This window comes from Amblyomma maculatum, chromosome 6 (genome assembly GCF_055883805.1).
Source record: "Amblyomma maculatum isolate TAMU_Amacu chromosome 6, ASM5588380v1, whole genome shotgun sequence".
Lineage (NCBI taxonomy): Eukaryota > Metazoa > Arthropoda > Arachnida > Ixodida > Ixodidae > Amblyomma > Amblyomma maculatum.
The window spans coordinates 94,270,863-94,342,951 of NC_139349.1; the positions used below are offsets into that span (position 1 = coordinate 94,270,863).

General features: G+C 45.1%; 1 protein-coding gene across 1 annotated transcript; it reads left to right on the plus strand.

Moving 5' to 3' along the window:
• Nucleotides 1-4,069: 4,069 nt before the first annotated feature.
• Nucleotides 4,070-48,497, plus strand: LOC146186298 (uncharacterized). Its single transcript, XM_084605649.1, has 12 exons — nt 4,070-4,191; nt 14,715-14,776; nt 15,678-15,725; nt 21,858-21,905; nt 24,282-24,384; nt 30,557-30,666; nt 31,761-31,793; nt 37,794-37,829; nt 38,434-38,593; nt 39,174-39,212; nt 39,524-39,555; nt 48,300-48,497. Exons 1-12 carry the CDS (start codon nt 4,113-4,115, stop codon nt 48,351-48,353), a joined length of 804 nt encoding a protein of 267 aa, XP_084461775.1. The 5' UTR covers nt 4,070-4,112; the 3' UTR covers nt 48,354-48,497.
• The last annotated feature ends 23,592 nt before the right edge of the window (nt 48,498-72,089 follow it).

Here is a 72,089-nt window from a genome sequence, read left to right on the forward strand (position 1 = left end):
ACTGCGCTTTTCTCTTCCTGTGAACTAATTATTATTATTGTTAATTAAAACTGAAGATAATATTTAGCCAGTTAATTCGGCCGTTAACTAGACAATTCAGTGTCAACTTCGTAAAACGCGTCTTCCTCTATACTATACTACTACTACTAATGATAATAAAAATAATACTATTAATAATAATTAGCAGACAAATAATACTGTGTATTATTATTATTATTATTATTTAGTAGCAGTAGTAGTAGTAGTAGTAGTAGTAGTAGTAGTAGTAGTAGTAGTAGTAGTAGTAGTAGTAGTAGTAGTAGTAGTAGTAGTATTATAGGCTCTCTCAAGCTAGTGCCGCGTCCAACGTGACGCCCTTTGAAAAAGCATGCGCCGCTAATCGCTAGGCTGCTCGGCTCCTGGGGGCGGTAGATGCTAGTCGGAACAGCCCGTTTTCTTCGTCTCTTCTGTTGCTTTGTCTCTTGCGGAGCCACCGTACCGAGCAAACCCAAATACGCCCCCCGGCACGCAGGCCGGGGAGCGGGTCAGGAGGGCCCCGCAGACTGAGGTCAGGTGAGGTTACAAGCACTCTTCACGGCCTCAGCCGCCAGGTGCGTCGCGTGCCGCTGAACGGTGGGATCTCCGCTCCGCAGCCGAACCTCCCAGGCTTCTCTACTATCAATGTTAATGCCAGCGCCTGGGGAATCGGCGCATTGCCATACTATATGATCTAGCGTGCCCTTTTGTCCGCAATTTTTACATTTAGAATCTTCTTCCTCCCCGGTCTGTGTTAAGAAAACCCAGACAGGGCAGATGTAGTTATCGGCTTGTAATCGCCTCCAGATGCGTGCTTCATTGTTAGTGAGAGACCGATCTGGGGGAGGGTATACTTTTCGATCTAATTTGTAAGATTCTGTGATCTCTGTATGTGATAGGGCAATTTTTAATTCCCTTGCATTTGGGCTGTCCTACCGCTGCCCGGTGGTAGAGATCTCGGGCCAGCAGGTGCGCAGCTTCGTTGCCAGGGACAGACTCGTGTTCTGGTATCCATATCATGGATATGGTTCTAGTAATGGGATTTGTGAGAAGAATCTCTTTGGCCTCCTCTGAGATCCGTCCTTTTGCAAAATTCCAGACAGCCGTTTTGCTGTCGCTGATTATAGTTTTGGCCTGTGTACCAGTGCATGCGAGCGCTATTGCGACCTTTCAACTGTACTAATGTCACGGGTGCATGTTGAGGCCGCAATTTTAGGTGCACCTTCTCCATTTACTACTGCCGAGACAGCTGCTCCGTGTCGTCCGCATGATGCGTCTACATAAGCAACTTCATCGACTGCTTTGCGTTTCATTCTTTTAGCGATGGCTTTGGCTCTGTGTTCTCTGCGCTCTTTGTTGTAGTCTAGGTGCATGTTTCGAGGTAAGGGTGGTACCAGTGTGTGTTCCCTTATGTCGGGTAGGATAGATGTTTTCATCTGTGGGCCTCTGTCTGATTGGAGTCCGACCCAGTCTAGGATGGCTCTGCCTGTCTCCGTCTGACTTAGTCTTTCCAGTTGAGAGATTCTGACAGCCGAATTGCCTGGTGACGTCATGACCAGTCGTGACGGTACATCGCGCGCCTTTTGTCGAACACAACCAGCATTCCATTGAATGCATCTAAGTTCACCGGCGTTCTTTAATTAGTTTGCAGGAAAGGAAAGGTACAGATACCCAGGCGCCACTCGCGGAATCCTGCTGTCACCTCGCGGTAGACAAGGGGAATTATGATAAGCGTTTCACGATCCGGTGCGGGGCGCAGTTGGTTAAAGCGTTGGGCTGGGGATCCAAGGGATGGAGTTTCGATTCCCGGTGGAGGCAACATTTCTTTATTTTTAACTTCACGTCCGGTCATGGTCGATGACGTTACCAGGCCATGACGTCCCAATCTCGCAATATCCTGCGGGATCTGGGAAAGAAATGTGGTGGGGAAATTAAAAAGTTGTCTGTAATTGTACATACATGTCTTGTTCGAATTCTTTGCCTCAATCTATCGGAAAGCTCAAACAGCTAATGAGCTGCGCTCAAATATTGCATTAGGAAGTAACGTAATCGTCGGCAAAAAAACATGGCCAGCGGCAGCTACGTGATGCACGTACCCATTTTTGATGAGAGGGATCAAGCAGCGTTTTGTTTCTTAGCCTTGCAATGAAACGGTTTTGGAGCCCTTTGTCTTGATAAATTATATGAATTATAGACCTTTTCAACGTTCCAAATAAGGAGATATTAATGTAGCAGTTCCAGAGTGCTGTATTTGGATAAAGAAATGGTTTCGAAAGATAGCTGGTCTTCTAAACGCCTAAACTAGCATGATGGCGCAGTCTATTCCTCGCAGGCGCCTTCACCCACATCCTATTTTACTGGTCATGTCAAACCACATCTTAGAGATTTTTCATATGTCTATGAAAAATCCATCGGTGCGTTCTCTGCAGCTTGCTTGTATGGAGCGTCAGGCATTATATAAATGATGAAGCTAATTGAATAATATTGATTTAACACTGAAATTTGTAATTTGAATTTAATGTGAAAGTGAGCCGACTTTTTTATGCTTTAAAATTGAAAACTTGGTTTTAAAAGCAAACTTAAAAAAAAAAAAAAAAGGAATGTTTTTGCCAGTTTCTACAGCAGTCAAACGGCGGTCATGCATCTGGTGCCGCTGCGGGAACGGCGAAAATGTATTCTGCGCCATAAAATAAATGAAACGAAAATTATTTCATGCATTAATAACGAGTAACAGTTCGCATCACTGTTCAACGTAGGAAGGAAATACTGATCAATTTTAAGAAGTAAGCCTCAAAAAAAAAAAAAAAAAAGGTTATAAATTGGTGCTAAGGAAGGAAACGTGCTGTATCTCTCCCACTTCGCGGCCGCCACCTGGCCACGCCTTATGGGAAGAGAGGATGATAGATATGACTAAATAAAAGAGGTGCCATAATGCAGGCCTTCAGAATAATATCGATAAATTGGGGACATTTTGCGAGGTCAGAATTATTCGGCAGCCCTGTACCACGGCACCTTTTATCTTTTGCTTAAAGTATGCCTTGCCTGCTGGAAAAACTCACCGTGCAAGAGTTATGTGTGTATAATAACATGAATCGTTTGCTTCCTTAACTGAAACTGGTTTAGGAAACATGCATCTGCATAAATTCGTTAAAGCAAACAGAATATGAAAGTTCATGCGATAACTTCATATTACTGTGAGTTGGCCATCACGGCTGAGAACATGTTTTTCATTTCGCTCATGTACTGCGTGCCTTTTTAAGTGGGTCTTGGCGCAGTTTGCATAAATAATCTAAACAAAAACCCCTTTTCAGTAATATAATGTATTGAAAATTACCGTTTTCGTTACAGTACTTTGCGGTTGTTACTTGATTTTGCTAGCACACAATTTCTTGTGCTGAAAGGTGACTGGCTACTTCTATATATGAAATTCAAAAACGTATAACGGCCCGGCAAGGCACGCTTCTTACATATTTTGCCATGAAATATCACAAAAACGTCACTAGGCCTATAGAAGAGGAAAACAGAACACTGGCAAATTATAGCAGTACACAGGCAAATTCGCGCACTAAGCGAGCTCGAAATACTTCTGGCAATTAAAAATGCTTGCGGCTAGTTGTTGGTAGTACAAAATATTTGAATTTAGGGTTAATCATCGAATATTCCAGAACTATAGCATATCCACTCGACAAAACTTTAAGCAACATAATTTTTTTTTTTTGTGATGTGATGATAGAGTAGAGCTAGCTGTTCGCAGCGCTTTTTTTTTTTTTTTTCTTGTGAATACAGCAGGGTTTGACGGGTGGCTGCGCAATACATACCCAACCTCGTAACACATGACTGCTGGCAGCTGGCGACATTTGCCACGCATGCGGCGAATGCGGCTATTGAGCAAGCACTTGAGATATAGCTTACTGGCGGTGAAAGAGTGAAAAAAGAATGAAAAACTAACAAACCAAAAATAAATGTCTAATATCACGTTAAGCTTCCTGTTGGGCCTTTAAATAGGGCGCGCAAGATCTAGCTAGATCATATAGACTTTGTGAAAGGCTGTCAATCCATTTAGAAAGCACTCTCTGGCTAAGAAATACTGTAGAATCATGTTAGGATGGAATCTGGCAGCACTTCTTGGCCTTGCCATCTTTACGTCCTGGGCGCCGCTTATTCCGACGGATGCAGGTAAGAAGTCATTGTCAACGTCCTGCGACTGCGGACCGTTATTCGGAAACCCATCTATTAGAAAGAAGTGCACATTCTTTCAATTTCATATGCCTTGTTTGCTGCTTTCATACGCACAATTGATTGACAACTTGTCATTGAACTGTCTTAAATATGGCAAAAAGATACAACAACAATTGGTGCACTCAGAAAAGTATGTTATAAAAGTAACGAAGTATGTTATAACAACTGCGTGCCTAGCGACAGCATTGCTGTGCATCAAAGAACAATAAAGACTAAGCAATTGGGCGAATTTTTCGCTCTACGAATTTTGTACTGTAGCAGCTGAGAGTCTCAAGTGCATTTTCCTTTAACGAATGCGCAGGACACCTTCAACAATTGAGTGCCTTGCTGTCAATGCGGAAACGGAAAGGGGAGACAAAAATTTAAGCTCAAGCATTTTTAGTTGCCTTAGATGAATTTCTTTTGTAATCATTTTTAGATTTTCGCACAACTGAAGGAACAAAGACTGCAGTGAAAGTTTAGAAAAGGTTAACAGAAAACTGAAAATATTGAGGTCGAAGAAATTCCGTGGAATAAAACTTGTAAATTGTAGAGAACATGCTCAGCACAATACCTGCAAGGACAGTACTGCGTTGTGCCTGATTTTATGGCGCATATTCAACTGAAGCTATCTTGAGCCAAGAAATGAAAACTGCAGGAACACCATTTTTCTAAAGATATGCACCCCAGGAAAATATTTCTCAGAGCTTTGTATTATTTGTCTTTTTTGCTTCAAAGGCATTGGCACAGGCACATATCACTGGCTTGTTATACGAGATAGGACCCGATTTACCTTAAATGGTTATACCCATGCGCAACTGCTTCTACACAGTTCCAGATTATTGTGGTTGTTATTCCTACCTCAGAGAGCAGCGGTGATTAAGTTTGTTGTTGCTACTTGTAGCACATTTGTTGCTACTGTTGCGGTTGAATTTCTGATTTCAGTACAGCCCTCCCAATACAGACATTCTGAAAGCTTTTTTTATCCTCCTGAGCACTGGACTGCTTTCACTACTATTCACCAATGTAAAAGAGGCACACATACTATACGTCCGAAACTGAGTTTTGAAATCTGATATAAAGACGGAATAAAGCACATATATGGTACGTGAGACTCGTTCAAAGCTCATTTTGCATTGCTAAGTAACATCGATGACTGACATTACGATTTCCAAGTCCATAACCAGGAACGTTCATAGTGTTCTGTGATAAAATTCTTCCCCAAATTGAGGACCTCTTGAGAAGGCATGTAACTCTATAAACAAACGAAAAAATAGAGGAGGGGGGGGGGGGGGGGTCCATTTCTTCCCATTCAGGTATTAATGCTATTTGATTTTGAGATTTTAGTGTGGCATGTACTCTTCAGTGTGTAACCAAGTATATGGTGCTGCGGCTGGTAGCTCTATTACAAGAAATATTGAAAAGCGCACATTACACCAGCGCTGAAATAATGAAGTATTCACTGGCAAAAACACTTGCTAAGGAAGCTTGTTTTATGCATGCAGCCCTTATAGACCAACCGGAGGTCTTTTCGTTGAGCGCACCCATACGGTAGATGCCAGTTTTAGTTTGCTATTTGTAGGCGACAGTATTGTAGCCACATAATTTGAGTTCGAAGCATGTGTCGGACTTTAGTTTTTATTTTGAGTTGCAGTGCTTTGTTTGATATTGTGGACTCCAATGTCCCTGCCAGGCGCCTGAAATTCTACATTGTTTTAATTATGGGTCTGTGTATTCAGCGTGTACACAGACAATGCAACCACTGGGTTTAAAATATGGAATACAAAATGTTAGCGCGTGCGCACGAATGAATTTCATCGCCAATGAGAGCAGTATCAGTGTAGATGCCGAGAGTATCTGAGTCCACATCCTGAAGCTGCTGAATTGCAAAAACCTGTGGGGAGGGAAAAATTGTCGCGAGATATGAGTGATATATCGCCGAGAAGCGATCGGAGTATATCTTTCGCGAGCCGAGAAGGAATAAGCACGGGAGCACCGTCACATTACTGGAAATTTCAAGCTAGAAGGCGCCTGCCTTGTTGGTCATTTTACGAATAAATATGATGTTAAAACAGGCATCACAGATAGCGTGCCGCAGTGTTGGGCTAGCGCCAAAATGTGCCTTCTTCGTTTCTGTATCCCTCTGCGCTCTGAGCTTCTCACAATCTTAGAACCATTTGCGCCCTCCCGCGAACTGTAATGAAACCAATATGAGTCTTCACTGATTGATGCGCGGCTTACTAAGAAATATTTCGCTGCCTCGAAGGAGGCCGCAGACACGGGCATTCAACCATCTTCCACATGCATGCGCAGGTAAGGAATTATATTGAAATAATTTGTACACCATGCCCGGTGATAATATGGTGGGAACTGCTGCTCCTGCTACCCCAGATAGGACGATCATTTTTTAATTTACCAACCCTTCAGGAGAGAACTTGTATGCTACACAACCTCCTCAGCAGCTACACTAGGGAACAGGGCAACAAAGACTGGGGAACAGGGCGACAAAGACGGGACAAGAACGAGACAATAACTCTCTCGTCCTTTTCCTTATGCCGCCTTTGTTGCGCTGTTGCCCAGTATCAATGCATAACAACTCGCCCACATCTCAGCTTTACTCTTCAGTATCCACCATGCACTGAGCTCGTGCGTTTCTTCATAAATCAAGTCGTTCCCGCATGAAAAAAATCACTTCACCGGTCCTCGTTTTTTGCAAGACCAGCCTTGAACCGTCCCACGTGGTCTTTATCAACAAGGGTTATGCTGACTCGGCGTATACCCATATACTCTTGAGAAATAGCGACAGCCCGTACTGTCGCGGTAACGTGCTCGCAATGCGGTCTGCACTGCGGCGCCGACCTTACCATTTGACTCTGCCAGTGTACTGCATTTGAAACCGGGCGAATGGTGTCCAGCCGACAGATTCCAGAGCCGCGCTGTTCCGTGCTCTAGTTAGCGACATATAGAAGCCAAAACTGCCTGATCAAGGTTGAGTAGGGAGGCTGACTGAGGCCCATCTGATAGGGTGCAGCCATAGAAAAATGGTACACACATTCGGACCTAGAGATGTGACTAAAGCTCTTTCCGCATTTCCGCCGCAGAGGACTCATGCCTTCCCTTCAAAATAAAGGACTCTCAATTAATGAATCTCAATGTTTCTTCGATTGAGCCCCGTTAGGTCCAATTATGCACACCTCTCGCATACAATGACATCTAGTCACAGCCATAAAATACTCTTTTGTTTATAGGTAACAATTTTAGTGCAGCACTTTAGAACGTACTGCTCAGCAAATAAGGGAACTGATGGAGAACTGTTCAATTATTGAAAGTATCAATTAGCTCGGAACAAAGTGTGGTTTTCAACTTGAATTCATTACGTTCTCCTATTTGTAGTTTTTGCACTTCACCTGCATGTACACTCCTATCGTAGTCATGAATAAGACCGATAGTACATCTAATATATGAGATATAAGAGAGCGAAAGAGCAATTACGGTTCTTTCAAGACAACGCCATCGCTTAAACAATTACTGAAGGAGACACATTAAAACTGCAACCTATATATAGTGCCGACGCCCGGATTTATCAGACCAGCCACTTATGTGACTATGTATCTTTTACCGTTTTCAGTCGTAATTTCACGCAACACAGTCTAGTGCACGAATCACGTAGTGTCATTTGCCGGCTTCGCCATAGGTCAGAGATTTTAGCAAAGCGCGCAAGGACGGCACAAGAGACCCAGTAAAACATCCTCCCACCACAGCGACCGGAACCCGACTACACGCACGAGCACCTCTTCGTCCTACTGCCTATAATTCATCCTATTCAAGCGCATTAGCAATGTGCAATTCTCTATCTAAACACATCGATTCATACAACTGATCGTAAGATAATCACCGAGAAAGCTGTAAGGGGGGCACGCAATTACACTATATCTTGGCAGTGCGCACTAGAACAAAAAAAAACTGTTGATGCCATTGCACTGTATTTTTTATTCCGTCTAAAGACAATTATTCGTATCATTTTGTCAAGGGTCTCAAACCCGTACTAATATAAACACCACGCTAAGAACATCTCTTCTCCTGCGTGCCAGGACCTAGAAAATAACAAAAATAGGGAGGGGAGGAGGTCACTGACATTGCGCAGAGTGTGCACTTCGCAGTCCGTTAAAAGAAAATAGGTGTTAAAAGAAATAGAAAAAGAAAGAAAAGAAAGCAACGGCGGAGGCTTTTTTTGCCTGCTACATTATTCCCCTATCGCGCCCTATCAGTGTAAGGTGCTACATTATTAGGGACACTTAAGCTCACCCTATGACGCGAGAGCGTAAGCTACCAGCCCACATATGAAGTTACGCTTCAACCAAGCCGTATGGATGAGCCTGCGTATCGTACGGGTAACGAGAATGCAAACGGTTCTGGCATGCTGATTTTGATATTACCCTTCCATATGAAAGGACCCGCGTTGGCAGCTCCTGTCCATGGCATAGGGGTAGCGTGAATTCATATGTCATGGCAGGCTGATTTTTTTACGAGCAGACCGTACGTAGGTAGGTAGCAACTTTAATGATTCAAAAAAGAACCAGGTGAGGGGGAGTAAAGGGAAGCGAGGGAGCAGGACGACGATGGGCCCTCAGGCCGAGATGGCCGGGCACTTTTGTGCTTCGGCGACCCCTCGGGCCCAGCTCACTGTCAGAAGCTGTACCTTGGGCAGCGAGCTGCGCAGAGCAGCCTCCCATCGCTCCTGGTGTCTTGGCCCTTGCCACGGGGGCTTGGGTTTGTTCGGGCAGTTCAGGAAGACGTGAGTAAAGTCGGCTCTGGTGCTAGGACACAAGTGGCAGTGAGGAGAGGTTTCGCCACGGTTTATAACAGAGAGAAGGAAAGGGGTCATGACTGTGGCCGTCTGAAGTCTGCGCCAGAAAGCCTGGTTGCTTTTGGGAAGAGATTTATGCGGAGGAGGGTACAGCAGGCGGGAATTTCTATAAAATACGGTGAGGTCGTGGTAGTTAAGAAGCCGATCTCTGGCACTGCCAGACGAAGGCACCAGGTCGCTCTCAGCCCGGTTGACGAATGCTCGGGCTTGGGAGTGAGCGGCCGTGTTGCCTGAGTGTTCGCTGTGCGCAGGGACCCAGAGGAGGGTGATGAGGTGATCCGGTGGAGGGGATGATGCTAGAATGTTTGCGGCCGGGGAATGGATTTTGCGATGGGCATAATTACTAATTGCTGTTTTGGAGTCTGAGAAGATATACTCAGCAGAGGAGTGTGTGATTGCTAGGGCAATTGCTGCTTCTTCAGCTTGCAGGGAATCCTGCAAATTTGGAATGGACGCACTGACTATCGTGTTGTGGAATCCATCCACGACGGCAGACCGTAGCTTCGCCTCTTCACACCTCTTCACGGCGTAGCTGCGGTCGCCCGAGGTCTAGTTTTCGCTGTCATAGTATTGCTTTCGTAATAATATCCGGTATTAAGCGTGGCCATCATGGAGCGTTTTTCTAGGCGATTAGTCGGCGTCAATGGCAGCGGATAAGTTTTTCCGCCGTCCGAAAGGACGTTTTTGCCAAAGCCACGGGGGAGAGGTGCGGCAGAGGGCCAGTGAGAGTCGGAGGTGTCGTCACGGGATTCTGGGTGGAGCCTTGCCGTTCGAAGGAGTCGCGCACGCGACTCGAGGAAACAGTCATACGTGGTGGCGCAGCTGCTGACCTCGACTCCAGCACTGAATAAGCAGCTTTCCCGGCGTGCGTCATCGACGGTGGCGCATCTACCCCGTTATCTCGTTAAATGCCTCTTGAAGGTAGCTGCTCAAGGCTATACTGAACTAGCTATACTAGACTCAAAAAGTAGGGGTGGTAATGGCAGCGCGGAGCGCATCTATGGAAGTCACTGACTCCGAAGTACAGTACAGAGTCGCGCGCTCAGCGCATTGTCAAGGGAGTCAATTTTATGAGGCTTTCAAACCGCAGTCGCAACCAGTTTGCTTCATTAGGAAAAACTATCCTATATTTTAGTGATTAGTGTAACAGCGGAGCGCGAGTGCGATTGTTGTGTGATTGCCAACTCTCGCCCTGTCATCGCACCATTTCGCGCGGGTAGGCGCATGGTGCCCCGCAACTACCCCATCCCCATAACCTGTTGGTCCCCCTATTCTAAATCTCGCTAAGGAGCGTTTTGCCTTGTCAGCAGACCTCAGGCTCCATTCTTTTGGTATAGCTCCAGGGATGCTTTTTCAAGCATCCTCTGAGTACCGTCGTCTCCGAACCATAAGAAATTAGGAAGTTATCGGAACCGGCAGTTCCTTTTTATGGCAACGTAGACGCACATAGATGCTGTGCAGTGATTTTTTTTTCGGCGTCAGATGCCTGCGAACCGGACTTCGGCAGCGTTGACGGGATTCAGCTGCTTAACGAAAAGGCAGTAGATTGGAAAAAAGAAAAAAAATTCAAGGCAGGTTGGCAACTGAAGTGATGAAAGGCGAAAGCCTGAGTTTTGCGCTAAATTTGCGCCTGTCTTTAGGTGCAAGCATTTCGGGGAGATGACATTAGCTCATTAGCAACGAGATCGCGCTTCTTGTATCTTCGCAGTTGTTCTCCGTGTACGTTTGTGTGGTTGATTTTACCGGGTGCGCGGCATTAATTAGTAATCATTGGTTAGTTAGGCATTAGTCTAATTATTTATTAGTCAGTACTTATTTAATGAATTAGTCATTAGTTAGTAATTGATCATTGAATGACATACGACCATGGTGTGCGGCATTGATCAGTAATTAATTAATCAATCAACTATGCAACTATGCAATTAGTAATTAATACTCATTTATAATTCATGATTAATTAATATTTTTTGCCATTATTGATAATTGTTTATTAATTAATTATTCACTGATTAGTGATTGGTCATTGGCATATGGCTATATAAAGCACGCATGGGCGCATACTGTGGTGATGCTCTGTGATTGGTCGAGACCTCCATGACGTAATCCTATCTCGACCAATCAGAGCCGCCGCAAAAGCGTGACACTTTTGTTGACAACGATTAGGCAATAAAGGCTTTCGCCTTAATTAACGCGCTACAAAATACAGCAGTGGGAAGAAAGCATGAGTGTTCATTGTTGGGTAGTAGGCTGAGAAGCGTGTGCTACCTCTATAAATGCCTAGCGAAGATGGATGCTCAAGAAAATCAGAAATTGTAATGGCAGCGAGGAGTTTCTGGGGAAGGGACCCGTCCGGAGAACATTGAATCTCACTCTTAGCGCATTGTCGAGGGGTCAGTTTTATAGCATTTTCAAGTCGCAGTCGCTCAAAATTGTTGCAGGAGAGCGAGGTCGGTGAAGGCCAAGGTGGGCCGCTGACAGGGACCACGTGCGATCGTTCGTGTTGAGCTCAAAAGTCGTTAATGAGCTGCTTGCCTTGCCAGAACCCAGACGCCTTCCGTGTGCTATGGCTTCAGTATTTACATCCATAGCTGTTGGAAGTGATGACTGTGTACGTTTCTTTGGCACAAATGACGCAGAATAGAGAGAGAGAGAAATCACAGCTCAAATTTCGCGGCGACAGGGAGACCCATAGATGCGTGTGCCCGGAGGGGTGCGTTCGCATCGAGACACTTTAGGGCGATCCGATTAAACGGCGCTCTTCTGGCTCGGCTCCTGACCATGCGGAAGTGAATTCGTCGACGCCGGCTGGGGCGTTTGGCGCGCAGCGTGATTTCGCGTGCAAAAAATGCTTCATGCGGGCCAAGCTTTAGATCTTGTGCGATGATGATTCGCATGCTTTCTCTAAGGAGCCCGGTTACCATTGTTAAACGCAGAACACGGTTTTTCAGTTTCAGGAAATAGAATATATAGCTCGCAGAACTTTGGCTCAGAATCACAAATCCTTACAACTTAGAATTAAGGGAGAATTTTGAACTTTTATTGAAAGTTCGCGGATGTATTCAAACTAAGTTTATTTTTTATTGAGATTTCGGAGAAAATTTTGGTAAGCATCGAATATTCTTGGGTAACGTGTCCTAGAGATTACAGGGGTGGAAAGTAGTTCAGAGTTGCCGCTCTTCAATGGCACCGCCTAAGTTCTAACTTCGTCGAAAATAGACGAGCACCTTCACTCTCTGCCATTATATTTTTCTCGTTTTCCCAAAAGCTATGCGTTAAAGATGTTCCGGGGATTGCATTAGTTTGTCAGAAATGCACGGAAACGAAGCCTGAACTCTATCTACTCATCGATTGGATTACATTGCACTTTCAAGAAGCAGTCGGTTTCCTTTCTGGGGTAAAAAAAAAAAAAAAAAAAAAAAAAAAACTCTATTGAGCACATGTATTTGGCTGAACGAGCACGCGTTTGTGCGGCATAGAATCTCCATATGAGTGTTGCCTTTTATCTCTTGCAACACAGAAGTGAACTGACGGTGGTTAAGCGTTCTAGAACGAGTGAAGTCCACTACGCATGACACAATGTCCATGATAGATTTCGTATGCAATTCCTTTCTGCACTGTGCTTCTTCGTATAAGACGCAGTGCACCACCACGATCTCTTCGGTGACCCCGAGTCCTGCAAGCTTCGTTATACCAACGTCGCACCCAAATATAACTAGCTACTTATAGAGGCACGCGGGTAGTAGTGAGATTGTCGGGGATAAAATATGAATGAGAAAATCAGCTTACTGGACCGTGTGGGGCTGAAATCGCAAGTTTTCCTTTAAACAAATATGAACCAAAACATGCTACCGTCGGACACCATTCGCTCTTTCCTCGCCGAAGGAAAAAAGGACAACGAGCGCTCTCTTGCGTGAACTGCGGACTGTCGCCACTTAAGAATGGCTCGGTGACAGCTATTGAAAGTGTGCAATGAGAAATACCACCCTCTCTTACCTTCAAAAAAGAAATGTAGACTTGAAAATCAGACACAGGGATGAATACACCAATTTCCTAAGGGAAGGAAAGCTAGCACTGGGGGACAGATAATTAGGTGGGTGAATGAGGTTGAATTCGCAGTGGTCAAGTGGATATAGGTAGCACAGGACCGGTTAAATTAAATGATAACGGACAGGTCTTCTCACTGCAGTGATATAGTCTGGCTGATGATGAAGGGAATGGTGATGATATATTCACACGAGGAAGCCATTTCCAATAATGGAATGCTTAGTCGTCATGTATACACTGCTGCACAAGGAAGGATGTAGCATATTTGCATAGCGTAAGGTACCGTGAAATATCAACAGCAAATGCACAGCCCTTAGGATATTACACTCAGAAATTGTAAGCACGATCAGCACCAATCAGGAAAGGTGTCAGACAGCGAAGTGCAAAGGTTAAGTGCTTTTCGACGCGCCTTCACTGAAGGTATGTTGATAATTGCAATCAGAAGACTTAGATCAGTGTTGAGATTATCTCGGACTTCCACCGTCATTATTAACCTCTTCCGACATATTACAGCACTTGCGCTTATCGAAACAAAAGTTCCGCCTACATCTAAATGATTGCACAAATCCGAACAGTGTAATTTACGTCGAATAAAACGATGCCATTTAACAACCCAGGAAAGCTTCAATGAGTCATTCTAAATGGATTGTAAATTTTGCAGGCAGAAAGCAGATTTGTGCCATACGGTATGGGCCTGCCAGGCCAATATTACCTCATTCACTATAATAGAGCCAACGTGGGGAGGATTGGGTGTAGCCCTGTCCAGCTCGGGCCTCGAGGACCGAGAGCATTCTCGAAAGAGTAAGGGCGGGAGCGCCAACAGAATTCCGCGCTAAGGAACCGACCATCCTTCCCATAATTCCGCCTCCCTCTTTGCTTTCAATAAACGTTTTTCATCATCATCATTTTACATTTTCATTTTCTGATGAGGTAGCCTTGTTTTATCGTTGTGCAAGTCAGGAGACGAATTGCGAAGCTTAAGAGAGAACCGAGACACACAAAATATATCTGAACTCGGGAATTACAACCAAGAGTTCTAAAGCAACGTTCAATACTCTCGGAAGGGCACAGAAGCTTACAGTGGGAAGTAAAGCATCGCAAATTTTGTCAGCTGTCGTTGTGTTGCATTTGAACTAACCACTTTGGCTGACAGTAGTGTATTATCGATCCGTCGCCTATTCGTAGCATAATCAGCATTCTGCTGACGCTAAAGATAGTGCAAGTGCCGCAGGGATAGTAGCCGTTGTGCCAATTTGTGTGTATTGAATCCGGCTTTGCGATCCCGCGATGGTATAAGCTTTTTAAGTCCGTAGCTGGTACCTGATCCTGGTTAATTGGAGGAATATTGCAGAGACATTCGCATTGCAATGGGTGTACTAAGGCTGATAATTTTTTTTATGTCGCCCTTTAATCTCTTTCTTGATGAGTGCCAGGTCAATATTGCCGAAACAACCTGAGCTGTATATAAGCGTTGGTTTCGCACTTGTGCGTCAAACGATACAGAGTCATTCTATTTATATATATTTTTTTGCAGTTTTACTAAATATATTTGCTTTGTGCATGATTCCAGCTGATTGTTGTACATTTCGCCTTCCCACCATTGGAAACAAATGTGTTCTGAAAAGTGGAATGGTAAGTTATCTCCTCATTGTCTCTAAACGTTTTTGTTATTGCGAAGGTGAATTGTACTGGTGTCGAAATATTTAGGCTGAAGGTGAAGTGTCGTTGGTGAGAAAAAAAAAAGGGGGGGGGGAGTTATGAGGCTTTTTTTAAAAAAGAATATGAATCTAAAGAAGATATTATATCTTAGTCGCTAGTGGTAGCGAATCAAAGAAAAATTTAAAAGAACTCAGAAATGATTTTAATGCCTAACTAGAATGAAAACGTACTGCAGATGTCATCATTGGGAGTTTTCGAATAAGTTAGCTGTTATGCGTTGACCCCATGATATAAATCTAGTGTTACAAACAGCAGTTTGTCATTGTATCCAATGAGGGCAAACTATGACGGTGCGTTCTAAACCGCACATGCACCGTTCAGCCTTCGCAATCGGTGCACCCAAACGACATAGGCGAGATGAAGCGCGGTAGGTCAAAGCCCCAAACATGATATATTTTTTAGGCATTCGCATGTATTAGTTTCAAGGGGAAGAAGATACACACGACGTTTATCTTCAGATAACTTGTACGTAGTGAAGCCCAGACAAAAATGTTAGTGCGGAGGTGAGAATACCTAGTTTCAGTACATATCGTTTCATAATTTTTTACTCAAATTTTGCAATTTTTCCTCTTTGTGCTTGTTATGTTAGAGGCGGGCGGTATGTAAATGAGCACCTCATCAAAGAAAATGCCATTTAAACGTAGCGCTTCATCTCTCCTCAATTTTTCCTTTGTTTAATTGATTGCGTAACAATCAGTTTTCATGACAGAGTATCAACGGCCTTCAGAGCTTTTCTTCCGCAATGTCGGCTTAAGTAAAGGTAAAGACAAGAAAGCGTCGCTGTTGATGTTTGTTTTATTCTTGCTGTTTTCAGGTGTTCCACATCGATTCTATTAGCCAGATGCAATGCGGCACATCCCCGGTAAGAACAAAAGTATATGAGATAGCTTGGGTAAGAAAGAAACGAAGAAAAAGTGGCTCGTTTCTCGGCATAAAGGTCGCATATTAACGGGACCGCTTTAATTAGCAATCCCGTTACGTCAAGAAATCCGGCTTCGGCATTTTCGTTGTGAGCGACAAATCGCGAACATTACTGCTGCAGGTGGTCGGTAGCAAGGGCGCTCGGTAGCAAGGTGGTCGGTAGCGCTCGTCCTGTACCCTGTCTTGTGTGCGTTTTTTCGCGCTACTATAAGATGTCTGAGGTAGCAAGGGACTTTTTGGATAATACCAGTTGGGAAACTGCTTCAAAAGATAACTAGTTTTTGTATGAACTTTTCTGGTGCCGATGACGTGTTGCGCCATCTAGAAGCGGTCAATAGAAGCCTTCCGCTGTTGCCTTCATTACCTTATGGTAATTACTTTTTCTTTCTTCTCTTCCATCTCAATTACCTCGACGGCAGAGTTTTCTAGAAGGTTTCAAATAAGAAAATTTCTCTATGCAAGTTTTCATCCAATTTTATTTTCCAGGCGGTTGTGAATTATCAACAATCTGAAAGTTTGTAACTTTGCCCAATTTCTTTAAAGGCCACAGGCGGTCCCAATATTCGTACACAGCCTAATTTTGACCAATCAAAATCGCCGAATTTTTATACATGGGCCCTACGGGAAGTTTCGTAACTGGTAGTATTGAAGAGCTCTGAGTGCAGGTTACAAAGCCGAACTCCCATTTGTATGCGGGTCGCGTGATGTCCCAAGATCGCATGACTCGGCCAAGTTCACAGACGCTGCCGACTCAGGGCCTCTCAGATTGGGATGGAACCTGGGTCTCTGGAGTCCAGTCAGATATGCTACCCATACTCTACGCAGGCACGTTCGCATGGCTTTGCTAAAACAGGGCTTTTAAGGTAGAAGCCTGTGTCCGCTCATGGGCTGCGGACATGTTCCCAAGAACTGAAAGTTGAGAAAACAAAATGTCTCCACCGGTTTTCGAACCACTATCTTTCCGATCATCAGTCGAGAGCGCAAACTATTTTTTATTTTCTTTATTATCTGGCTTTATCACCTACTGTTTCACAAAAACAAACCATAATCGCAGCATTAAGCGCACATGGCTACGTATATATAAGAGACATCATGATCAGCCACGTTTAGCCTGGCTTTGTGACATTGAAACTCCCTCAAAGAAAACAAGGGCTGTACCCTAGAGGGCCGGTCGGGAGGTTCTGAAGCCACTTTTGCTATCATGACAAACCAATGCATAGTCTCAAAAATAAATTCGAGCAGGTCTGGCATCCCTGTGATAGGCGATGCCTGGCTCATGAGAAACCGATCATAATTCTCTTTCACTAGCGTGAGATTAAAAGTAGCGATGACAACGACGATGTACTCAGTGACAGTGATAGTACTAGCGCTGACAATGACTTTGCATATGGTTGATACTGATGATTGTAGCGATAGTGATGATGAGAGTAGGGGTGAAAATGACGCAGTTCGTGAAACCGTCCTTTAGAGTGGCTTCCGCAATTTCCTCTCTTAAGAAGCAGAGTCCTGTAATTTCTATTCTTGTTGGGTAGCTTTTCACGTAACGCGGCAACATACGTACAAATGTATGCTCAAAAGTATACGTGTGAGGTGTCAAAGTCACATATAAAGGGATTTTCGTTTAAACTATTAACACAGTACATATACTACACGAACGAGGACAGGCATTGGGAGCCGTGGACAGAAGCCACTAAATGGATCGCAGCAAACCTTCCACGTCAGAGCGTCACATTTTCGAAACTTTGTTCCCACAACCAAGAGTTTCAGGTGTGGTCAAGCATTTTCACTTCTGAATATCTGTAGTGGCTGATACCTGGCACTGCTTTGCTTAGAAGATTTCGAAGGATTTCAGCCCTATGTTTACCGTGTCCCACAGTAGCGGTCCTGCTTATCACTTTTAGCGTGCTAATGCGCAGCGGTTTTTAAATTTTCTTTGAATTTCGCAGATATGTAATGCAGCAGAAATGTGGTTCTCATAAACGAAAAAAAAAAAAAAATTAAAGCACTGCATGTAAGTGTGTTTAGGAGAGAAAATCGCGAATGCCACTTTACTGGATGGTTTTGACTAACCGCATCGTCATTCTCATCACTAATATCATCACCTCTGTCGCTACCGTCATCATAATAATTGTCACTGATTGCATCGCGTTGTCATCGCTATGAATCTCATCAAGCTAACCAAGGAGAATTACAATCGGTTCTCGCAATCCCGAGGTGGACTAGTTTCAAGACTCGGAACTGTCAATTCGTGCGAACATTTCCTGGCAACGTTTCCTGCCGGCATTTCCGGCGCCCATCAGACTAGAAATGCTTAAAATATGAACCGCTGTAACGTTTATTAGAGGCGGTAGGCATCAACTGACTCAGTATTTGCCTACAACACGAGCTGTGAATTTAGGCTGAAGAAGCATGAGCTATTTTATTTACTGATGAGACATTATTCCGCGCTCTTTGCGAATGCACTTCTAGACAAAAAATCTTTCTCGTGCAGTTAGATTTTCTCTTGAGCCTAGTACGTAGTGGCCAGCTTTTTCTAATTGTCCGTAAAATACACGATTTAAAACGCGTTTACTGAATTTAGAGTCCAGCAGAGTAAAGGTAATTTGTATTTGCCAATATTATTATTTGCGCTCTTGCGAAAAGACAATTTCTTTCATTCATGTCACAATCTCAAGTCGCAAAAACGCTCAGCAAGAAGCAAAAACGCAGAACACGAAAGTAACGGCGAAAATACCACCCGACTCTGCAAAACTTTCGCATGCCTGTAATCTTTATTATGTTTTAGTTTGTTGGTTACGTTATTGCTGTTCACGCCGCTTTATTGGTTTGTAGCTGCTGCACAAAAAGTGGGAGGCTTCTTTTATATGTGAAGAACAGCCATCGAAAGTAATTTATGTCCAGATGGGGAGATGAGTAGGCTTGAATAGCTGTAAAATTTTCGCATTTAATTGGGGCTATGCTCGGGCTTTTATCGTCAGTGTATAACTACGCAGCAAAGATACAGTGTAAATATAACTTATGAGACCATTAACTGCTTTAAGCTTTCTCATATTCTAGTCCGTAGACCCGAATTCGAACGCTGTAGACAAGCCTGCTCACGTCGGTACAATTCATTCCACTGTCAGACTGATGCAGCGCATTTTTCCTGGAGCGGCCGTATCAGCTGCTTCCGAAATATTTTGCAGATGTTTATTGTATGGCTTTGGCCGTCTCTTTCACTAATCCGGAGTGGGCCTTGTATGTAATGGGAAAGGATTGCTAAAAATAAACATTCTGCATAGCTTGTTCCTACCCACTGAACTCCAGGTAGTTCGGGATCTTATTAAGAAAGGTATATGTATAAGTTACAGAGTCCACCTACTTCCAGATATGAATATCTCAGCGGATCATCGCATATACTTGGCCTCTCTCTATAGAGGCGTCGCATTCAGCTGGAGGTGTTCGAGTCGTGACATCGGCACAGCGGTCAATTGGTAGCTTCTGCTTTCATCTATGCTCGATTTAATCTCGCACTTAATGCACATAGCTTGGAAACACAACCAGTGGGGAGCGCGGACACAAGATAAACATTTCGTTCTTAGTTTCTTGGAGTCCTCTTGATTTCAGTGCAGCGATGTATACCGGTTATTTGTTACTCGGCTTACATCTACTTCATTTAGAGCCTGGATCATGCAAGGAAGTACGCGACAGCGCGGTTGCATGCGAGGCTTTTATTCGACGATGACCGCGTAGCGTAAAGCCTCTCGCTCACTAGAAGTTGCAAGCTGCAGACTAATGAAGAAGCGATGGGAGCCGCCACGTAGCTTTCGCTTTCGACTCGAAAGAAAATGTAATCAGTGAGTACCAAAACCGCAAAGTGAAACAGTGAGAACAGCGATGCTCTTAATCTTGTGATAATTCGCGAAAGTGCAAATTTCGACAACACTTTGCTTATTGAAAGAAGCGTAGATAGGTCCCGCAAGTCCCGCAAGGATTTTCGTGCTCGAATGAATACGGTGTCCCGTTATCGCCACCACCACCACCACCACCACCACCACCACCATCATCATCATCATCATCAGCACCATCCGGACTATACCCACCGAAGTGCGAAGGCCTATCTAATATTACTCCAATTAAACTGGTCATATGCTAGCCGCATCCACGTGATCTCTGCGAACTTCTTAACGGCACCTCATCTACCCACCTAACGTTTTGCCGCCCCCTGTTACGCTTTGCTTCTCTTGGAATTCAGCGACGATTGATTATCCTCTCTTCGCACAACATGCCCTGCCCATACCCATTTCTTCTTATCTTTAATTTCTGCTAGAATGCCATTAACTTGAGTTATTTCTCTGACCCACTCTGCACGCTTCTTATCTCCTAATGTAACACATACCATTTTTCGTTCCATAGCTCTCTGCATGGTTCTCAACTTAAGTTGAACCCTTTTTGTTAGCCTCCACGTTTCAACCCCACAGGTGAGCACAGGTGATATGCAACTGTTACATATTTCCTCCTTGAGTGATACCGGTAAGCGGCCAGTCAAAATCTATGAGTACTTGCAAAATGGTCCCCCTTTTAAATATTATTCTCCGTGTTATTTCCCTTTCATGGTCCGGATCTGCGGTTAGTACCTGTCCTAACTGAAAAAAAAAAAAATCGTCTAGCACTTCTAGCGCTTCGCTAGCTATTTTAAGAGGCTCTTAATTCCCGAAACTGTTGAATATTAGCTAGGCCTTATGCATATTAATGTTTAGGCTCACCTTTCTACTTTTCCTGTCGAGATCATCCATCATTATATGCAATTCATCACTTCAGTTACGTCGCAAGGCAGTGTCACCAGCGAATCACAGATTACTGAGGCATGCTCCATGAACACTTATTCCTAACTAACCCCATTCCAAGTCTCAGAATACTTCCTGTAAGCAAGCTTTGAATAGTACTGGGGAAAATTGTACTAACTCCTTCCGTCATAGCAGTTTTTTTACCTCCTTTATTCTGAAAGTTCGTTACTGTGCAGTCGCTATAAATACCTTCCAGTACTTGCACACACGGCTCATCTACACCCTGATTTGGCAATGCCAGCACGATTGCGAGGTTTCGACTGAGTCACGTGCTTTCTCGTAAACATTCTTTTTGTGTCATGCCATACGTCAGCTTACATATCGCGCTGACGTAGGAGCCTAAACGAGTATAGGCTCCGGAAGTTCATCTATGAGGTGATGGCTGATACCGTCGTGTTGCAAAGCACGGCTGTTAGACACGTTAGCCTTGCTTGCCCCGTCGGCACCGCAAGCTAGCGTCGATTCATGCCAGGTTGTGAGCGCCACCTGCTGCATTCCACGGTTGGTGCAGCGAAGACTCAGCTGCTCTTCACCATTCTTGGTCCACGCTGTAGCCACCTGCCAAACTTGGCATGTGCAAAAGGGGAGACGGAGTCCCCCCTATACTGGTTGCGGATGGAAGCGAGAGGCCTCCACAGAATGAAGCCTCATAAATGAAATTTGTAATCTAGTTAGCCCCCCCCCCCCCCCCCCCCCAATTAATGGGAAATCACTTGTAATAACTCAACAAAGATTACAACAAAGGTGTTAGGCAGTTTGCTTAACAAAGTTAAGGAAAATTTTAATTCAGTAAAATGCCCATAGAAAACTATGTAGTAATACTTCTGAACCAGATGTAAATTGATGAAAAGCAGTTAAGCCCAAAGTGAGTAACTAATGCTAAACATTGGCAATTAGAAATAGTTATTATAAAATTTGTAATTTTTTGTTCCTTAGCCAGTGAAATCATCTTGGTTGTTCATGAGCCTTTATAGTTGAGCTTGCGAGAAACAGTTCCACTGTTGCTCTTCTTTGCCACTTAAACAATATAATTTAAATTGATGGAATAAGCTCGCCAAGGTCATGATACCTTTTCCTCTGCTATGTTTTGGGGCTCGGTAAATATCTGTCTCTGCACAGATGGTTTATAAAAGTTGTCAAAAAAAAAAAAAAAAAACGTTAACGAGAACACGTAAAAGCATCTAGTGAATCGGCTTCGTGCCTGAATAAGGATCTTTGCTTTAACTGAAAATTTTCATTTCTTTCAGAAAGAAGATTCACTGAAATATGCGATGATCTTGATTGATATCTTCAACGTACGTCTTAATTTTTTTTATAAAACGTTTCGCTTGTGCCTTACTCTATTGCTGCGTCAATCTTGAATAACAGTTGCCAGTTAGAACCTGTTCTGTCAAATAGCCACTCTTGCTCTTAAAGTGAACAATAGAAAATAAATACGCACCGGTGCCTATATCAGAACTGAAATTAGGATTCAGATTATGACACTGTAAGGCGACTTTCTTTACGCATCTTACGAGTTAGGAAGCAAATTTAAATATAGGCATTCATTATTTAAAAAAAAAATAATTGAATTTTTTCGACTAGATGCTTGTATTCATTGCAGTGTCTGAATAAAATTTATCTGGAATAAGAACTTACACGAGAACGCTTAAATGCAGTATGCTTGGCTCTTAATAAATGATGCAATTGCTACCTCCGGAATAAGCATCAGCATTGTTTAACCCTGTAATCTGGCTAATTTTGTTCTCAAAAAATGAATCTCATGAAAGATTTTATGTTTCTAGTTTTCATTCACCTAGATATTAGAAATGAATTCTAAATCCAAACTGTATAAAACAGGAAAATAAAAAAAGATACGTGAATTATCAGCAGCATCATATCATCTAAGACAAAGCGGCGTCTAACTCTCAGAATGCTGTTGGTCTTTAGAATCACAGATGTTTACCACGCGTGTCGTCCTTGTGCGTCTGCCACAGGTGGCATTGGAGTTTATCTGCCTGTGTCTGACATGGACTTCCTGAAATTGAAGTGCCTGGCCATGTCGATGTGGTCGGAAATTCAATATCCTAGCTGCGCTAGCATGATCTATTCGAACGCGCACCACACTGTACACGTAGCAGATATAGGTGCGTCCTCTCTGCAAGCGCTCTCCGGAGGTATGTTCACGTGATCATTGTGATTGTACACGTGTAAGCCAGAGAATTAGCAGTCTTTAAGACTGCCAGCTCTGGTTATGTGCTCGGCCGTAAGCATGGACTTCCCCATTCACCTGCTGCTCGAGACATCTATATAAGCAGTTGAGCGTGATACTGCGACCGCAATCGGAGCTTTTCAAAACGCAACATTATTGCCTTTATATCAGTTAGTTAGAATGTGTATTCCATAAACATATGGTACCATGAAAAGGGCGCTCTCGATATTTACTCAACCTTTCCAATTTGAACAAACTTAGACGCTTTTGACATCACTCGCGTTTCAGAATATAGAGCTGGAAGTAAAAACATAAAATCGCTTTTTTGAAACTGCACTGACCAATGATGAATGCCCAACATGCAATGTTCCTTGGTGACGTTTAATGGTTATCATGCAAGATTAAAAAATCATTTTTTGAGAATACTAAAACTGCTTTCGAATTCATTTAATCTGACCAGAAATTAGTTACAGCTATACAAATTTGCGTAACGTGAGTTCCTTCTTTTAAGTGAAAAATAACGTGCCTGTGAAATCAGACCCGAAAGAGGAACTGGTTTTCATTATTATTTGATCAGGCGTCGAGCATCTTTTGGTCAAAGCGAAATTAAATCTTGTCTAACTCTTTTGAAGAACAAAATCGTTGTTGAAACGAGATTCTGAAAGTCGCGAATACGGAAGTGGAAGCACGGGACGCTTAGCTCAGTGATTGAAGACAAATATACAAATTAAAATAAATATATATTCGAGCCACACTTACACGTAAGAGAAAGCTGTGATATAGTTGCCTTTCCCTTTCTCCGCCTTTGGTGACGCATTTGAAGCCTGATTACCATCCTGATTGTGAGAGCACTACATAAAACATGTCGCCAAAGAACATTGTGAAATAAAAAGGAATAGCTGATCGACTTGCAAAGGCAATGAGGAGAGAAATCGAGTCTGGATTGAAGCAAATGAACTGGGATGTCAAAATAAATCATATCACTAGATACAAATCTAACCAATGACAACAAAATCATAAAACGAAGGGCTACCTAAAAATGAGTGTTCAGACACTGCGAATACCTCAAGACCCAAACAATCTCGCAGCTAGATGGTGGCGCATATTAGAGCAGGGATCAACTTTTTTAGGCTCAAACTTGGGGTGACCTTGAAGCTTAGCAAAGGTCAATCTAATACTTAATCTGCATACCGACAAGCTTCTTCTAGTGTAGTATGCTATGTTGAGCTGGTGTATAACCAAGTCACTACCTGGACACGTGACCATGTCTAATCCCATTTGGTCGTGTAGGGTGCCTGATTTTTCATAACGTTGGGGATTACGTCATAGGCGTCCGAAGACGTCAGCTGCATATATGGTGTTAGCAACACAGACTTTCTCTCGTAACACTTGTCTTTGCGTTTGACCACATGTATGTTTTCCTGATTTGGGCCATCGAGGATGATTTCGCAACGATCTGTTCTTTTTTTTTTTTTTTCAGTGTATGTTCTATAATTTGGCAGCCAGTAACAAAGGTTCGGTAGCTGCGCTCGCACTTAAAAACTCTTTGTGGACGTTTTTCGTGTTTGGCCCGGAAGGATACAGTGAGTAAATTGTACCCTGCGTGTTTGTTTCGTGTTAACCTCTAGTCGATATGTTTTATAGGGGTCTCTTCAGTACCGATAAGATGTGATGCCACAGCATTGACGTGAGCATATAAGTGATGTTATTAAGCGATGGTCATAGTAAGTAGAGCAAGTGATTAGTGCTATGTAGTAGTGGTAAGTAATACAGTTACATAGTAGCGAAAAGTAGCAGAAGTAGGTAGTAGTGCCACCCTGTAGTTCTAATTAACAATGTAAGCTCTTTGCTATCAACAATTTCTATTTGCTGCCCATTCTAAGATATGAGGCACGTGCCTAACATCTCGAAAAATATCACGCTAAACGAAAGCTCCTCAGCGGCGCAGAGTTAGATTGCCCGGCTAGCAAGCGAAAGGGTTCGGTTCCCGCACTATCACTTATCTTTTTCACGCGAGTGTTTTGCTTTCTTCGGAAGCACTTCGTAACAATATACAAATAGACGCTTTGCGTAGTTCTCTTTAGAGCGCAGTTGCAAAAATATTGGGAGGCCAGTGAAATGAAAAGTCACAACGCGCAACTTGTTAGTGGCGCCTAGAGCACAGCAATAGCACGGAAACAGGCAAACTTCTCGCTTTATTGGAAGGCCTACAGAGACATGAAGACAAAGTTTTTGTCAGGCATTGAGTAATGTATTTGCAAAAGGTAATCCTAATGGACTAGAACGAACAGTAAAAAAAAATGGCAGTGGCTTAGCTCCGGTTAAGACTGGTAAATTGCGTTAGCAATGGCCGCATGGTAGCTTGTGTGGTTCGATAATTTGGGAGTAACACATGACACACAATGGTTACGGCTGTTCTTCCGGCGATTCTTCAGACGAACTGTATAACGGAACCTTTTGTTCCTTCAGACTTGGTCGGCATGTATTACACATTTTAGCATTTTGCACAGTCTCATCGTCCCACTCTGGGTAAGCTAACCGTTGTTCACGTTCTTCAGCAGTCTCTTGAGACCGTTGCCGTTTTCTGGCTTCGGCGCATCGCCGATGCTTCTCTTTGCAAGACTGCACAGTAACTGATTTACCCCGACGCGAACTCCCATTTCTCTCCTTTTACTTTCACTCCTGTTAGCGATCGTCTTTTAATAATGTGCAATTCCTTACCCTGGGCGGCGGCCGTCCACCCCTTGGACCCTGAGTGGTGCGTCCCAGCCACCGCTATGACGCACGTGCCGGGATTTCGACGCGCATGCAACATCGGACCTTGCTCGCATCGCATGTGGTGAGAGAGTGCGATCCGGGGAATGCCAGGAGTGCGAAGTACGTGAGGACGCGAGTGAGCTGTGCGTCAGCACGGAGCGCGAACGCTTGAAAATTGTGTGAACGTGTGTGAGCACTCCCCCCTTTACGGCGCTGTTCATGTGTCGACGCAGCTGCGACTCAAGGTGAAGCATGGCCATGAGCATGGCGTTGTGAGGCCGAAGCAGCGGCGCTATAGTGCTCTATAGCGGCGCCGTTGCAGCGCGCGGCGCGCCGACCTGTGCCGCCATCTGGCGGAGTCCGGCTGAAGCGATTGCTGTTCAAGGTCAAGCACGGCGTCGGCTGGGGATACGCGACTGCACGAAACCTGGCGCATCAAAGTTAGCTGAGCATAGATGAGCAAGTGGCACAGTGCAAACGCCAAAAGTATTCGCCCTCACTATCCATCTAATGATAGACTTATTACGGCGTTCTACTTTGGTGATATGTTTTGTTTTATATACAGAAATGGTGTGGATTGAGAGAACAGTTGATATTTTTCGTTTTATCGATTAAACGTCGATTAAACGTGGTGTGTATTCAGAGAATAATTTTATTATACCTACTCGGACTGGTAAATTGGTAAATTGGTTTACAGAAAAGGAAAGGCGCAGCATCGGTTAAACGTCTCCGTGGACACCTGACCCGCTCCATAAGGGAAAGGAAAAGTGGGAGTGTTGTTGTTGTAGTGGTTATTTATTGTATGTACAAAAGGAAAGAAAAGATGTTTGCCAGCCCCGGTATCTGCTATCTTATATCTGAAGCACCTGAACTGGGGCGGCGGAAATAAAGGGATAGCGAGGAGAAGGTAGAGGAAATCAAAGAGGTGAGTGATAGGGAGAAGGAAAAGGGTAGGTAAAAATAAAAGAAATATATACACTATGGTACAGTATACAGTAGTTTACTTGAGGCCCACCCGCAAATGTCTTGTCACTGAGCACTCGCACATCGGGCGGGCCTCCGCAATAGCTCTGCGTCCAGGCAACTGTTCACAACGCACGCACTGGCCAACTGTACAAAACACTGACGGCTGTCGTGGGCGATCGGCCGTTATTGTGGGAATAGCACACGTGGAGCGTTCAGTCCCAGCGCGCACTATCTGGCGAGGTGAAATAGGCGGGTCATCAAGCCCGCCTGTTCGATGTAATCACACAAGCTCACGTGAGCTCGCTCGCGGACGCGCGCACAGCCCGGCGGCCACAGGAGCACAGCTACGCTGTCCGGGATTACCCCCTGCGCTCTGTAAGCCGCCAGAAACTCACGTCGTGGTTCGGCTAGCGCGGTGCAGCGCAGTAGAAGATGTTCGAGAGTTTCTACCGCGCCACAGCCGTCACACACGTCACTAGTGGCAAGTCCGTGGCGCATCCGTCGTACCCCAGGCCACACACATCCAATGCGTGCACGGAGGATCATTGCGCGTTGCAGCCGAGTCAGCGAGCGGCCGCTGACACTGTGAATGCGCTCACCTCTTGCGATGCGTGGGTCGGGGGGCTGCGTGCGGAGGTGATCGTCAATTACCGCACGCACATCCTCCAAAGCGAGTTGCTCATCGCTAGGAGGGAGTTCACGTGCTGCGGTCGCGAGCTCGTCGGTACGTTCGTTGCCCTCTATGCCGCAGTGCCCGGGGATCCACTGTGCCCGTATAGCGCAGCCACGCTCCGCCAAGCGCTTGAGACGCGCGCGAATCTGACACAGCAGCGGAGTTCCCCGGCCGGTGGTTCGAAGGCGGCTGAGTGCAGCGCGGGAGTCACCATAGCACGGCACACCTGGGTGACGGCGGAGTCAGTTCAAGCAGTAGATCCAGGCCTAGGCGTAGGCCCAGCAGCTCCGCCGTGGTGGAAGAACCCAGGTATGACAGGTGCAGCTGTCTGTGCAGTTGCAGGGCGGGGATGGTAGCCGCCGCTGCTAGCGAGCAACTGTCTCTGGCCACGGAGCCGTCGGTGTAAACGAGGAGGTGGTGTTGGAGTTCCTCGTAGATGACGGCTCTGGTCAGCTGCTGCACTGCACAGGGCGGTGTGGTGCGTTTCCCCGCGATTCCGACAATCTCTCGCTGAACCTCCGTAGCAGCGGACCAGGGCGAGAAGAGGTCGTAGGGGGGCGTTGCATTGGTGAGCTGCTCGTACTCGAGCAGCGCCGCTCCCATGCGCGAGTGGCGATGATGTCGCAACCGATGTAATAGCGGGCCGCCGTCCTTTGCGCGCTGTAGGCGATCGATGTGTCGGAGCGCCCGCTGCGTGGCCTGAAGTTGTAAAGGCCACGCACCTGCCTCGGCCAAAGTAGCTGCGCATTGAGAGTTCTGAGGTAGGCCGAGGCAAATGCGGAGCGCCTTGCGATGCTCGACCTCTAGCTTCTTCCAGCATGGTTTGCGCAGTGTGACGAGCGGTAGCGCGTAGAGTATTGCCCCCAGAGCCGCGGAGTTGTACAGCCGTAACGCTGCTTGCTGGGAGATGCCCTGGCCTCGAGAAGTGAGCCTGTGTACGGCGGCGGTGGTTCTCTTCATCTGCAGGCAGGCCGAGTGGGTGCAAATTATGATTTTCCCTCGGCTTGTCGTATAGTGAACTAGAGTACTAATTTTTCCGCAGCAGATCGGCCTTTACCCGCAAACCCCTTCTTTACGTGCCGTTCACGTGTGGTGATGGTTTACAGGAAAAGAATGACGCAGTATCAGTCACGTGTTTTCTGCGGGCACCTGACTCACGCCGTAAGAGAAGGGAGGGAGGTGGGAGTGAAAGTGAAGAGAAAGAAAGGGTTTCAGGTGTCCGCAGAGAACTGTGGCAAGTTCGACTCCTTTCCTATGAACCAATTCACCATTTAAATATATAGATGTCCATCTAGAAATGTGATCGATACTACGCTTTTCCTTTCCTATGTCATCATCATCAGCTGGACTGTAGCCACAGAAGGGCGAAAGCCTCGCTCATAATCTTCCAATTAAGCCATTATTGTGCTCGCTGCATTCACTTGACCCCTGTCAGCTTCAGAACCTCATCCACTCACGTGAAGTTCTGACGCCTCTGCTACGCTTTCCTTCCTTTGGCTTCTAATTTGTTACCGTTTTCAACCATCGGTTGTCCTCTCTTCGCACTACATGCCCTGCCCATGCCTATTTCTTCTTCTTCATTTCTAATAAAATTTGACTAACTCGAGTCATTGATCTGACACACCCTGTACGCTTCCTATTTCCTGACATCACACCTATCATTTCTCGTTCCAAAGTTCTCTGCGATGCCCTTCATTTAAGTAGAGCTCTTTTCGTTACTCCACGTTTCAGCTCCATAAGTGAAGTGAGGTACGATGCAACTGTTATTACTTTCCTCTTGAGCGATACCGGTAAGCTGCTAGTCATAATCTGTGAGTACTTGCCAAATGCATTCCATCTCAATCTTATTCTGCTAGTTAGCATCTCCTTGTTATTTTCCTTAACAGCCCGCCAGTGTTGATCTCTTCCCAACAATTCTGTTGATCCATACGCTACCAGGAATAACTGATGCTATAACTCTACTGATGGAGGACTCGGGCGAGGCGCGGCTTTTATTATATCATGAAAGCTTTCTTTGCAATTAACTCTCGCATTCTGTCTCTAAAGCGAAATCTTCAGGAATCTGCAGTCCGACTATAACCTTTATACGCAGTTACCTTACTGAGCGAGTTGAATTGTTCACGTTAGGGGAAAGTGTAACTCAGCCAGTGTTTATTAACCAGGGTATGCCATAGGGTTCAATCGTGGGCCGCTTCTTTTCTCAGTACGCCATAAAAATTCTTCTTTAATTTTGAAAATTTACTCGCACTTTGTTTGATAATAACACCCTATACAGTCGCGACCGAAACATATATGACCTAATATCAACCTTGAATATTGACCGTGAAATTACACATGGTTGAGATCGAAATAATCGCCTGAATTATTCCTCAAAACCACATTTTGTGGTCTTTTATTCGCATCGTAGTAATCAGATTGCTGTTACTCCACATTGTTATGTCAGCTACCTCAGATCGATTTTTAATTGTGCTGTCCATTGTGACACCATAATACTCTAACATGTGAGATATGCCTTATACTATGAATAATTATGGAGAAAGTCGCTTTAGGCACACGGTTGCGTAAGATACTCTCCCCAACATGTTCTTTGTCCCTATTATGTTTCTTCTATTCACAGCTACCTAATGTATATCATTTCGTGAGTGGGCGTGTTACTAATATCTCAAGCATCCGCCATTAAAAAAAAATAGTGCACTTTGATTGCTTACTTGCCCTATTCACTAGCACAACTGTCCACTCGTATTAAAATCCCAATAGCCTTCCTTTACTCAGCCCGCTTCAGTTGCAATTTGTTTCGCTCATCCACCGTGCGCGTATGGAAGGCATTTCAATCACTGTAATTCCCCCATCTTACTTTAGAATGTCTTCTTGCTACATTTTCCCAGGACGACAATTTGCTGCTTCTCAAGGTTATTGTAAGCAAACCCTTTTGTTTTCTGCAGTAACGTTATGGTACTCACTGCTTTCGCGCATTGATTCCATAGTTCGGGGTTTACAATGTGGCCTTAAAATTTTTGTTAGCAGTTATAACCAAGCTGTTGGGCTATATTTTTGAATTTTTAATTGTGTTGCTGTGTATTTGTATTAGGCACATTGCTTTAGGAGGGCCCCCTGAAAATTTTGATTTGGGACCACCTGCTGTAGCAATGTACTGAATACCCGCTTTTATAATGTATTGCATTCGATAAGAAAACGTCAAACATTTAAACTTATTCCAGACAAGAACGAGGACTTTCACTCAGCAACCACAATTAGCACAGGCCGAGAAAGCGTGTAAAAGGTTAAATTTTGCAGCGTCAAGGGAAGAAAGCAGGAATAACAGTGAGACACTGAACATTCATTTCTTTTTTTGTTTCAAGAATACCTCGAAAGAGATGTGCGCAATGCTTTAAACAGCTCGTTCGATCCTGAATCAATAGTAATCCAAAGGTCAGCGGTTGACATCTCCCTCAGCGAGTGCCCAGAGCAGGTGAGTGTTCTCACAGCAGGTGTTTGAGGAATATCAGTATAATGTCGACGATAAATTATTTTCCTTAAAACATTATGTGTGTCCAAAGGTTAGTCTTTTCGTTTTTTAACGCTCAGAATATAAATTTTCTTAATATTTAATCAAAGCGTTTTAACACAATTCCTAAGAGAAAATCCCAATGACGGTTAATCCTAAAGGCTCGTAGACAGCGGAAACGCCGCGCAGATAAGTCAATTACTGCAAGATTATGACTATATTGTTACGAAGCGGCAAGCCGATGACAACAGGAGAACAGAGGACAGAAAGAAGATGTTCGATGACAGTGAGATGATGTTTAATGAAAATGTCAGTGGGCTTAGCGCGAGCGCTCCTGCCCGCGCCACTGCTCGCTTCGTCTTCCTTCCTCGTCCGTAACAACATGAGGACGAAAATAGGAGTTTGGTCAAGGGAATTGGCCCAAACTGGTAATACTCTTTTTCCAGCAAAAATAATTTATCCGTCGAATATTTCTAATTTTTGTGTTTGTTTTATTTTTAGTTTGAAAGAAAAACATTTAAAAAATTTCTTGAGGGGAGCCGTGAGTTATGGGAAGCATACAGACTCGAGATTTGAATGCGGAGTTCGGAAAGAAAACTATTTATCGAATAGACTGTTAGTGCTTTCTGAAAGCACTCACCAAAATTGAATAAGACCTACACCGCGATGACACCATGTGTGGCCTTAAATGAAGTGCCTATTTCATTCATTTTTGTTTCCCAGTCAATTTGTGCTTATAAAAACGCGAGCGGACACAAAAGAATGCACAACAAATGAATGAAAAATGAAACAATATTTCGGCATTTTTTGGAAAACATTTTTTTCACTGTTATAAGAAAAATCGACGTAAAGTACACCGACTGTGCCACGTATCAAGATTACATCTGCATTTGAAGTGTCGCTTTAAAACTAGAGCTCTTCACCCTCTTTTCCCTGTAGCAGTAGCTAAATGTACAATAATAAGACAAAAACAGCAGGGTGCAGACAGTAAAATATGCGTCTTCAAGACCTGTTAAATGAAGCTGTCGGCGATCAATCAACAATTTCTTTTCTTTCAGTGCAAGGAACCCGAGAACCCTAACGACAACAACGTAAGTTTTTCTTGCCAATAAGCAAACTCTAAGTGCACCCAAGTGGGAGCACCGCTGGGAAAGGAGAAATTTTAATGCGAGCACAAGTGCCTACAGGAGAATCTAGATTACTATACATTCATAGCGGGAAAATCCGTCGACCATGGTGATTTTTGTCCCAGCATAAGGATTTCTATAAAAAGCTTGAACGCAATTCATCATACCGTTTAATGATGACTGGTGAAGGCTGCTCTTTCTGCCCGGACATGGTGTATTTCTAAAAACACCCGTCTACGTTACTGCTCGCATAGCTTAATAGAGACAGGAAGCTGAAAGGTGGCCCGAGAACATATGACGCGAAGTTTTACGGGAGGAAGTTCGCTGCCCTTCAATTCACGTTCTTCGCGCCGTCTAGAGTTAGCCAGCTACAAATGCAGCGTTCTGTGCGCGCAAAACTGATAATTTTATAATAACTTTTGTTCAAACCGTTTCTTAATTTGAAACAATATGCGAGCATTGTGATCACAGAACATTAGATACCATCGCACAGTATGGAGGCATCTGCGAAACCACGAATGGTAAAAAAAAATGCCGACTGGAACATCATTTTATAATGACGAACACAAGTTGCCCAAGAGCCAAGCCCAGCGGGGGACACTAGAGAAAACTATATATAGTTGTAGGAGAGTAGTTGTTATTGTTAACAAACTGATAAATACTCTTTTGGAAACAGGACGCTCATGTTGTAGAGAGTGAAATCAAAATTCTGCAAAATTTGTTTAAGCCACCCTTATTAGGTACACTACTAAAAGCGTTTCAAAAAACGAGCCAGATGACGTCAGTCTAAGAGGTAGTTAAGGTTGCGATTGGTAGCGAGCAAAAAACGTTGGTTTTCACATCAGGAGCCGCACCGAAAACCATGGTGGTTGGCAAAAACCGAAGGATTTCGAATCAGGATGTGTTGCGACTTGTCAGTACATATTGTTGCCTTGGTAGTTTGCATGCTGTGGATGTTGCTGCAATTGAATGATAGCTATCACAATACTGATGTTGATTTCTTTGAAAACTGATACTACTCAAATCTGATTTTAGTTGTCTGGAATTGGGGGGGGGGGGGGGCTGTAGCAATAGAGTGCTCAGGGATTATTTTCATTATGTGTCTCGAGACATCCTTGGTGCCTTTCAGTATCCTAATTAATATCACCCGGTCCAAGGACACTTGACAAGCTTAGCTTATCAGATTGGTTTGCTATTCCATAAGAAGTTATCGTAAGACGCAAACCAGCGAAAATGTCAACCTCGTGAGCGTGATGCAACTTTGGAGGAGTCATTGCTAGTAAAAGAGCTACAAATCGGAGAATTCTTCAGTGACACGTTAGTTTTGTAGAAAACTTTTATGGTAGAATGATGGCATGACGTTCAGGGGGATTATACAGCGTTTTTAGTGTGAGGAATCTCTCACGTGTCCGTGAAGCACCACAAATGCTTTTCCCACTTCAATGCACTTGTCAAGAGCTTTCCTTGATGGAAGGGCAGTTTGTTTCATTTTAAACGTTTCTGAGAATTTAAGAAAGCTTGGGCTTCCTGGCCACACTTCGAATGCACATGATAGGTACATGTGTAATTATGAGTAAAAATATACTGTGCTTGAAAATGAGCCAATTTTACGAACCCTTCTCTGGAAAGCGTATATGGTGAAGTTTGGAAGATCTTGTCAAACAGAATGAAAAGTCTTTTTTTTTTTTTTTCGTAAAAACAATTATGCATGGTTTGGGAGTATCGATGGGCGAGGAAGATATGTAGAACAATGTACAGTGATTGCTGAAGCCAGCAGTGCGCGATAATAGCGTTCTCCATTCAGGGCTCGGAGCAAAAAGGCAAATATTTTAGGGAAAATGGAGCCCCGAAACTGTGCGTGAAGGTGAATGTAAAAACCTAATAAAAAATCCTTCTCAATTGTCAGTATGTGTGAATAAGCAAACCGATTAAGCTCTAAAGCTGTAATGTCGTCGCTTAGTAAGTAAATGGCCAGGGGAAAGCATTGTTTAGACCCTGTATTACCGAGTACCGAGTACTGTATTACCGAGTACAGAGTACAGACTAAGAAATTCAATGTCGCTGTCTGCAGCGCGATAGCATACATCGAATAGGATTGTAGTCTGCAGAAGCCATATGTTAACAGAAACAATGTCATGATTGGAGATGATGAATGCGACTCACTTTATTGTAGTAAAATGTGTAGGGTCCTCCGCCGTCGATCTGCAATGTTGCAATAAGGTATCCCAGCTGACAAGAGACGCATGCTACATGGACGTTAAAGCGGAAACCATATGGCGGTTACATTATATGCGGCAGCAATCAAAGAGGTCAGCAGGGCACGACATTGTTACTGAGAAAGCACTACTTGGGCAGAAAACTGCCCCGAGGTGATAACTAACTTGCGCAGAGACGCTGTTTAATGCAACTTTTGGACGCTCCGGCGTGTCGCCTGCAACGAAGTGGGCATGACGCTTTAAGTATAATATAAATATTAGACAAGTATAGGTTTAACAAAATAATTTCTTTACTAAACAGTTAGCCCTGCCTGGTGTTTTCTCGGTCCCTTTCGAAATCACCACCTGCCAGGGGCACGTTTAAGATTTTCAGAATCTGTAAGTTTTCCAACTGTCGATGACGCCAAAGCCAGCGCTTACGGCATCAGACATTTTATTTTGAAGCGGAAGCTTCACGAGGGCAGCGAGCTCGAGCAATCAGCGTCACTGTCGATGGGAGCCTGAAAGAGCGCCAACTCGGGCCTCTTCTTTCATGTGGAAGGCTGACATTAAAATCAGCCTGCCATGTCATTTGAATTTCCGTTACCCATATGCCACGGGTAGGAGCTGCTAACTCGGGTCGCTCCTTTCATATGGGAGGGTGATGTCAGAATCACTCACTCAGCGCCATAAATAAATAAATAAATGTCAGAATCAGCCTCCAGAACCCTTTGCATTCACATTACCCCTAGGACACGCAGGCACGTCCGTACGGCTTGGTTCAAGCGGGACTCTATATGTGGGCTGGTAGCTTAGACTTTCATGTCATACCGTTAAAGGCTGAGCTTAAGTGTCCCCAATAATGTAGCTCCTTACACTGATCGGCCAAGATAGGGGAATAATGTAGCAGTCAAAACGTTGATCTAGGTTTAACCAGAGCTAAACCACAGCTGATTTTTATTACACGGTGACACTAAAAGATCATGTCTCATCAGATCGGTGGCGGCAAAGAAAATGCGGCGGTGAAATCAGTGAGCGCCTTCAAAACGACGAGCCGCGTGGTCCCGTTACCACTATGTCAGCGTGTTTCGTATTCAAGGAAAAATTCTAGTTTTATTTTCCACGAATGGCGCTCCCGATGAGGCGCACTAATGTCATTTGGAGGTTATTTAGAGCGTGCTATAACCATAGGTAGTACTAGAATGATTTTAACGCAAGATGTTTAGTACACTATGTCGGGGAAAATTGTCCGGTGACGTCAGCGGTGTCGACCATATGAAGTCACGTAGCCTAGAAGTGAGTGTGCCTTTTCGAGTTGATAGTTAGCTGGGAACGTTACCTGACATTGATTGATCAGCGGGTTGATCGGAGGACAGTACAAGGGGAACAAGACGACGACGACGAAACGAGTAGTTGCTCGCAAGAGAGGGCGTGACACGTATCACGCATTAAGCGTGCAAACCCGCAACTTATCATTCCCCGTAGAACCGTAAAAGGATCAGCATTTTTAGGACAACAGCACATTCATTGGCCTAAAGAGGTGCGCGTATTCATGCGATACAGCCGAAAGTGGGCCAGCAGTATTATCGAAAATTGTCAAAGAATTCCTCTACCAACATTTAAAGAACTATTTAAGTATCCCTGAAGCAGTCTGAAACCATTTGTTGGGCACCAGAGCGTAGGAGCTGTTTTTGCTTACGTCGTCCCAAGACTCTCATACCACAGAAATATGGTTTAGAATTAAATACTAATTAATTAGTGCCACACAAGATGAATGCTGTATTTAATTTGCATGCCCTCAAATCGGTCATTTACATATAGCCTCGGATGGCCAGTATCAGATTTTTCACAAGGCAGCTTTAATGGCACATTGGAAGAAACTCTTCTCGTGGTTTTCCAGCAACCAGACACTTTATCGCATATAATTAGCCGCCATAGCTTGAAGTTTGTTTTCGTCCTGTTCTTCCTGTCACGAGCGGCCCTTTTGTGCGTAATGAAATTGCTATAATCAAGTGGCAATGCAACACCTGTGAACGTGATAGTGAAATGCTACCAAAACCATGACAAGTAAAAATAGTCTGCGTAGCTTTCACATGCCTTACTGCCCAGGTCCTTCGGTTATCAGCCCACGAAAGTTCTGAGCAGTGTGACTACAGCACAAGAATACGCAAACGACACAATGTGTCATGCGGCGAGAGGCTGTTAAAGAGCAAGTGCCAAAACAGTGTATATTTTAGAGGAAATTCAATCGCATCCTTGTCCTCAATCTACAGAAATACATTAGTAACAAGGAGCAGAATGGAAACATGTTTTTTCTTCACACTTTTCTTGTTTGTCGGTCGCATTCAGGGATCCTTTTCATAGGGCCCTCCCATCTTTTTCTGCACAACGATCTTGAGAGAAGCCGGAAACTATGAGCCCCTTTTGCGTCAATCCGGTGTACAAAGGACGCAAAAGCTGTTCATCTTCCTGCGCTCAAGCTAACAAGTGAACGTCAATATCTAACGTATTCACGGGATTGTGGACATATAATGCGCATAAAGGCCGCAAATTACGCACCACTGCAGCTTGCTTGTGCCAATATAGCGGCCGGGCGGCGCGAGGTTTCGCAAAGGCTGTCACCAGCCTGGACTATGGCGCTGCCATCAAGGCACCCTAAGTGAGATACCTATACTCCTAGGCGATGGAAATAAGCTGTGGGCGAGAAAAGACAGAACAGGGAGCGTAGAGAGGGTGACAGGTCGAGAGCTATGCCCAGGGAGAAAGGGAGGAAGGAGACGCTGCAGCTGCGTTGATGTTTTTGGTTTGGTTTAATGGGTTTTAACATCCGAAAGAGGCTCAGCCTATGAGAGAAGCCGTAGTAGAGAGTTGCAGAAGTTTCGATCAACTGGGGTTCTTTAACATGCACTGACACCGCACAGCACACGGTCACCTTGCTTTTCGCCATCATTGAAAAGCGGCCGCGGCGTTCTGGATTCGATCTAGTATCCTTAGACACGGTAGTCGAGAACCATAAACACTACACAACCGCGGCGGGCTTGATGCACTTGGGTAGCATCTATTCGGCTTACACGCAGGAACACTTTCGATCGGCGCCTAGTGCCACATTTGTCAATCCCAGCGCACCAAGGAGAGGAAACTCGGTCATCCCGGTGTGCTGGCACAATAAATGAATCAAAGTGATTGAGAGCAAAAATAAATAAATAAAATTCCTGTCATTTCTTTGCATAGACGGTAACAAAAACACGTAGCATGCTGAATAATGTAAACTCACGCCTACGGGCTTAATAGATCTCATAGGTTGCCTTTGAAATTTTTGCCAATAACATGACCTGCTCAAGAATTGGCTGGCTGCTTTTCAAGAGATACCGTCCCTAAAGGTAATTTCCGATACTAGGCCCTTTCAATTAGAGGAGCTAAAAACGCAAGAAAGCATTTCTAGCCGCCCAATGAGCTCATACACTCGAAGTTTTTCTCAAGCGTCAGCGTAGATTTGAATATGGGTGAAGTGATAAAGACCTCTGAGCATGCATACTAGCAATCCCCGCGGAGCGCTTCAGAGCTGGCTTGAGCGGTGCTGTAACATGGCTCACGGGGTTGCGTGCCTGCATATTTTCTAGATCGAATCCTAAGGGGCACAAGAGGTAAATACACTGAAGCTCCATTGCAATGCTATTGTCGGCACATTGAGTGCTTTTTAAACATTGAGGCTTCGTGGCGCAAATTGTGGCATCCGTAATAAAGGCTCACCACCAAATTTCTTTTCCAGACCGTGTACCTGGAACGAGTCAACATCGCATTTCCAGTAAGGATGCAACGGAATGCCCTCCGTGGACTTTCTGGCCTTCATTAGCGAGCAGCTGTATAGTTGTAGAAACATTTTAGGAACATTCAGCTATTAGCATTGAAACCGGGATATAAATGATAAATAGCGAGGTGGCTGCTTGCAACACACGTGTTGCTTTATTTCAGCACTAGGAGTTTACAGGCATCACGATTAGCACATAAAGAGCCTATATGCCCTTAATATACGACCTACATAATTCACAGAATCTGGAATTTTAGATCAGAACTATAGATGTGGCCTGCCTTGAAAGAACAACAGTATAAGTTGTTTCGCTTTGTGCGCAAGATGCATAAACATCACGTCTTTTTGGCTCACTATTGTAACAGGTGGCTGCTTTCGCTGAAATTAAAGTGCTCACCTTGCAGGGCAATGCTGCGGAGTTTTAATGTGAAAGCTTTCAAATAAACTTGCATAAAAAAAACACACGCACACACAGCCAGCCCTTTTGAATCTGCACTGGTAACCTTATCTTCTTGTTTCGGCTATTATTCTTCTTCAATACATTTTTTTAACTTTTTGTCGCTCCGACGTTTATCGCCCTCTTCATTCACGCTTCTTACAGTGTTTGTACGCCCACTTTTGGCGATACTTTACAAAAGACCAAAAGGAGGCATATATAGTACGTATGGCCGACAACGTTCTGAACTCGGCCCTCATTTTCGAAACAAGCACCCAGGATGACGTTATGAAAGAAGTGGAGCGTATACTTAAGCGTGTATCAAGTGAGTATTATAAACAGGCTTCTTGGGAATTATGCTGTACATTACCCGCTGTCTGGTGGTGTATTCTACAGTTTTAAAATATGGCATTGTTAACTTCCCCGTAAACGATGCTAATATCGTGGCAGGTGACTGAAAGTTGTGGGACATTTGTGCATCGCGCAATTTAAGGATAAAATGGTGCATTTTAAGCGCAGTTGACATCACCTCAGCTATGAGTTGCGAAAATAGTCATTGTCTATTTCGACGTGGCGACAATGTTCCCACCATGATTTCTTGAGAAGCTGCTACGTCCATTAAAATGCCCATCATACTTTGATTTTTAATCAGGAGCAGCTACATATCGAAAGGAATTGCTTTTTCCTTGCTGATTCCTGACTGATTTCTGAAACTGAAACAGTTCCCATTTGTCCACCGAGTCACTTAGCCTCGCTACTAAAGATCGGGGAGTGAGAAAACCAATTCAGGCAACTCAAGTCATTTTGTGAACATGGCTGTACCACCAATTTGGCTAGGCAGCCATACAGTGACGTGATATGAAAAGTTTTAACACATGAAAGCTTTATGCACTCTTTTATTTTAGATGATACCAGTGACTTTGGCGAAAACAAGACCGAATATAGTAAGTAGTGCAACGCCTCTCGGCTATTTTCTATACCGCGCAGATGGCTAAACCACCATCTTTGGCTAAGCAGCCGTACAGTGACGTCATATGAAACGTTTGAACACATGAAGGCTTATGCTCTCTTATATTTTAGATGATACCAGTGACTCTGGTGAAAACAATACCGAGTATAGTACGTAGTGCAACGCCTCTCTGCTATTTCTTATACTGTGCAGATTCCTACACCGGCATCTTTGCCACGCAGCCGTTCAATACTGCCATATCAAAAATTTTAACACATGAAGGCTTATTTTCATCTTTTGTTTCAGCCGACCCTGATGATGAAGACGAGCAACAGATAGTAAGTCAGGAAACTCCTTACTTCTATTTTATATATGCGCAAATTACTACACCGCCAAATTTTACGCGTAGCCATACTTAGCGTCATTTGAAAAATTTGACCGCATGAAGGATTATTATCACTTATGTTTCAGCTGACGCCAGTGACTGATACAAAACAAGAACGAGCGGAGTATGTCGTGCTACTTCTCTCAGTTTTCCGTATAGGGGGTATTCACGTGACGTCACAGCTGACGTCAGTATGCAGTCGACGCTATATTTGCGTCCTGTTCTGACTAGTACTAGTACGGGCGGCGGTTAGCTTAGCTGTTCGCGCGCGTCCGTTTGCTCTGCCACTCTGTCTCATGCTAGCACCGTTGTTATGAAAACTCAGTCGGTATTATGAGTGACAGTTTGATTTATCGGCAAAGTGTGCGCGATGCGGACAGAGACCTGTATAAAACAAAACTTTGGTATCGACCCGTGTGCAGTCGATATGCGCAACTGCACGGTAAGCGTCGGCCTGTGCCCACGCATAGATATGTGCGACATTCATGAATTCCTTGTCTTACGGACCACCTTCGTCACAAGAAACCAATAGCAAGCCTACTGACCACTCGAAAAATGCAACTACGCTACAAGCGGCTGGGTTAAGAGCCGCGGTTGAAGCAGACGAACTCGCTCTTTGTGCAATTACGTGCGTGCCGTCCAACGTTTATACCAACTAAACCGCTGAGTGTTTGTAGCTGATATTCTGCATAGAAATGGCGTTTGGTAGTCAGTATCTTTTATACAAAACTTGTTTCGTGTACTTGCCTCAATCGATCAGAAGAAGTCGGATGTTTGCATCGTCTGTGACCGCAGCGAAGCGCTATCACTTCTTCACGAGCACAGCATTTTACCGATCGCTTCACTGATTACCTCTAGTCTCGCAATCCTACTTTATAAAGCTGTGCACAACACCATACCCTCAATTGTAATCAACAGGGAGGCCCTCACCAACAACAATCAAACAAGATTTGCTAAGGACAACAATTTTCTATTACCAACCGTTCGAACAAACTACGGCAAGCACACGGCTCTTTTTGCTTCTTTACAAATTTGGAATAACCTCCCTTCTCATGTCAAGCAATCCCCATCTCTGTCCGGTTTTAAACAACAACTGTTATCCGTATTATCACAATAGTGTCACATTCAAACAAGTTTTTTCTTTATATACTTACCGCTTTGTTCACATTCAATTGATGAGTGTTTTCATATGCCCGTAGGTAAGACGTATCACTTTGTATATGTATCTTTGTATGAATATGTATCACTTCGTATACTTAATTTTAACAATACCGGCCGCGCATGAAATTTTCGAGCTTGTATTGAATTCATATTCTTTTGTTTTTACCATATTGTGTTCGCCGGTTTTGCCTCTTTTGACTGCTTTTGCTGTACCAATAATAATTTTTTTCATAAGCTTATACATCCATCCATAGGAGGTCCCGATACAGCCTTGAGCTCTGGGACCTCCTTCTGTATTATTTATGTAATACCTGTTTCATGAATAAACAAACTTCTTCTTCTTCTTCTTCAAGAAAAAAAAAAAGGAAGCAAAAGAAACCGCTGCCACAGGCCACAGCGATGACACTGGTGGCGCCACCTCGTTGCCTTGCGGGCTCGAAATAACTTTTTGCAACAAAACTCTTGAAATACAGCGGTTTTGGCCAAGCTAAACTTGATTTGTTATTAGAGATAAATAAGTTTGTAAAGTTCTTCAAACCTTCTGCAAAACAACTCTGCCCGCCTACGTTTCTTCGCCGAATCTGCATGCGGTCTGCTTTGATTACCAGCCGACACAGACGATGCGAACATCCGACTTCTTCTGATCGAATGAGGCAAGTACGACAAACATAAAGTTTAGCGAGCCCTCTATGAAGGATTTTATTGCAGCAAAACACGACGAGGAGGTGTTGGCGGCGCGCTGCATGTATGCGCATGACTGTAAGCGATACCGTGCTGCTCTTTTACCGGGAATGCGTCTTCCGAGTGCGTGAAGGACAGTCGTGCACGGATAGTGACAGGAGCTGGCTGCTAAGGCACATCCGGAAGGTTTCAGTCCAGCCCATTTTGACATACATTTCTCATATTCCATGATACTTGTGCGGTTGAGCCGTGCCAGCCATACGTGACGTCGCATCTCGGTGAGGTATCTCATTCGAGTGAAGTTGTTCGTGTGTACTTCCGGTACCTTAAAATGCCGAGGTCGTTCGCGCAGCTCTTCAGCTTCCGTTGTTTACACTGTGCACCCGTCTATTACAGTCTACGATAGCTCAGTAAACAACATATAGCTGCGGATTCCACTGCCTGTAGAACCGCACGACAGCACTTGATACGTACGTTCGCCCTGGTCGTTCCGTGGACCCAAAAATGGCCGACTGTGCCTCAATTACCCACAATGCAGCGCGTCAGTGAATACCCCCTATACCGCAGAGATGGCTACCCCACCACCTTTGCCACGCCGTCGTACAGTGGCATATCTATTGAAAGATTTAACGCATAATAGCTTATGTTGTGTTACGTTTCAAGAAACACCATTCACTAATATGCAAACGAGGACTAAATTGAGTCGTGCTATTCCACTTGGTTTTTGTCATGCCGCACAGATTCGTGGTGAAAACATGCAACGCTTATGTGTGGCCTTTAGCAATCAATCAAAACAGTTAATCGTCTAGTAATAACTAGAGCCCAAAACTTTCGTGCTCTTAGTGTGGTTATGGTAATGTTGAGTAACCTTTAGTTTGCCTTGAAACAGTTCTACTTATCATCTTTAGTAATATCATTCACATCGCTTTTCCGGAAAGCTACAGACTCGTCATTACTCTAAGGAATTATTTCGCACTTTTTGTGTTTACAAACACAACTAGCCTCACGTTTTTGGTTCTGCTGGCGCCGTTTTGTCACCGAGAAGCTCCTAACCACGACGGGCGTTATGCGCATCACGAGAACAGCAATGGACGAATTGATGCTTTTTGTTTATTTTTTTATTTATTTTTTTTTTATTTTTTTTTTATTTTGTAATAATTGAGTGCTTCTGAGTGACCCCGTTGGGCATTCTGCGTCGGTGAAGACAGCCTGGGATATCAATTGGATTGCAGCCGGTGATCTATGGCGTATATCGATGACAATATCGGTAGTAGTTTTTTCAGACAAGCTTACCAATCTGTTTAGGTATTGTCAGTGACTCTTCATTTAGTGCCGATTCGTCGATTTCCATTTCATTTGCTATTTTATATATGTGCAGCTCCTTTATGCAGAGCTACACACGTGAAAGGTTTGCCTTTAGTTTCTTATACTATGTGCTTGGTGCTGTGAGCGGAACTTTAGCTCCAAAATGATGTTTTCAATTGGTTTCTTTGTCTCATGCCCGTGTCCTGCACATTGAACAAAGAGAAATTTGGGCGCGCATTGTCATGCCCACTAGTTTGCAAACAAGTTGACGGTTTTTGTTTTAAACTTATATCTTTGCTTTGTATAAAGGTAAATGAGCCTAGGGCATTCGTTGAGGGGATCCATGGTTTGCCACATAATATTGCCAGTAGGAGTAGCCAGTAGCATTCGCGCGAACCGTTTCTGGTTTCTGAAGGTTCGGCTTTTTTGCAACTATAACTCATTCTCACGGAATAATATTTGCCCTAAGAAATAGTCATTTCATTTCATTTATTTTCCTTAAAGGCCCGGTGAGGGGCATTAATCGTTAGTTATATTACGTAGCTTGCACTGAGGTTCCTTTTTCTTCTCTTGAACCTGATGCTTCTGCCTGGAATGCCCCAACGGTGGCGTGACAAGCGTAATTTTATAGCATACCTATTCTTGAACAGTTGTTCAAAATGGCTGAATAAGAATATAACCGTTGCATGGCTGTATATTGATCAGTATTTAAATAAAAAGTGTTTGAGGTAGTTTGGGCTGCCAGTCCTTCAAAGAATTCAGGACTTGTGCATAACCCGTAGGGATACCACACATAAACATCGCATAACCTATGATTGAAATGGCGCATAGTATGTAGTGTTTTCTTAACTGTCCATTTGCAAAAGCTAAAAGGGAACTCTACATACTTCGCCATGAAAGGCTCTTTTCCGCAAGCTAAGGTTTAATGATCACAGCTGAATATGCGATGTAGGAACGACTTCTCTGCGGAAGTTTTTTTCAGAAATCTGAAGCTGAGTATCGCACACAAGTTTTCATGCGGGCTCGCAGTTGTATGTATCAGAGGTGGGCAACCTCATGAGGTTTCGACCTCATGAGGTCAACCTCAACCTCAAAATGACCTCAACCTCACGCAGTGAGGTGAGGTTGAGGTGAGGTCGGCCACACCTGAAATATTTTTGAGTGAGGTCAGCAAATGAAACCTCAACCTCATGCGTGAGTTTGAGGTTGAGTGAGGTCGTAACTTAGTGAGGTCGGTTTGTGAGGTCGAAATTATTGCTTCCCACAGAGATAAAATAGCCAGAAAAACACCTTTCATAATACCTGTCGTGTACACTCTTTTGACTCTACCAGCGCGCACGTAACGAACGGTTTGCGTCTGTGCGTTTGTGTTCGACACGAAAAAAAAAAAGGGGGGGGGGGGCGTAAAGTGCAGCGCGGCAAACAAGTGGGGTCGGACGAGGCTTGCAAACTCGAAAGAAAGTGAAACAAGATCCCGCCACCATTCCGAGCGAGTTTGGGAAGTAAAGAAAGTCTGCGCAAACTCGAAGGCTTTCCAGACATACGTGGGTGTGCCTACTTCTGGGAAAAAAAAAAATTACAAAAACTAGAATAGTAGAAAAGAGGGAAGCGCAAGATCTAACAACCAAGGAACTGCTTGGGGAGGACGGCCCGAGAGAGGAGGTTTCACAGAGGCATATGGAAAGAACAAGGATGCAGAAGAAACGAGAGATGAATGGCTTGACGATAAGTCGCCCCACGAATTAGTAAATAAAATCTGCTTTTGCTATTGTATATTGTACGAGTTAACGCGAAAGACAGCAATAGGACTGGTTGTATCTGTGCAATCCACTCTTTCATTATTATTATTATTATTATTGTTATTATTATTATTATTATTATTATTATTATTATTATTATTATTATTATTATTATTATTATTATTATTATTATTATTATTATTATTTCTGTCACTAGACATTAAACTAACCCTCGCACAAAAAGCTGAATTTTATGTGCCCTTCTCGAAAAATCATTGAAGAACGGTTATTGTTTACAATTGAATGTGCTATTTTGTTTGTTCTATGCACTGAAGTTGATCATCTGTATATTTATCTTCTTTATTTTTATTAGTATATATTCTAAACGTTGTTTTGTATGTTGTACTTTAATACTAATTACTTGTTACACTGCTTCCCATTTTTGCTTTACATTTCTACCTATCTTGCTTTGTTCTGGGAGGTCCCCCCGACAGTCTTGTACTACGGGACCTTATGTATGTATGATATAAACTTGAAACAAACAAGTGACTGACGACTGCCTGCAGTCATTCCTTTCTCATACCCTATGTGAGCTAGCGCCTTTTTCATTTACTTGTTTGTTTATCGAGGGCCTCCCCTCCGTTTTACAGCTTTTTGCAGCCAAAGTGGCGGGCGTGCCTTTTGTTCGTAAGCTGGCTTGCGTTCTTTCGGCTCCGCAGCCAGTGTCCGATCTCAACTAGCGGACGAAGCGCGGACCCGGGAACCCCTCGGCATTTCTTGGAAAGTAAGCCTCTGTTTTGGGGTTCCTTCTGTGAGTTTGTGAGCTTTAGGTATTTTTAAGTGCGTTTCTGTCAACAGGGTCGAGAGTTACAAGGACAGTGGCAGTGTGGGCGAGAGAGCGAGATGCGTACGCGGTGCTCGAGCGTGTGAATGCGCGAGTGAAGATCTGCGTCTCCCCTTCTCTTTAGTTTTCCAGTACACTTGCACACCCCTATTTTTCCTCCTTTCCTACTTTCGTTTTGTGTGGTCACTTACCAGTGCCCCCTCTCGCGTTTGTGCACCCGTTTACTCACAACCATCCGCTTTTCTGCGGTACGGCCGATTGTAACCCCCCCCCCCCCCCCCTGCCCTCCTCCCCCTAAGAAAAAAAAGGAAAAAAAAAACGATTATTTCTCTCACAACAGTCTTTTTTTTTTTTTTTTTACTTATTTGGCTTTTGGTTGTGCGCTACCTCCGACTGGCGTATTCCTGTTGGTCTAAAGAAATGTAAAGACAGGTCCTTCTCGCTTCTCGGAACGCCGCGGCGGCTGCGCGGACTTCTGTCTCTTGTCGACCATGCAGCCATCTCATCGTTTCGCAGGGGGGACACGCCAGTCAGTGTTCAAACTCTGCTCTTCCTAGTAGACTCGTCGCCACCCTGCTCACCACCCGCTGGCTTTCCTCTCTTGACTGATGTTATGCAGTCGAAGGAAAACAAAGCGACTCCCGTAACATGGGTTAAGTGTTCGCGCTTCATCCTTCCAGTGGGCGTGCTTCTCTCGCCGCGACTAGAAGTTGGTGTCTCAGCCCATAGCAAAGGAGGCTACCCCCCCGTTGTCATCGACACCAATCGTTCCTAGAACGTCTGCTTGGAAGTCACCCCCAAACGGCGTCGGTTAGCCGCCCGAAATTGGCAAAAAAAAAAAAGGCAGCATCTAAACAACATCCTATGTTCTTCGCCATTTACCGTGGCCGTCTTTTTCAAGCGAAGAGACGCAGCCATGGCCGTGGTCGGCGACTTGCTGTAATTTATGACGAAAGTTTCCGCCCTTTCTAGCTCAGGTCTGCCCTTCTTCTTCGAGGTCTATCGCATTGTTGCGTTCAGCATCGGGGGTGCATGACATGGTTTTCGGCTATAGCAGATGTGGTTATGGCAGATATAGCGAAAAAATCTAAATATGCCGATAATGATGTGTACGCGCGCAGTTGTCCAAATGACAAAGACATCGAAGGCCATTTCCGTTGCATTAGCCACGCAAAAGAAACGAAAAGCACTGTAAACTTGGAATGCATTCACTGCGACATGACGCTGTGTGGACGAGCAAACCAGCAGTTGAGCTTCTCTCAGCATGTCAAGGTAATGTGCGAATTATCTCTCTTTAATTTACATCAATGAAAAAAGGACTGTTTTGGGGCTGCATATTCACCGTTAATAATTATATGTAGAAGAGGGGGTAATCTTTCCAATAATTTGTCATGGCGTTTGTTCCATGCAGCACAACCCAATCGTCAGGATTATCGAAAGTATCGCAAAGTCAAAAGTCAAGCACGCTTTACCTTTTCCTAAAAGCCGCGTTCAGACTACGTGCGCAGCGTCTCTGCATATGGCAACATTTTGTTCCGTCCGCGTCTTGTGATCAGTCCAACGTGAGAAGTCAATTTGATAAAATAATGTCAATACGCTCTTAACGCGAGATTACTAACACATCTTTTTTTCATAAACTGGCTAACTCTGAACTCAGCTACAAAGTCTACGAAATGAGAAACATCGATAAGTGGCATATTAAAACATACAGAACAGCTTACGGCTGTCAAACACTGGAAAATACGCTGCCACGTCTCCTGAATTCCCTTCATTTCAATAATATCCCACTAGAATATAGCTCATACAAAAAACTGCTGGAATATTTCCTACTTAACGACACTCCATTATGAAAGTAAAAATTCTACATGGTGATTTCATTTTGCATGTGAATAATTATGTATGTGGTTTTATTTTTGTTTTTGTGACGAATACTTGTCATGTGCTTATGTAGTTTTCTGTGATACATGTATTATCGTTTTTCTAAATATTGTGTACTACTTTTGCTGCCAAAGTAAACGGCTGAGTGCCTGTGGCCTTGTCAAGCTGCCCAAGAGGCAGCTTTTACTGTAGGCATACTGCCATCATATACTTTGTGGTGGTGAAATAAAGTTATTATTATTATTACAAAACAATGTTATGGTACTACAACTTCCATATACACGTAAGTGGTCGATCTATTTTTTTTTTTTGTAACAGAGACGTAACACTGAAGAAACATTAGATTGCTTTTGATGTTGTCATCCGATTCGATTTCAAATCGCAGAAAAATGTCTTCACCAAGAAATTATTACTTGCTTGTCATAGAGGAAACACTGTTTGACGGTCACAGTGCGGCGTTTCACTGTAGACCTTCGGACGTTCGCATCCAGCCGCGCCAAGGACGCAGAAGCATTACAGCGGGAATTAGGTCAAAAGTCACCATATCAAAACAATTTATAAAAATAAAATTTAAAGAGTTGAAACTGACCAATTATGCTGCCGTTATTAAATCAGCCTGCTATAAATCAGTAGCCTCGCCAGCAAATGTTCATTTCAATTTTCTTTTTTTTTTTACTTTACGAGTAAGCCTCATCATGTTCAATGTTGTTTAAAATTTCTGCCATCATTCTGGCGTGTCACTGCACAGAACTTGTCTCCTGACGTTTTATAGTTAGTGTTCTCTAGGGAAAAATCTTTTCTTTTTTTTTTTTTTTGAGGTCGCGCAATCGACCTCAAACTCACACTTTGAGTTTGAGGTGAGGTTGAGTGAGGTCGGTGGTGGCATCAGAAAAATTGAGGTGAGGTCACCTGGTCAAACCTCAACCTCAAAGCATGAGGTTGAGGTTGAGTGAGGTCAGGAAATTTTTATTGAGGTTGAGGTGAGGTTACACTTTTTGAGGTCAAATGCCCATCTCTGGTATGTATACAAGTGCACATGCTGTAATACGTTTCTCTGATGAAAGATACATTCCTTCACTTATTTTTCAGTTTTTTCCAAGATTCAGGCAGCGGACGTTCCCCATGATGCATAGATGGTTGTAATTCAGTGCTACAGATGGAGCGACAAAACCAGTTTTCACCAGATTAGTGCTTGGGAAAGGGGTGGATACTGTTTTGCGAGAATTTAGCTGGTCGGATCGAAGAAAAAAGGTCAATAAACTCCTGCCATTGACCACTGTGGTTGTATTAAATGCATCTGATATAAGAGAGTGCCTCTTGTTTTCAGAACCTTTTTTTATAATTTCTAGTATTGCATTATGTTTTGCTGTTCGGCCAACATTTGCATCTGCTCCTGCGACATCGGAAAACACCCTGCAATCCGGGTACAAAGTTGGCCTCTGCCGGAATTCTCTAATCATTGTTGCCATTGTTTAGCTTGCTTGGATGCCAGACAGCGGACAGCTTTATTTTGTAAGTGTTGGTTATTGGAAATGTAAATTATTCACGCAATATACTGGAAGCCAGCAGTTGTGGAGGTCAGGATTGTCAACAACAATACTCATTGTGTAATACTTTTCTCAAAATTTAATCTATACTCCTTCAATTATGGAGAACAATAAATAAAGGCAGAGCTAATAGTACATTGGTAGGTGCCATGCATCCGAAGCCATACCAATCATATACAAAAAAATAAAAATAAATAGAGCTGCGCTGAAGGTGAATAAAGTATTAACCTCTATCAGGGGAAGAATGCGAGAACAATAAAAAAAACTATGTTCTGAAAATCAAGAGAGCATTTTGGAGGGCTAGTTTGGGCATGAAGAATGGCTATAAAAACAGCACGAAAGCAAGGACATGAAAACACAACACATGCGCTGGCTAGCAACTGATGTTTAGTTACGAACAAAATCAATCTACACAAAAAAAAAACGAAACAACGAGTCGGGCTGCTATCAGTCTGATAAAATAATGAGACTCCTTAACGCAGAATAAGCGCGTGTGATAATAGTTTAAAACTGTCAGCAGTTTTGGTTGCTCCTTTGTTTGAAAAAACTTGCACATTACTGTGGGCGTCTAACATGACGAAAGGGATGGAGACGAACCGAGAAATTCCGGGAGAAAGTGGTCATCGAGGCAGGCAAGTTCCTTCTTGCGCAGAGTGATAGATGGGGTGCTGACACTATCACCACCTATCTTATGTATGTACAAGGCCTCGAATATCTCACGTGTGTGTCACTCGCTGTTTCGTCTAATAACGCTGCACTTATCGAAGGCTGGACGGTAATCTCAGCATTAGGCACAATGCACTGCCCCATTGTTACCGGTTCCAGTCCTGAGGTCCTGACTGTGTTCCAACTACCAATCGTTAATGAAACGACCGATCTGTCCCACATAACATCTACCACCTTAAGAAAAGCTTATTGACTCCACCAGTCTTGCATGAAAAAAAATGATCTTTATGCTTCTTAGAGCACTCAACTTTCCTCGTTCTTCATGTTTACCTTGCGATAAAGTCGAGTAAAGTTTGTTGGAGGCCGAGAACACCAAGTGCACTGCTGATTTTCTGACAATCTTCTTTAACCTGTGCGAGAATCAATGAACGTAGGCTACTACGGCTGTCTTCACCTCAGTGCGGCCACTAGCCTTGGCTGTGCAGTTTACTCGTAGATCACTCAGCAACTTATCGGCGATGCTCCACAGCAGATGGGAGGTATACCCTGCCGATGCTAGCCTCTGTATCAGGACGCGCAAATTGGAGCTGTCTTCATGCTCTCAGGACCTCTCGACGGCGCTCCTCATGAGTCGACGATCCCTCATTTCGCTAGCTTCGAATGAGACGATGTGAATGGAAAAAGCAGCTTTTTAGAGCGTGCCTCATACTGCCTGCAAACTTGGTCTAGGAAAATTAAGGTAACCCTCTTGTGTAAAAGTAAAAATATTTATGACGCTGAGGCCATTTTGGTAGAAAATAATGTTTACACGCGCCAGGTGCCTCCTACAATGCAGAGCTAAATGGCCTGCTGCAAAGTTGAGCCTAACTTCAGTGTGGGTATGCTTCACAACCTTCTGATTTACATAAACAGAACGTTTTTGTTCTTTTTGCTTTCTTGTTTTTCTTAAATTTATCCTGCCCTTTTTCTTCAAGAACGCTTCATATGCGCATACTCGCGCGCCTCAACCCACTGAGACATTCTTGCGCCGCCAGTCAATACACCGCATCAGCTTCGGCTTTTTATATATCGCCTAAACGATCGAATTAACAAGGATTTAGCGCGCTGTCGTTAAATGTCACGTGTTGACGAATCTCTTACTGCGTCAGCATCGTCATTGGTTGTGAGCGTAAAAACCCGATGGACATTAAAATTCAAGACCAGATTGAAATGTCGAATTGTTGTTAAATTCCACAAGGAAGTTCATGTAACCAAAATAAAGTAGTTGAACAGTAAATGAAAGGACTTAGCTTTGAGTGGGGTCAGAATTCAGGTCCAGGGCTTGAGGAGTGTGAGGAAGACGCGCCATTCTTAGGCCACGAAGCAGCTGGTTCGAACTGAATAGAGATGGACCTACTGAACATGCGATGGTGGTGGTGGTAATAACTTTATTAAAACAGAGGAGTTTGGGGCATGCATGCCCCTGGGCCCCCGCATGACCCCACTACACTCGAACGTTCATGTTCCTATGGTTCATGACGTCGGTAGCCCAGTCTGTGGCGATCTTCTGCCGAACCGGGCCCTCAGACTGCAGCAGGGTCTCCCAGTCCTCCCAGGTGGTAAGGTGCTCTAGACTCCGCGGTGTAGGATCTGTTGGGCATTGGAACAGGATGTGGGTGAGGGTGGCGGTGGAGTTGTTGCAAAGGGTGCAGGAGGGATCGGTGAGGGTGTGGTGGTAGCGAGACGCACTATAAGGAGACGGGAGGGTGCGCGTCTGTAGTTGTCGCCAGATCGTCTGGTGGTAATTTAGCGTCTAAAGATGGGTGAGGTGGACGGTAGAGAAGTCGCTCGGCACGATAGGCCTGCGTTAGCTCACTGAGGGAGTGCATGCGATCGCGCATGAATGCCGGATCGGAGGCCGCCGGCGCCCGGTTTAAAGAACCTCGGGCTAACGCATTGGCGGCCTCGTTACCGGGATTCCCGCAGTGCGCAGGCACCCATATCAGCTCCACATAGCGGGGCCCGGTAACACATTCGTGTTATGATCTTAAAAGGTGAAGGTTTAAAGGAAATCCTCTTCCCACGGAATTAGTGGCGACGTTGAATTACACCGTGACAATGACGTGTTGCATCGCGCATACACTCGTAAACGGGTAAACAAGATAAAACGAGTGCTTGGATAGTTTTATAAATTCTGCTCTTCGTAAAGCCTGAGCGTTTACTACATCCCCCTTAATTTGTGCAGATGTGACTCTGAACAACCACCGCGTATATGTCAATGAACGCGTATATAACATAACCTTGGAGTACATTGCTTCATTCAGTAAACATCGTGTCCTAGGCTCATCATATTCATATCTACTTTGCACTCAAGATCTAGACAAGTACTACTCACTCAATACTTATATAATGAAATATCAAGCACTGCGCTAAAGAAAATAACTAATACAGGATGACGCCATAACGAACATGTTTTGTTACCTGTGCCTCAAATCAACTGGTAGCGAACGTTAAGAATTTTATTATCACGAGCCGATATTTTTAAAATATTGTCATATCGAAACATAAGAGAGGACAACCAGCGACTTGTTAACACGAAATGAGTTCCAACAGTGCTCTTCCGGTCATGCTGCTTGCCGAACTTGAGGACGAGTAAACACAAGCTCTAGCGCGTTGTTTCAGCGTTTGAGCATTTCCCCAAATAAAAAAAAAATAAAACCATTGCTGGTGGTGCTCCGTAGTTTATGTCAGAGTGAACTGGTTGTTGTTGTAGTGATTATTTATTATATGTACAAAAGCAAAGAAAAGATGTGTGCCAGCCCCGGTATCTGCTATCTTATATCTGAAGCACTTGAACTGGGGCGGCGGAAATAAAGGGATAGCGAGGAGAAGGTAGAGGAAATCAAAGAGGTGAGCGATAGGGAGAAAGAAAAGGGTAGGTAAAAATAGAAGAAATATATACACTATGGTACAGTATACAGTAGTTTGCTTGAGGCCCACCCGCAAATGTCTTAAGTCACTGAGCACTCGGCACATCGGGCGGGCCTCCGCAATAGCTCTGCGTCCAGGCAACTTTCACAGCGCACGCACTGGCCAACTGTACAAAGCATTGACGGCTGTCGTGGGCGATCGGCCGTTATTGTGGGAAATAGCACACTTGGAGCGTTCACGAATAATGTTTATGCAATGATACAAACGCCGTGGGAACACGAATTCATAATGGGATGAATCAACACCTTCTCGACTTTTACAAGGCAAGCTCACATCCTCCTCTCCCGAGCGTCTACGTCAGGCTAGTTGTCCTGTTCTGCCAACACCTTTGGCGTTTGGACGGTACACCATCGCTCCTGTCGCGTGGCGTTCTTTGGCGCGCGTCCGTGTGGGATTGCAGATGGCAGGAACGCTAGACAAAATGAGACTTCTGGTTGGTCGCTTCAATTTTGGTGGCTGGTGATGTCACTTCTCTGTCGACCAACCAGGTGCGCCGCTCGCCCGGATAGCTTTATTCGACGACAGTATCAGCCAATAAAGGCTTTCTCCGAACGTTCCCGGAAACAGGTTCGAGCATGGGAGCATGGGAACTCGCGCATGGGAGCGGCGCTGCTCGGGTACGAGCAGCTCGCCAATGCAACGCCCCCCTACGACGCCTTCTCGCCCTGGCCCGCTGCTACGGAGGTTCAGCGAGAGATTGTCGGAATCGCGGGGAAACGCACCACACCGCCCTGTGCAGTGCAGCAGCTGACCAGAGCCGTCATCAACGAGGAACTCCAACACCACCTCTTCGTTTACACCGACGGCTCCGTGGCCAGAGACAGTTGCTCGCTAGCAGCGGCGGCTACCATCCCCGCCCTGCAACTGCACAGACAGCTACACCTGTCATACCTGGGTTCTTCCACCACGGCGGAGCTTCTGGGCCTACGCCTAGGCCTGGATCTACTGCTTGAACTGACTCCGCCGCCACCCAGGTGTGCCGTGCTATGTGACTCCCGCGCTGCCCTCAGCCGCCTTCGAACCACCGGCCGGGGAACTCCGCTGCTGTGTCGGATTCGCGCGCGTCTCAAGCGCTTGGCGGAGCGTGGCTGCGCTATACGGGCACAGTGGATCCCCGGGCACTGCGGCATAGAGGGCAACGAACGTGCCGACGAGCTCGCGACCGCAGCACATGAACTCCCTCCTAGCGACGAGCAACTCGCTTTGGAGGATGTGCATGCGGTAATTGACGATCACCTCCGGACGCAGCACCCCGACCCACGCATTGCAAGAGGTGAGCGCATTCACAGTGTCAGCGGCCGCTCGCTGACTCGGCTGCAACGCGCAATGATCCTCCGTGTACGCATTGGATGTGTGTGGCCTGGGGAACGACGGATGCGCCACGGACTTGCCACTAGTGACGTGTGTGACGGCTGTGGCGCGGTAGAAACTCTCGAACATCTCCTACTGCGCTGCACCGCGCTAGCCGAACCACGACGTGAGTTGCTGGCGGCTTACAGAGCGCAGGGGGTAATCCCGGACAGCGTAGCTGTGCTCCTGTGGCCGCCGGGCTGTGCGCGCGTCCGCGAGCGAGCTCACGTAAGCTTGTGTGAGTACATCGAACAGGCGGGCTTGATGACCCGCCTATTTCACCTTGCCGGATAGTGCGCGCTGGGACTGAACGCTCCACGTGTGCTATTTCCCACAATAACGGCCGATCGTCCACGACAGCCGTCAGTGTTTTGTACAGTTGGCCAGTGCGTGCATTGTGAACAGTTGCCTGGACGCAGAGCTATTGCGGAGGCCCGCCCGATGGGCCGAGTGCTCAGTTACTTAAGACATTGCGGGTGGGCCTCAAGCAAACTACTGTATACTGTACCATAGTGTATATATTTCTTTTATTTTTACCTACCCTTTTCTTTCTCCCTATCACTCACCTGTTTGATTTCCTCTACCTTCTCCTCGCTATCCCTTTATTTCCGCCGCCCCAGTTCAGGTGCTTCAGATATAAGATAGCAGATACCGGGGCTGGCAAACATCTTTTCTTTCCTTTTGTACATACAATAAATAACCACTACAACAACAACAAAATGTTTGAGCAACTGAATATCTGCTTTTTAGTCGTCGCTGCGTACTCTCTTGATTAGGTTTGGTGCTGCACAGCTCCGCGTTGAGGTTATTTTTGGGTTGCTTTCCCACGCTCAAGTGTGCTTTCCATCGTGTGCATGCATTTTTGCATGTATCAGTAAGTGCAAAATATTGAAGTGTGACCAGCATCACCGGTGCTTGAAACGAGGATATGGCGTTGCGCAGAAGACTACACTTGACGTGGCGTAACATGGGGTGGTGTTGTGTTCCTGTGTGTCGCGGGAACTATGACACTGGTCTCAAGGTGCGTGAACTCGCGTTTCCAAAGGATGCCAGCAGGAATGAAGTGTTGTCCTCGTGTTTGTGTGTGCTTCTTATGTTGTGTGTTGTTACCTGCTCCACTGCCTTCTTCCAAGAAATGAATCGTGGATTAGAGTCATCCCGCGGAAGTATTTCACACCCAGCGTGCATTCAATGGTGAGAAACTGAAGTTTATGCCGTACTCCCCATGTCCCACGTGCTCCACCAGAAGGTCATGTAGTGCTTAAATAATGTTTGACATGAAAAGACTGGCAGTCTTAGTGAATTTGACCAGGCCCGGGATAATGAACAGAAGTATGCAGTACTGTGCTGGACTGCTTAATAACACGCAAATTATGTAATAGTGCGTCCATATACAGGCAATAAGTGACTACATATTTTTCATACGTTGCGCAAGTTTGTTAACTTCACTTCCAAGAGAAAGACCTAATGAAGCAGCTATCACACATTGATGCAGCAACAGGAAAATCTTTGACCGTGACAGGTTTCATCTGGTGTCCAATGCCGTACCACCTATTTACCCGAACTGCGCAGCTTACTTGAACCAGTCCCAGCTCCGGAGGGCCATGCCGTTGTCCACCACCGAAGCGGCGGCGGGTGAAACGACTGCCTACAAGATACAAATCCAATGGCAGGCTAGCCCCGTAAGCATTTCATTTCTGCGAGATGCCGCCTTGGAAACCTGTAAAAATGATCACACCAGAAACTCTAGTGCGGCATGTAGTGCGTGCAACAACAAATGTTACTTTGAACAAATTTTGTAAAATGAGAAACGATCATATTTAAATTGCAGCGCAAAATAAAAAAGCTGCGGACAGAAACATGAAAACGTCCAGCAAGAAACGAAATTGGCCGCTTCCAATCCTTCCTGTCCACCTCATCTGTCTCCTCGGGAACCTGTATGATGGACAAGAGGCCACAGTCAGAACTGGGCATGGTCTTACTGATTGGTTTCCGATTAAGAAAGGAGTGAGGCAAGGCTGCATACTGTCGCCCTGCCTATTTAACCTATATGCAGAGTGCATCATGAGGAAGGCCGGTCTGGACGAGTCTTCAGCTGGAGTGAAGATTGCTGGAAAACGTATCAACAACCTTAGATATGCGGATGATACCACTTTAATGGCAGAAAGTGAAGTGGAACTCAAGAGACTTCTGATGCGCGTACAAGAAGAGAGTGAGAAGTTTGGGCTTAAACTGAACATTAAAAAGACAAAGATCATGGCGTCTTGCCCTATCAAGTCCTGGAGCATCAATGGACAAGAAGTGGAAGCTGTGACAGATTTTCTCTTCTTGGGCTCCAAGATTACCTCGGAAGGAGACTGCAGCCATGAAATTAGGAGACGCCTGCTTCTGGGAAAGAGAGCAATGGTTAGCCTTGACCGCCTAGTAAAGAGCAGAGACATTAGTCTGCCAACCAAGATCCGTATAATTCGTGCTATGGTCTTTCCAGTTGTGATGTATGGATGCGAGAGTTGGACTGTGAAAAAGGCTGACCGCCGAAGAATTGACGCGTTTGAATTGTGGTGCTGGCGAAGACTCTTGAGAGTTCCTTGGACTGCGAGAAGATCAAATCAGTCGATATTGTCGACCATAAACCCTGACTGCTCATTGGAGGGTCAAATTCTAAAGTTAAAGCTCAGCTACTTTGGTCATCTGATGAGAAGAAAGGAGTCGCTGGAGAAAGATTCGATGTTGGGAAAGGTTGAGGGTCGCCGGAGAAGGGGTAGGCAGCCAACGCGATGGTTAGATGTCATCCTCGAGGCACTGCAGATGAAGTATGTGATGTTAGGAAGATAGTGAGAGACCGGAAAGCGTGGCGTGACATGGTCTATAGGGTCACGAAGTGTCGGACACGACTGAACGACTGAACTGAACTGAATCCTTCCTGTCAATAAAACTATTTGTATAAAAGCATTTGCGACTCTATTTCAGTACGCTGTTTACAAGTCTAAAAGCAACCTTAGACATTGGCGGTGCATGCATCGGTGGTGCGAGTGTTAGTCAAGCTCCCTTATTAATTACCGAACGCAAAAAACCTGCAACAAACGCGCACCTGGGCAAGCAGCCGCGAGAGATAAAAGCATTTGCGACTCTATTTCAGTACGCTGTTTACAAGTCTAAAAGCAACCTTAGACATTGGCGGTGCATGCATCGGTGGTGCGAGTGTTAGTCAAGCTCCCTTATTAATTACCGAACGCAAAAAACCTGCAACAAACGCGCACCTGGGCAAGCAGCCGCGAGAGATTCAACGCGAACGCCAGGCGGCCGAAAGCAGCGTCCGGGGTGGCGAGGGCAACTGGCGTGACGTCACGGCCTCCGTGGAAGGGCCTTAGTCAAGAGGGTGTTGGATGAATGCGTAGGAGCACACGACGAGCAGAGACGCGGCCGGTTCCACTCACGGATGTACTTATCAAGTCCACCATCAGCGGAGTGGCCGTCGTTTTGCAGGCCGCCTGTCTAGTATGTTTGCCGAGAAATAAACTTCCCGTGCGCTTTACCTTCAGTAAAGAAAAGTATATAGGAGCTTCGCAGCAATCGCAGCAAGAACAGGGCTGCTGCAATATTAAGTACTCAAATTCTAAGCGTCGACCTGGTACGCAAGCAGTGCATGACTTCGCAGATCACGTTCAATAGAATAATTACAATATATTTGCTAAAACTTACAAAAAGATTTTGTGGAAATCATGTTATGACAAGGAATGCACTTCGCCAATAACAAACGCTCACTTTCGAAACATTTTTCAGCTTCCCACAAACGTACCAACCAATGTAAAGAAATGGGCAACAGGAGCATGGCACTAGTTCCGCTCACGGATCCTACTTTGATCCCGGAGAACTGCAGCCGGGGACAGCCTCTATCGAGGAGATTGGCGGGTGAACGCGTCTTAAAACCGCTTTATGCACTAAATTCAGATATGCAGGGTTTTCAGCTCTGATACTTGAGCAATAATGACACCAACGCTACCGGAAAAGTGCTCGAAAGCTTAGCAGAGTCAGAGCTTCACTGTCGCAATGGCGTGCATATGCGGGGAGCTGACTTTTAAATAAGCGAAGTGGAGCAACTATAGCAATAACTCGTAAACACGCTCCTAGACGCCGAATAAACTCGACGATTTAAGTACAAATTATCACTGCTGCACGGTACTGTTTGCAAGTGACATAACAAAAATAAAAGAGCATAAAAGTTAATATGATTACAATTTCGATTATGCGTTTTCTTGCGATCGATAACATCGAAGCGTAGAGGCGCATGCATGCACTAACTCGCCATTGGATGGGAGGAACGCGCTTTAAAATTCTTTATATCGGTACGTGTGCAAATGAAAATATGTTGGGGTGACTCCAAAGGTCCGCTCTTGACGGTGTGACTCGATAGCGTTGATGGCTCCCGACTGCGGGAATCACTTGCAGATCCTCCTTCGCTTTCTTACGCTTCAATACTTGCTTAATCACTGCGTTTTAATTTGTGCACCTCTTCTCCAACGCATATTCACTAGCCACTAGCATGCATTGATACTAAAGTATTTGCAAGGCCACCCGAGATTGCCTTAAACCTTGTTTTACAACACGCATAATCTGTATCCACATGCTTTCCTGTTTTAGGTAGAACTTTTTAAAATTCCACCTTATATCTGGAACCTACGCGGAACCAGGCTGAGAGTGCGGGCGTTAAAAGGTACCTGCACAGCCGACCGGTAGCTTGTATAAATAAACATCCATGAGTTCTCGAAGGATGAATTCTGATGTCCTCGTTCCATTTCAAGGGCGAAACTCAAGCTGCCAGCGCCTGCGGACCCGGCCAAGACTTGTGTCCTGACGTCACAGAAACTGACCACCAGCCAGTAGCCGGTCATGTCGCCTGACATGTTGCTGTTGCTGTGACTGTAGGTAGAAGGAAAAGAAAATTCACGGGCCTGCCACTGGCTCGTAGCTGAGCCACCTCCGCTGTCTCGTGCGGACAGAAGAGAAAATAGAGAAGGAAAAAAATGAGGGAGAGAAAGACGCGCGCCGCAGTAACAGCCGTCGTCCACCACCGAAGCAGTGGCGAGTGCAATGAGGGCCTACAACATAAAATTCAGTAGCTGGCTAGCCTCCGCCGCAAGTGGCGTTGACCTACCGTCCCAGCCCCGTAGGGCCAGGAACTGCCACGCTTCACCACCTCTCGCCTGACATCTATCACCTGGTATAGCCATGATCGGGACTTTGCGCCCACAACGCCGATGTCGCACTTCTAGACAACAACCGTTAATACTATCGCGGGAAGTACATCACCACCTCTCGGTCAACCTCGTGTCTCACAGTGAAAGCCGATATCGGAATTTCAGAGTTTTGTAGTAAGACTTACACTACGCTACCCAGTCTAGCATTTCGCAGTGTGTAAGACAGGCCACTTGTGCGCATGCGCGGAAACAGGAGAGGAGCAACAGGTGCGCTGCGCATCACAATAGCGCTCGTGGCCGCCGCGGTTGCGAGCCGATTCTACTGCCGACGCCAGCAGAGATGGGGACAACTTTCTGTGGCAATGTGGGGGAAACTACGGAGCTCGCTGCACACAAGAATATAGTGCCTCCAGAAATTTCGCAGGTGATGCTCAGGAATGTTATACCATTACGGAACTATTCCTTATTAAGGCGAAAGCCTTCTTTAATGGCTCATGCTGTCGTGAACACAGTGTGTCGCGCTTTTGTTGCGTTCTGTTGGTCGAGGCGGAATGCGTCCCTGCCGCCTCCCTGCCATCTGCATTGCCACATTTGAACGCGCCAAGGAATGCCACGCGACAGGAGCGGCGTACCATCAAAACTTACACTTGCCGGAGAGAGTGTGACAGATACTGAGTCTTTCCTTTCCTTAAACCAATTATAATTATATATAGCACTGCAACGAAAGCCTACAAGAGGCTAACGATGAGAGGCAAATTATAGAATAGAAAGGGTAGGCTTTCGCCCTTCTCCTAAGAGACATCTAAGATACCCTCTAAATTTTGAATCAGGCTTATAGTACAGTACTAGACAGCACAGCGAGATTTTAATATTCAGCGCACGAATTCTTCACTACACGACCTAGAAGCGAAACCCGCAGCCGGGTTACTTTTTGCAAAGACTGTACATTGCCATTCAAAATTATACATAGCATCATCCCGAACAGCAGCGTTCATGTCAATGGCTGCGCGACCTGTCGGCAATCTCTCAAAGTACAAGCAGCGTACGCGGGGCCAGGTGGTATGCGTCTGACGCTTTTCTCCGCCCTTTCTGCGCGCGTTCGTACCGCGCGTTTTAAGGCGAAAGTCTTCAATGACTCATACTGTGGTGGACAAAGTGTGTTCCGCTTTCGCGGCGGCTGTCGCGTAGCGTTCCTTAGCGCGCGTTCAAGTGTGGGATTGCAGATGGCAGGAACGCTAGACAAGATGAGACTTCTCAGGCTTTCGCCTTTCACTGCTTTAGTCGCTAAGGCCCTCGTAATTTTTTTTGACAGGCGCGCATTCATACCTCGTTCGTAACGCGTTCATAACTCGTGTCTGTTTTTGACAGCGTACGTCTAGTGCGGTGTTGATTAGTCGCGACGTTATCTTCATAAGCCATCAGCGACGTAAAGGAACAGGTCGCCCCCCCCCCCCCCCCCTTCCTCTCCTCTTGTTTTCCGGTTGCTGCGCGCGCTCCTGCCCTCATCGTTCGCCGCTGAGTGTACCCCCCTCCCCTCTTCCTGCAAGGCTCCGGTTGCTAGCCCCGTCGGGGTGGTGCAATACCTTCTCGACTTTTACAAGGCCTGCTCACATCCTTCTCTCCCAGCCGTCTACGTCACGCTAGTTGTCCTGTTCTCCCAACAGCATTGGCGTTTGGATGCAACATCGCTCCTGTCGCGTGGCGTTCCTTGGCGAGCGTTCCAGTGTGTGATTGCAGATGGCAGGAACGCTCCTGTCGCGTGGCGTTCTTTGGCGCGCGTTCAAGTGTGGGATTGCAGATGGCTGGAACGCTAGAGAAGATGAGACTTCTGGTTGGTCGCGAATTTAGTGGCTGGTGACGTCACTTTATTGTCGACCAATCAAGTACGCCGCTCACCCGGACAGCTTTTTCCGACGGCAGTACCGGGTTCGAACCCGACCTCGGCGGCTGCGTTTCGATGGAGGCGAAACGAAGAGGCGTCGTGTGCTGTGCGATGTCAGCGCACGTTAAAGATCCCCAGGTGGTCGAAATTACTCCGTAGCCCTTCACTACGGCTCTCCTTTCTCTCTTTCCACTTTCACTCCCACCTTCCTTCCTTCCCTTACGGCGCGGTTCGGGTGTCCACAGAGCAAGTGTGACAGTTACTGCGCCTTTCCCTTCCTGTGAACCAATTTAATTTAATTTAGTATAAGCCAATAAAAGCTTTCTCCGTACGTTCCCGAAAACAGGTTGGAGCGAAAATGTTTGAGCAACTCAATACGAGCTTTTCAGTCGTCGCTGCCTACTCTTTTGGTTAGGTTTGGTGCTGCACAGCTCCGCCTTGACGTTATTTCTGGGTTGCGTTTCCGCGCTCAAGTGTGCTTTCAATCGTGTGCATGCATTTTTGCATGTGTGTGAAAAATATTGAAGTGTGACCAGCATCACCGGTGCTTGAAACGAGAATGTGGCATTGAGCAGAAGGCTACGCTTGACGTGGCGTAACATGGGGCGGTGTTGTGTTCCTGGATGTCGCGGGAACTATAACAGTGGACCCAAAGTGCGTGTTTTCGCGTTTCCAAAGGATTCCAGTTGGAGGGAATCGTGGATTAGAGCCATCCCGCGGAAGGATTTCACACCCAGCGTGCATTCAAAGGTGACCAATTGAAGTTTATGCCGTCCCCCTAATGTTCCGCGTGCTCGACCAGAAGGTCAGGAAACCTTAAATAATTTTTGACGTGAAAAGACTGGCCGTCTTAGTGAACTTTGGCCAGGGCAGGGATGATGAACAGAAGTATGCAGTACTGTGCTGGACTGCCTAATGACGCAAATTATGTGTGTCCATATACGGGAAATAAGTGACTAAATTATTTTCATACATTGCGCAGGTTTGTGAACTTCACTTTCAAAAAAATGACCTAATCAAGAAGCTATCACACTTCGATGGAGCAACAGGAAAGACTTTGACAGTTGGCAGTGAGAGAATTCATCTAGTGTCCAATGCCGTACCATCTATTTTCCCGAACTGCCCAGCTTACTTGAGCACGAAGCGCACTCGACGTGAATCCCCAGCCTCAAAACGAGCTCGAATAGAAGACGAGGCCTTGAGCAGAGCCATCAGGAGCTCTATGGACACACACAAAAACGAAGAGCAAAGAAATCATTTCAAGACCTCAAGCACAAACTTTGTGGAATTTGCAACCGTGACTTCTGGACCATCAGTGTCAACAGTCGCTGTGTGATGTTTCTACGCATCAAAGATAATCCTTCGCCACATGTTAGGTTTTCCGTCACAATATTTGCTGATCTCTCCCTTTCAGTGTCAGCAGCAATGACCAAATTAAATCTCTTACCCTGCGGAGGGGCAATTCCAGAAGACGTGCGTGACACTTGTACACTGTCTCTACTGCTAGAGCAGTTAGAAAAGCACATGACTGAAACATCAGAAGAAACAACTGCATCAAAAACAACGACATTGTTGCAGCACATCGGCTCCTTGCTGAATGGCCTATCAGAAGAGGGTGACACAACAAAAGAACAAAGTGCCTTGATTCGACTGCTAAAGGAGCAAATCGCTCTTACTCTCGCTGGTCCCATTCGTCGCTATAGTGCTGATAGTTTAGTTTTTTGCAGCATTCTGCACTCAATTTCTCCCCACGCTTATAACTTCGCGAGATCAGCGTCTATGTTAACATTGCCTCATCCTTCCACTTTGCGCCGCGTTTGCTCGAAATATGGGGGTGACCCGTTGAAAGAACAAAGTGAAGCCCACTTTTTATCCTACATCCGCGAAAGGGTGAAGTTCATGGAGCCCCACGAAAAGACGGTGACTTTAATGATTGATGAAATTCACATTAAGCCGTACTATGACTATAAAGGAGGAAGCATAGTAGGATCTTCGGCGAATTCACAAGAAGCAGCCACAACTGCCCACGTTTTCATGATACAGTCGCTTCTCTCAGCAAACAAAGACGTTATTCATATTCTGCCAGTGGCTAAAATGAACTCTGAAATCCTGCATTGTTACTGCAAAAGGATAATATTGGAAATGGAATCACTTGGCCTTAAGGTAATTGCTGTAATTACTGACAACTCACTAAATCGAAAAATGATGTTGTTTTTCTCTGAAAAACGAGAAGTGAGCATTGTATATCCCCACCCAGCCGATAAAAGCCGTCCCCTCTTTTATGTCGTTGACCCTGTGCATATACTTAAATGCGTGCGTAACAATTGGCTGAATCAGAAGAACCAAGGAACATGTTTTTACTTCCCTAAAATGAGTCTCTCTGGAGTACTTCCAGATGGGCCTCCCAGAATGAAAGCTGCGTCATTTGATGGCGTTCGCCAGCTGTATGAATTGGAAAAAACGTCGCTTCTAAAGCTCGGCTACAGGTTAAATTCCAAAGCTGTTTATCCAACTCCCACGGAGAGACAAAATGTAAAGTTGGCATTAGACGTCATGAACCAATTTGTCTCAAGCGCACTTGAAATGCGGGGCGAAGCGCTTGAAATTGCGAATTCCAGCTCAACAGCTCTCTTCATTAACATCATAGCAACATGGTGGAAGATAGTAAACGTAAAGACCCCTTCCAAAGGTCGTCGTCTGAATGACCCCCTTCAGCATCCAATCAGTTCAGTCCATGATCAACAGATGATATTTCTGAATGGTATCGTAGACTGGCTGGACGCCTGGCGCAGTGTTAATATGACCAGTGGCTGCTTGACGAAAGAAACCCACTGTGCTTTGAGACTGACGTGCTACTCCCTTATTGAGCTGTCGCGGTAATGCCTACATGAACTCAAACTGAAGTATGTTCTGCTAGGAAAGTTCCAGACGGACACTCTTGAAGACCGTTTCGGTCGCTACCGGCAGCTTTCTGGGTCGCAGTACCATGTTTCTGTGAGGCAGCTTTTGGAGTCTGAAAAAAAAAAAATTCGGTTACAAAAGCTACTGATGCTTCCAGAGCCAGACCACAACAGCGAGAGCGACGGAGAAATACCACCGCACAACATTTCAGTGCTCATTTCAGAGGAAGAAATCTCAAGCCCGGAGCATGACATGGAAGTCGTTGCCTATATAGCTGGCTACTGTGCCTATGCCGCCCTAAAGAAACTGCCCTGTGAATTTTGCCGCAGCGCACTCATTCTGGAAAATAAGGACATAGAAATTGAATCTTACAGAATGATTGCCAACCTATCCAGAGGTGGATTAAAGTTTCCACAACCATGCACTGTGCACATGGTTCTGCTTACGACGCTTGTTGTTGACAAACTCACCACGGGTGAAAATGGAAAAGTATTCCTTGCATCTAGCAACCAACAAGCAATTGTCACTTCCACTGCCATTTCATTTCTGCGAGATGTCGCCTTGGAAACCTGCGAGAATGGTCACACACCAGAAACTCTAGTGCGGCATGTAGTGCGTGCTGCAACAAACGTTGTTTTGAACAATTTTTGTAAAATAAGAAACGATAAAATTCAAAGTGCAGCGCAAAGAAAACCTGTGGACAGAAAAAGGAAGACATTAAGCAAAACATGAAATACCATTCCTGTCAATAAAATCATTTGTACAAAAGCATTTGCGACTCTTATTTCAGAACGTACAAGTCTAAAATCTGCCTTAGATATTGGCGGTGATGCCTCGGTGGTGCGAAAAAGAAATATACTAGAGTGTTAGTAAAGCTCCAGTAATAATTACCGAACGCACAAAGCCTGCAACAGACGCGACCTGGATGTCATTATAACAAGCAGCCGCGACAAATTCAACGCGAACGCCAGGCGGCCAAAAGCAGCGTTCGGTGTGCCGAGGACAACTGGCGTGACGTCACGGCTTCCGTGGAAGGGCCTTAGTCAAGAGGGTGTTGGGTGGTGCAGTGGTGAGACGCCCGACTACTGTGCCGGAGTACCCGGGTTCAAACCCGACCTCGGCGGCTGCGTTTCGATGGAGGCGAAATGAAGAGGCGTCGTGTGCTGTGTGATGTCAGCGCACGTTAAAGATCCCCAGGTGGTCGAAATTACTCCGTAGCCCTCCACTACGGCTTCTCTTTCTCTCTTTCCACTTTCACTCCCATCTTCCTCCCTTCCCTTACGGCGCGGTTGTGGTGTCCACAGAAAACAAGTGAGACAGTTACCGTGCCTTTCCCTTCCTATAAATAAATCAGCCCCGCCGGGGTGGTGCAGTGGTAAGACGCCCGACTACTCTGCCAGAGCACCCGGGTTCGAACCCGACTTCGGCGGCTGCGTTTCGATGGAGGCGAAACGAAGAGGCGTCCGTGTGCTGTGCGATGTCAGCGCACGTTAAAGATCCCCAGGTGGTCGAAATTCTCCGTAGCCCTCCACTACGGCTCCTCTTTCTCTCTTTATAGTTTCACTCCCACCTTCCTCCCTTCCCTTACGGCGTAGTTGCGGTGTCCACAGAAAACAAGTGAGACAGTTTCCGCGCCTTGCATTTCCTCTAAATAAATCAGGAAGCGCCGGCTCAAACGGGGGGGGGGGGGGGATGAAAGGGGGCGGAGCTGGTTACGAGGCCGACGCGGATAACGCCGACAAAGACGCGAAACCCAGAAACGGGCGCCAAAGAGCTGCGCTCTAAAATGAATAGGTTTCTATTCCAGTTTGTATGTTCAAGGTCTATAAGAAGACGACGCCAATCCAGCACACAGGTACATTAAGTTTGGTTTGGTTTGTGGGGTTTAACGCTCCAAAGCGACTCAGGCTATGAGAGACGCCGTAGTGGAGGACTCCGGAAATTTCTACCATATGGACGGAGTAATTATATATATATATATATATATATATATATATATATATATATATATATATATATATATATAGAGAGAGAGAGAGAGAGAGAGAGAGAGAGAGAGAGAGAGAGAGAGAGGGAGAGAGAGAGAGAGAGATATTGAACGCCAGTGCAAGGGAAAATATACAGTATTCCTACTTACTAGCTTTTTTAATTCCGCTGGAGCAGGCTGTGGTTAGCACTCTGTGATGGACAATTTCTTGCTTTATCTTGGCCATGCAAAGGTTTCGTTACCTTTATCAGCGTGTTCTTAGGTTTTCGTGATTGGATCAGGCCGCCACGCGCCGAAAGCAACTTCCAATATGATTCGCTCTTCTAACTTCGTCCATCTTTTTAATACCCAGACACTTCTTTCCAAGACACTAGTGTTTGCCTTTTTGCGTTCATTGAAGAGTGAACGCCGGGGCATAAATTGAAACAATTACCTGTGGGTTCCATTGCGAAGTTTCTTCCTCTTTATTATTCTGTTTGCCTTCAGTGTTGTTCTTTTGGCTTGAACGGAGAGTTGTCAGTGCATAAAATACGTGATGAGCGTATTTGACGCCGCAGGAGTGGTACAAAAAGGGAGAATGGTTCAAACACATCCAATGGTAGGATGTGAGCACTCGTTATCTGAGCGTCGTCGACCTCCTCCGCAGGACTTGGGCCTTATACCTTCCGGCGGCGCTTAGCCCCTGACGGAGCAAGGCTGTTTTTTGTCGGCTTTTCCTCGTCTCGTGTGCTGCATAGATGCAAGGCTTCGCTAGGAAGGCTTGCTGACTGATCTTCATCGTCCAGGATGTCACTAAGCTCGAGGAAGGAGGAGATATGCGTGAGCACGTACTGCCCGAGTTGATCAAGCTGTAAGGGCACATCTCTGTCATCGTGGCTGCCGTTGTCCGGTTGGTTGCACTGGAGCTCTCCTTTCACAATTCTCGCAAGCTGCCAGAACTGCATACAACAGAACAGAAGTCAGCGTTGGCACAAACATCAGATGGATTCCGTGAAAATGCTGCCAAACCATTCCGGAATGTGTTGCATCACAGCAGTATAGTTTTGCTTGGTTTGCTTTATATTATTTAACGTCCCCGTGTACTCAGGTTATGATAGAGATCGCAGCGGAAGGCTCAGTAAATTTCGATCATCCGGGGTTATTTAACCTCTGGTGACTTCGTACAGCACACTGGCGCCTTGCTTTCCGCCTCCATTGAAAAGTGGCCCAGGCCGGGATTCTATCCCGTATTCTAGGGTACAGTGTGCGAACGACCCCTCTACTTCGCCACCACTGCAGAGAGAAAACAGCACTGTATTAGCGCTAATATTACTCCGTTATATGTCGAGGTAGATACTTTGTTGACTTACATTGAATGTTATGCTCCGCTGAACAGAGCTGGAAATATTTGATCTGTTTTTAAAGGAGTCATCATCATCATCATCATCAGCCTGATTATACCCACTGCAGGGCGAAGGTGTCTCCCATATTTCACCACTTAACCCGGTTCTGTGCTAGCTGCATCCACTTGACCCCTGCGAACTTCTCAATGTCATCCGCCCACCTAACTTTCTGCCGCCCCCTGCTACGCTTTCCTGCCCTTGGAATCCAGTTTGTTACCCTCAGCGACCATCGGTTATCCTCTCTTCGCACTACATGTCCTGCCCATGCCCATTTCTTCTTCTTAATTTCCACTAGAATGTCGGTAACTTGAGTTATTTCTCTGACCCACTCCGCACGCTTTCTATCTCTTAATGTTACCCCTACTATTTTTCGTTCCATAGCCCTCTGGGTTGTCAACTTAAGCAGAACTCGCTTGGTTAGCCTCCACGTTTCAGCCCCATAGGTGAGTGCAGGCAAGATGCAACTGTTGTATACTTTCCTCTTGAGCGATACCGGTAAGCTGCTAGTCATAATCTGCAAGTGCTTGCCAAATGCGCTCCATCCCAATCTTATTCTTCTTGTTATTTCCTTTTCATGGTCCGGATCTGCGGTTACTACCTGTCCTAAGTAGACATATTCGCCTACTACTTCCAGTATTTCTCTACCTAATGTAAGCTGCTGTTCCTTTCCGAGGCTGTTGAACATCACCTTAGGCTTCTGCATATTGATTTTCAAGCCTATCGTTCTACTTTTCCTGGCTAGGTCATCAATCATTATTTGCAGTTCATCTCCCGAGTTGCTTAGCAAGGCAATGCCATCAGCAAATCGCAGATTACTGAGGTATTCTCCATCTACCCTTATCCCTAACTGCTCCCATTCCACGTCTCTGAATACTTCCTCTAAACAAGTTGTAAATAGTACTGGGGAGATTGTGTCTCCTTGCCTAACACCTTTCTTTATGGGAATTTTGTTACTTTCTTTATGCAGAATTATGGTTGCTGTGCAGTCCCTATATATATCTTCCAGCACTTTCACGTACGGCTCGTCTACCCCCTTTTTTTGCAATGTCCGCATCACCGCCGAGGTTTCAACCGAGTCAAATGCTTTTTCGTAATCAATGAATGCTATGTATAAGGGCTGGTTATATTCCGAGCATTTTTCTATCACCTGATTGTTGGTATGGATATGATCGATAGTAGAGTACCGTTTTAAAGGAGTGAACAGGTAATAATCGCGATATCGTAAAAGTAGCAAGACTTAAGAAATCCGAAGTGAATGTGTGTGCCTGGCGTGGTAATCAACAAATTCAACTTCATATAGAGACTGGGCAGAGCAGTTTCACTGCGGAGACATCCCCCACTCTTCCGGAACCCGTTAAACCTATCACTTTTATGACAAAATACAAACTCGTATACGGAGTATTTTTACATTGAAGTGCTTCATCACCCTGTAGTATGAGGAGCGGAGAGAATGAAAAACTGATTGAGTGCATTATTTGCGGTTGGCTGACTTGAGAAAAATAATGATAAATAGGAAATAAGGCTTTCATGAAATAAAGCAGGTGGAACAGACATTGTCTAGAGACAGGTGATACAAGCTTTGAAGCCAACACAAACACATAAACACGCACATTATATATATATATATATATATATATATATATATATATATATATATATATATATATATATATATATATATATATATATATATATATATATATATATATATGATTTCGTAATGAGGGTGTAGACGCGGGGTACGTGAAAGTACTACAAGATATTGTTACATATATGTCATTGCAGAAGGCAGAAGACGGCGATCAACAACAGAACTGAAGACGAATTGTTGGCTGCGGTTGATGCAGAGAAGTACAGGTACATTCACGCAAGTCATCAGCTGTTGTATCTCTTTGGTTTATCTTGCCACGTATAAATATCTCTAGTGGCTGCATAGCAACCATAGTGCTGCGTTAGAAAAGCATAACAAAATCCTGTAAAGAAAAGTGTTAGGCAAGAAGACACGAACTCCCCAGTACTCAGTAACCTTCGATTCGCTTATGACATTGCCTAGCTAAGGAACTAAGGGATTGAACTGCACAGAATAATAACCTAGACAGAAATAGCAATACGATAGGCTTGAAAATCAATATGCAAAAGTCTAAGGAAATGTTCAACGGACTAGGAAAGGAACAGCAGTTCACAATAGGTAGCGAAGCACTAGAAGCGGTAGGGTAATCTCTCTACTGTGTTTGTGGGGCTCAATGCCCCAAAGATAAGCAGACTATGAGACGCCGTAGTGGAGGACTCCAGAAATTTCGACCACCTGCGATTCTTTAACATGCACTGACATCGCACAGCACACGGTGCCTTGCTTTTGGCTTCAATTGAAAAGCGGCCACCGTGGCCGGGATTCGATCCCGCATCCTTGGGTGCAGTTGTCGAGCGCCCTAAACGCTGCACTACCCCTGCGTGACCACTATCTAGACCATGAATACCTTGGCGAATAAGGTTGGGGATGGAGCGCATTTGGCAAGCACTCGCAGATCATCACTAGCAGCTTACCGGTATCGCTCAAGAGGAAAGTATACAACAGTTGCATCTTGCCTGTACTCACCTATGGGGCTGAAACGTGGAGGCTAACCAAGAGAGTTCTACTTAAGTTGACAACCCAGAGGGCTATGGAACGAAAAATGGTAGGGGTAACATTAAGAGATAGAAAGCGTGCAGAATGGGTGAGAGAAATAACTCAAGTTACCGACATTCTAGTGGAAATTAAGAAGAAGTGGGCATGGGCAAATCATGTAGTGCGCAGAGAGGACAACAGAAGGTTGATTTGGGTAATAAACTGGATTCCAAGGGAAGGAAAGCGTAGTAGAGGGCGGCAGAAATTTAGGTGGGCGGATGAGGTTAACAAGTTCGCAGGGGTCAAGTGGATGCAGCTAGCACAGGACCGGGTTAATTGAAAAAGTATGGGAGAGGCCTTCGCTCTACAGTGGGTATAGTCCGGCTGGTGATGATGATGACCAGAGGGAAACATTTTTCGTTTGTTCGGAAGCCAGAACAGAAAAGTGGAGAAACTAATTATGAGGCGATTAAAATTGATATGGCATATGCCGTCAACGGCAAATTGTTCGGCTATGGGAAGAATCTAAAAGGCTACTTTCTACGTGGTCCAGGAACTTTGTGTGGGGCACAGCACTTACGTTGCAGTGAACACGACAGGCGGCAACTCTGATCCTTCTCTCAGCTTCTGATTGGTTCAGAGCACCGATCCGCTGCACCACTTCCACAAGCTGAGGTTGCGACGAAACCAGTTGGAAGGCTTGTGCTGCGCGCTTATTCTCAGATCCGAGAACGAACCCGACGGCGCAGTGCAGAAGACCGTAGTTACGGCGAGCCTACAGTGTGCAAAAATTGAGAGAATATAGCTGCAAACACAACCGTGTCTCCGTAAGAGTTAAATAGCTTGTTTGCTGCTTTAAATTCTGAGCTGATTCACCGTTGCCAGGGGAAGGTTTTCGGAAAGCCTTTGCAACTGGCTTGTCATAGTTATGTGGAAGAACGACTCCTATAGCTTAAGTGAATAATCCAACTCAAGTTCATGCAAATCAAGTAGCGATAGGACTGCAGTTTAAAGGCTTATGTTTCAAACCTTCATGACAACAGACATTTCTGTGAGAAAAAAATTGGCTTATGCTATTTGCCCCGTATAAACGTACAAAAATGCAGCCGAATGAAGTAAAAAGTGTATACAGCAGATTTGGCACATGAAAGGTATACGTGTCGCAAAAGGACTCGCCAGCAACTCACATGCCCGAGGAGCTGAAGTTTTATATGCGGTAAAGTGTCAAGAAATCTTACCAGGTTGGCGACTTGGAGTTTGTGCTTTTCATTCAATTCGTAGCCTATTGCAGTGATTGATGTCAAGGAGTAGTTTGATTGTAGATAACCAGCAAATGTTTTCAGGACTCGATTCGCCGAATCAAATGCCAGTGACAGTGTTAGGCTGTTCGTTCGCTGGCGGTCCCGAAGCCATTCGCTAAGCAGCTTGATAGCATCGTCGTTGAAGTTAAAGCCTGCGCATAAAAATAAAAAGATGTCGCTTAAGGGCGCATTTATCGTTCTGCTGGACGAAAACGAATGTTATAGCTTTTTTGAAACAGTGGATCAACCCACAGAATCATCGCGGCAGAAAACCCACACTCGATGCGCACTGTAAAATTCTGTCCTACCTATGTTCAATCCGGCAATAAATATTTAGGATACACGCGGTCGGCCATTAGGAGGGCTGCGATAGCGCTAGCGGCTCCTCGCGTCGGCTCCCTTGGTGGTTCCTCGCTAGCGTATATGCACTTTAGTACTCGCCTGTTCACGGATCCATTCAATTGTACCTCTGTAATCTCATACAGTTAACATACAGTCGTAAACAACACAGCTATGTAACAGACCATTCAACAATGATACAGAGTCCCGCTTCAACGAAGCAGTACCGACGTGCCCAATAGGCACAGGCTTTGGGTTTAATTCTCATCCATCATAACGCTCTTCCTATTTCGGCCAAACTATGTGCTAATTAAACGTGTAGATCCCACCGATCATCCACTGCCCGCCCAAGCTAGCGACCAACTGTCAAAGGAATGCTCGGGTTGTTTTCGATCGCAACGCAGGGTATGCGGCTGTCATAGTATAATCAGCGCTCCTTATATCCCCGATTTATCAATCACCTAGGGCCTCAAAATAGAAACTATTCGCTTGCAAGCCCAACACACCATTCCTTGATCTTAAAGACCTCAGCTATGACGCAGACGATGATGCTTCTAGCCGAGCAAGCGCTTGGCACAGCGGCTCCTCCAATTGCCCCGCTTCCAGTTGCGCGCTTTCAATTGAATTTCAGACGCCTCTCATGAAGAAACGGCAACTTGCATTGCGATTGTCACTATGGCTGGGCGAGACATGTGAGCATGCTGCTTGGCCCCCGCGGCATTTTAGCGTATAAATGAAGAATCGTAAATCA

Excerpts from the sequence above, each read along its gene's own strand:
- LOC146186298 (XM_084605649.1), top strand. The coding sequence starts at position 4,113 with ATGTTAGGATGGAATCTGGCAGCACTTCTTGGCCTTGCCATCTTTACG. Across the intron at positions 15,726-21,857 it reads TGCAATGCGGCACATCCCCG|AAAGAAGATTCACTGAAATA; the intron begins GTAAGAACAAAA and ends CATTTCTTTCAG. Across the intron at positions 39,556-48,299 it reads ATGAAGACGAGCAACAGATA|TTTTTTCCAAGATTCAGGCA; the intron begins GTAAGTCAGGAA and ends CTTATTTTTCAG.